Source organism: Melanerpes formicivorus, unplaced genomic scaffold (genome assembly GCF_026170545.1).
Source record: "Melanerpes formicivorus ecotype bairdi unplaced genomic scaffold, bMelFor1.0.p_v2 SCAF_3, whole genome shotgun sequence".
Lineage (NCBI taxonomy): Eukaryota > Metazoa > Chordata > Aves > Piciformes > Picidae > Melanerpes > Melanerpes formicivorus.
Genome location: NW_027142355.1, coordinates 21,547,759 through 21,619,847, shown reverse-complemented (window position 1 = coordinate 21,619,847; position 72,089 = coordinate 21,547,759). Strand labels below are relative to the sequence as shown.

Below are 72,089 nucleotides of genomic sequence, written 5' to 3'. Positions count from 1 at the left end.
TAGTCAACACTGAGACACTGATACTCTCCAATCAGGTTTTCAGATTTAGGACCTTTGTGTGCAGAAAATACTTCCTGGATCTACTCATTGACAGACCAAGGCTTTCATTATTTTTCTTGGCACCCTATATCTAGGTGATGCAATTGTACTGTATATATTTTTACATTTTTAATTCAACATGTAATTTTTTTTCAGAATTCTTGGCAAACTCAGCTCAAGTTTAGATATAAGGAAGATTTAGTGTTGATTTTGCTAGGAACAGATAAACCAATGCCTCTTAACATCTTGTTCTAAACAGGCAAGGGATAAATAACTGAGTCTGAAAGCCTCTTGGCTTTAGCATGAAACTGGATTGAAGCTGAGCATTAGAGCTACGTGAACATTATTAACCTTTCCCTCTGCTGCTAAAATCTTGGGACTATGGGAGTAGGTTTCAGCTTTGTTTGAAACAGCAAAGGTTTAGAAAGCACTCTGCACATGTCCAAAAATACTTCCTTTAAAATATATTCAGACCCCACTGAAGTAATGAGATTTACCTAGAACGTTAATGGTGCATCCAAAGATTAAGATCAAGATTTAGTGCTGTATTTGAAGTAGGCTGAAGAGGATGGTTTAATGTATATTAATATGGCTACAGAAGTTAGCAAGTAAAGAAGATTAAGGAAATAAACTTTTTTTTCCCCTTCCCCTATTTTGGGGAAATAGGTCATACAGTTCAAAAAGGAGATACCATAATCCTACAGGGACAACCTCTGGTATCCAGAGACAATCAGTGCTACTTTCTTTTCAATAAAGTTTACAGAAGAGGCTTTACAGAATTAACCAGGTTGGAAACGACCTCTTTTAAACACCTTCAGTGATGGTGACTCCATCCCCTCCCTGGGCAGCCCATTCCAATGGCTAATCTCTCCTTCTATGAAGAATTTCTTCCTAACACCCATCCTAAACTGCAAAATTGTTTTAGAATCATGGAATTGTTCAGGTTGGAGGGGACCTCAAAAATCATCCAGTTCCAACGGCCCTGCTATGGGCAGGGACCCCTCACACTAGATCAGGTTGCTCACAGCCATCCTGGCCTTAAAAACTCCCAGGGATGAGGCTTCCACCACCTCCCTGGGCAATCCATTCCAGTGTCTCACCACCCTCCTAACATCCAATCTGAATCTACCCATTTTTAGTTTTTTTTTCCATTCCCCCTAGTCCTATCATTACCTGACAACCTAACTGTCCCTCACCTGCCCCATTTTCCCCTTTTTTCCCTTAAACGCAGAGCACCTGGGCTCTGTTGGAGTCTCCTCCCACCTCAAGTGTGGCCACTTTGCCCTCCCCACCCACTCCCCTATTTAATCCCCGCCAGGAAAGGCAGAAGCCCCAAGCTGAGCCCATCTGGGCTGAGGATCCTCCTCTCCTCACTGGTGAGTGCTTCTGGTGCACACTGGGTGATGGTGGTGGTGACAACAAAGGCCAGGGGGCCTGGTGGCCCCCTGGTTAGGTAGGAACAGGATTGATGACTACTCCAATATCACCCATGGGTGCTGGCTGGGGCTCCTTACTGTGGCTGAGTTCCTCTGTGTGGTATCTTGGCTGATGAGGGTCTTGCTCCTGGCTCTGGGATGGGTGCAAAAATGATGCTGGTGGAGGAGCAGGAACTGTTTAGCCAGATGATATGATGCTAATTACATTGCTTTTACCTTGAGGCCCCTTGAGTTTGCTCTCATCATTTTGTGCCTCACTTACAGACCATCTTTTTCCCCTCACTGCTCCTAGTTCATACAGCTGTGAAGTTCAAGGCCTACAACAAAACTGAAAATCAGACTATTTCTTGGAAGGCTTAGAGGTAGGTTTCTGTTGCTCACTTTAAACACTGGTCTTTGTTTATTACTGTTAAACTTGGTTTTACACAATTCTTTTGGCTCCAGACAACCATAACAGTAGCTGTCCTTGGAGAAATAGGTATATGAAACTTAATACAGGGAGAAACTAACATGTATGCAAGGAAATAATTTTAACTGTCTTTTGATGTGTTTGATCTACTGCAGTACAGAGGTGGGTGGCTATCCTGTGTAGATACAACTAAATTATTGCTGTTATAACTGTGTCTCCATGGTAGCAAGTGCTTCCTGTGACATATAGAGTTCTGCAAGACTTGGGGTGTGTATGCTGGAAAAAAAATGGCCTCCTGAGCTCTACAGCTGTCAACTTGAAGCTCGCTTGGCATCTTACATGAACAGATCCATAACTCAACATCTCTGGGCATATGCTTTTTTTCTGTTGAACATTATTGAAAGAAAGCTAGATCTCTTCTGAGATGATGATTCACATCCTTACAGTTTGAAAAGGGAAAGAAAATAGAGGTGTAAAAGCCAGAAAAACTCTTATCAGTTCTGACTTTCAAGCATGATCTGTATGGAGACATGAGCATTTATCTGTAAGCTGGATTAAGACACTCTATTTCTAAAGAGATCATGCTAATGTTCAGTGCTTTCCTGTAGATTAGCCTACTCAAATGTTAAGTACTGCTCTTTTAAGTTGTTTAGCTCATCAAATCTGTTGCATGGTAAGCCTATATGTCTAATTCCAAACTTGGGGGCTTATTTTGCACACTTTTCACATCAAAACATATGTTCATATGTTTTGTTCATATAGGTCAAACAGGAGGAATGTATACATCACTCTCTTCACTCCATGACTACAGTCATTTTCCCCCATGGTCACCTCTTGCCTCTATATCATAGATATATAGTATCAAAGTTACCACTTTTTTGATAAGAAGTTATGTAAGTTGATATAGCAGATTTGCTGATTCTTTAACCCACACATGTTCAATCATAACTATTATACATTGAGTGCCATAATTTGATATATAAACAAAGGACAAACAAACTCTGAATTACAAAAAATAACTGGGCTACAACTGAATGTAACATCAAATTCAGAGATTCTCAGAGTTGGAGTGAGTCCAGAGAAGGGCCACAAAAATCATTAGAGGGATGAAAAACATCTTCTATGAAGAAATGCTGGGAGAGTTAAGTTCTCCAGCCTAGAGAAGTCTCCAGGGAGACCTTATTGCAACTTTTCAGTACTTAAAGAAGCCTATAAGAAATATGGGGACAGACTTTTAGCAGAGCCTTTTACAATAGGACAAAGTGCGACTGTTTTAAACTAAAGGAGTCTAGATTTAGACTAGATATAAAGAAAAAAATTGCTTACAGTGTGTGGTGAAGTACTGGCCCAGGCATTCCAGAGAGGTGGTAGATGCCCCATCCCTGGAAATATTCAAGATCACGTTGTACAGGGCTCTGAGCAGCCTGATCTAGTTGAAGATGTCCTTGGTCACTGCAGGGGGATTGGACTAGATGACTGTTACAGATTCCTTCCAACCTAAGCAATTCTATAATTATATGAAAATATAGTCTCTTTCCTCAAATGTCAGAGTATTAATTTGATGTGTGGGTTTTCTTTTGTCAATAACAATTATAATTGGTCCCAAAAAAAAACCTGTTAGTTTTAAGAGACTTTATTGGTCATTTTTTTCCAGGATACTGCACCTAAACACACTAAAGCCAAATTAATCACAGGTGCAACCTAGTGTGACTGGGAGATTTATACTAGAAATTAATTTGACTCTTGTGCATTGAACAGCATTTCAAGAAAAAAAATTGCTTTGGAGAGACTACCATGGATTTATTTTCTTTTATTTCTGTCTCTTCTTTGCATTGTAGAAGCGATGTGAGAATTGCTCCTGTACTATTATGCAAAACCTTATTTGTCAATCTTAAAAAAAAAAATAATAAATGAGGAAACATTTGAGAAAGCCAGGGAGGAAGTTCATACCAGCTTTAGCTAATCTGCAGAAAATCCAGCTGACATGACTCTCGTGTCACTGCTGCTCCTTTCATCTATTCTTTATATGGAGTCTCTTGAACTTTAATTAATATGAAAAATTCAGGTTTTCATCTGATTTAAATATGACTGGTTTCATGCTGCTGCTAAAAGTGGAACAAAGTCCAAGTGTGATGAAAACAATGCTGAATGTCTAGATTCAGGAGGGAATCTCAGAGCCCACGGAAAATGTAATCTTACAAATCTGTAATGCTGTGTAATAGATAAGTAGAGGAATGCTGGAAAGTCATTTACATAGATCTCTGTGATAAGGAAAAGAGTGACACATGAAATACCTATATTGTCTTCACCCTTGAAAGCTTTCTGAGAGCTACTCCCACTCTTTCAAGTCAGGTTGCCTCTTGTTAGAGGATGAGATACAAATTACCACTGAGGTCATATGGCAGGAGAGAAATTCAGTGGACATGAAAATTTTTGCCAGTATCAACCAAGATGCTTCTTCCCCATATGCTGCAGGTCAACTTATTGCTTCGTGCTGTGTAGTGAAGAATGTTCCAAATATATTAAGGAAATTGAGGACAAGCATAATTCAAGTTTTCTGAAAAGACAGCTAGTTAAACATTCAGAAACAGAGCAAATACTTTATTTCTTTAAAAGAGAGTAGTTTAGAATATAGAAAAATGTAAATTTTAAAAAATTTAGTTTAGGAAATAGGGAAATTAATAAATAGCAAACAGATGCCTTAGTGACAGACTGTCCAGAGCAGCCATTACTTTAATAAAATCTACTTTTAGCAAGCCACTTATTGTTGTTATTTAAGGAGGTTTGATTTGTACGTCTCACTACCTTTTAAATAAACATTTATAAAACTATATATAAAGTAGTGATTATTTTTTACAGACAGATTAATCAATGCTACTTTTAGGTGGAGGGGCACAGCAGTATTCAGGGGTGGTTGTTGGTTTGGGGTGGTTTGTTTTCTTTATTTCCCTGGCACATAGTCTCTAAGGTATTGGTGTAAGGCTTGACTTGACTTAATTTTGTATCAAAAGGAGCAATCCAGGACAAGCATACCCTAGAAGCCTTTGACTCAGAGTTCACTTGCATCCAAGAAGGTTACAAGAGTGCCTAGTGCAAGAGACACATTAAAGAAATTTGTACTGGCTTTCTCCTTTGAGAAAGGAGAGTTGGATTTAGGATGTAAGTCTGATCCCAGCAAGAGAGAAGACATTTATTATGTAACATAGACAGTAGTTCTGACACATACCAGAAAACATATCTATTTTCTAGGCAGAGAACCATTGATCTCCTCACTAGCAGAGGTTGTCAATAGTGCTAGCCCCTCAGAGGACAGCAACTCATGCCACCTAAAAGCATTCATAAAATCATAGAATGGTCCAGGCCAGAAGGGACCTCCAAAGGTCATCTAGTCTGACCTGCCCACAGTCAACTCAACTAGTCCCCAAATAGATCAGGATGCCCAGGGCCTTGATGAACGATACCTTGAATATGCCCAAGGTAGGGGCCTCAACTACCTCCCTGGGCAACCTGTTCCAGTGCTCCACCATCCTCATAGTGAAGAACATCTTCCTGATATCCAATCTAAATCTGGCCTCCTCTAGTTTGAAGCCATTGTCCCGCATCCATTCACTCCAAGCCTTTGTAAAGTCTCTTCCCATCCTTCCTGTAGGCTCCCTTCAGGTACTGGAAGGCTACTGTTAGGTCTCCCCAGAGCCTCTTCTTCTCCAGGCTGAACAACCCCAGCTCCCTCAGCCTGTACTTGTAGCAGAGGTGCTCCAACCCCCTGATCATTTTTATGGGCCTCCTCTGGACCATCTCCATCAGGTCCATGTCCTTTCTATAGTGAGGACTCTAGACCTGTGCACAGTACTCCAGGTGAGGTCTCACCAGAGCAAAGTGGTGTAATCATCTCTCTGGATCTGCTAGCAATGCTTCTTTTGATGCAGCCCAGGATGTGACTGACCTTCTGGGCTGCAAGTACACAATGTCTGCACATGTCCAGCTTCTCATCCATCAGCACCCCCAAATTCTCTCCCACAGGGCTGCTTTCTAATACTTCATGTAGAGACTCTACCCTGTTTCTTTAGTCTGTACAGATACCAGATATAGATTCCAACATGACAATTTTTAGCATATTAAAAAGCAATCCAGGTTATTAGCAAGGCAGTCAGTAAGGCAGAAATATGTCTAAGTAGATTAACTGCTTTCTCCATCTCTGCCAAAGCCACCTGCACTGACTTTTTACAAATAGCAAAGCTAAACTGAAATTCCAATTACAGTTACTCTTAACTAGTGTTCTCCAAAGAAACCAGTAAGATAACATCCATTAGACAGTGTTTTTAGCATTTAATATCACCTTTCCACTAAAGCTGTTCCTGAGAGTCAGCAGCAAGGTCCAACCTAGTATTACAGGGGATTGTAAAGAGAGATTCTCCACAGGGAGCTAATGCTATGCACAGTTAACCCTCTCTTATTCCCAACAAGATCCTCACAAATTGTCTTTTAGATCAGAATTCTTATTTCACAAACTTTTAAAAGAAGTTATTCTAGGCTAGACTGTGGCAAAGGCTGAGACCAGGCTAGAAATATACTATTCTTTTCATGCCAGGAACTTGACCATTTCAGCCCAAGATAACATAGGTGGCTTTGTACTGTTTCTGAAGTATGTATTTGCATGAGAAAGCACGGATTAAAAGGATGCCTAAACCATCTCATTTTACCACAGTATCCTATCCTGTCACACCCTATGAGGGTGTGATGGGTGGAGGGGTGGGGAGAAAGTATCTTGAAAGCTGGAATATAACCTTCAGCAGCAACAAGCCTTCAGAACATGCTGGTCTGATCTGGATTTGTATGTAATCCACCTTGCCTGGGATTTGTCTCTGACATAAGGATGAGGCATGTGTGCCCTCGGTCTTGGTGTGTGGGCATCTCCATGCTTTCCAAAACTGGGGCCAGTCGCTAATTTTTGAGGATACGTTGGTTCACAGGGGCACAGAACCTCTGTACAAACTGGTAGGGAATGTTAGGGAGTAGCTCTCAAGTATGTGGCTTTCAAAATTCTCCTAAAGGATACATTGTGGTGCACTCTAAGTCAAGTGGTCACTGGTTGCCTCACCCATTCTCTGTCAGAGCAAACAAGACATTACCATGTAGAGCTGAAAGAAAATGTAACAGGGACGTATTACTCTGCCTTCTGGAGAATGACTCAGATCCCAAAAAAGCATCCAGCAAGTCCCTCCAATTTAAGATATTCCAAAGGTACAGGTACTCACAGAACTCCTTCTACAACAGAAAAATGCAAATGAGCCTTCAGCTACAAGAAAACAGCTTTCCATATTGTTATCTACTAGAATTGTATTTACAGACATTGTAAATAAGCAGGAACATAGGACATTTCAGAACAATTTGATAAGAACTTAGATAATGTTCATTTTACAGACAGAAAGAGGATTACTGCTCTAGATTTCTTTTTAAATTATTTTTTTTTAAGAGCTAAAGAAATAGATCTGCTAGTGAGCCATGCAAAGAGAGACTACTGACTATTTTATTAGGGTTTGGGGGGTTTAGTCATATTTAGCATTGTTTATAACAGATATTCTAAGGTTGAAGAAGTACCTGTTTATTGTCAGTCACATTGAAAGCTGTATGGAGGATTTCAAATGATAGGTAGTGAAAACCAAAGTTGAAACTTGCTGGGAGGTATCTAGCAGGTACTACAAGAGTCAGGTCAGGCTTCCATTTTGGTCCAGGGGAAAACAGTAAGCAGAATACTAATGAAACTTACAAATGGTACTAAAATCAGTAAAGGTTATCAAACCCAGTAAAACAATGCAAAAGGACCTAAATAGGTTAGGGATGTGAGCTTAAATCAAAATTGTTTATCCTGGAAAACTGCAAACTAATCCCACTACAGAAAAAAATAATTGATGCTGAGTAACAAAGGGAAGAAGGTGAAAGGAGCCTGAAATGCAGAGCTATTAAAAGGGATCTAGTGTGAAAGAAAACACAGAGATAAATTTGCAGTGTGAAGCAAAAAGAAAAAATATTGTTGAGCTAAAGACTTAGGCAAACTTCATGTGTCATAAACCAAGATGAAACATTGTAGCTTTGCACATGGCAATATCTGACAGAACATCTCTAAATGAAAGCATCTCAATACCAGAGAGCAAAGTACAAGGAGTGAACACATTTTTCTTCCCTTAAGAGATAATTGTTTTCTAGGGATATCAGAAATTCTTGAGTAAGCTGGGTAAAAGTGGGCTTGAATAAGTGATCTGAAAGTGGGCATGTCCTTCCAGAAATAAATACTTTTCTTTTCTACAAATATTTCCATTGTAGTTGCCTGAGGAGAGTGAGATGAATTCAGAGATCAAAACCAACATCTAGTAGCATAGCAGCTACACATAAAATGGATCTAAGCTTTAGCACTTCAGGCACTTGGAGGGAGGAGTACGAAATTTTAGATCTGTGCAATAATAAACTTTGGTAAATTTGGAAAGTAAACCAGACAGCACAGGAGATCTTCCACACTTGTAATTTGTGCTGCTTCCTACTGACTTAAGATTTCCTGGCAGGTAAAACTTGATTTCTAGGAAAGCATATTTCAAACTCTTCTGGTCCCCCAAAGGGGATTGATTCACAATTTTCATGTAGGATAGGGTGGTGTACTTTTTTGGTCAGGTCACATTAGTCTAATTAATATGACAGATCACTAGAAATTTAAGATTAGCCCTAGTACTTAGTTATTTACTGCTTTGTCTAGACAACCTTGGAAATAAAGCAGTAGTAGTGTATTCCAAGGGAATGTGCTATGTGTTCTGAGATCTGTCCTTTTCCCTGTCCCTGACTTTCTTTATCTCTGTAGGGAACTTATTTAATATCTTTTAGACTGTCCTTGCATACAGATAACATGGAGGTAACAGTACATATTATCAAAAACTACTGATGATGTGTAGAATTATATCACAAAATATTGTACACATATATATACACGCGAAGATCACATTCTTATTTACTGTATTATTTTGTTCACTTAAAGTATTAAAATTTGTTTTCAAAAGCCCATCTGAACAGACAGATTCTTTTTATTACATACTTCATAGCCCAGAAGGCTTTAATCAATTAAATAACAATTTTCAGATCAAATTTTAAGCCTTATTTATGTCTTGGTCCCCTCCCCCCCCCCCCCCCCCCCCCCCCCCCCCCGCCCCAAAAAATCCACTTTCTATCATTTCAGTGAGAGGTTCCTATTTTATGTACAATAATTAAGAATGAGTTTCATTTTTAAGGCAAAAACTTTAATAAAATCTATCCTAAGTAGCATAATAACTAGTAACTAGCTCCATTGAATTATCTGCAGTCAATTGAATTGAAACAAATAGACTTTAAAATCACTTGCTGCTTCATTGCTTACTCTAAGTGCAACATACACGTCTTACTTTTGCATAAGCAATTTGCTGTAGATCAACAATGCAGTCACACCTGCAAATGTCTGCACTTAAGGTCATTGCTTTTTGTACATTTAATGTTGTATAAAAGGAGTAGGAATTTCTGATGACACAAGCATGAGGCAGACCTGATTCTTAGGAAAATCCAGCTCTGCTCATGCCTCATTTGACAACAAAGGGATCCAGGAAGGGAGCTAAGGTGAACTCTTACAAGGATTAAAAAGAAAGGTTGTTCAGACAGGCAGTAGGGTATTGGTACATGTTTTGACCCCTGTGTATCTCTTGAACTCTGTACAGGAGACCACTGCAATGCCCTTGTGAGGACAACTCTTCAACCGATCCACACATACAAGCTCTGGCCTGGGGAATGTGCCTGTGGTATATGATACAACAGCAAAAAGGAGATGCAGTGCAGCCTATGAAGTGACAGCTAGGGTGCACTGATACATAAGTGCCTGGCAACTGCTCTAATTTATTGCAGTAGCGGTTATGGCTCTCTGTGAAGCCTAAAATAATCTATGAGTGTTTCACATTTTAATAGTATTCATGTTGAGGGCCTCTGTGTGACTGCAGCTATATGATAACATATGCCCCAATCAGATCTGCCCTTTGTGTACAAGACGACACAATTTGTGCATAGTTAGCCATGAGGGAGTTGGAGATTACCCATTTCCAGTGCAGGCAATGCTGGGTCTTCCAGACTCTCATATACACCAAAGAGACAAATATTGCCTTTTTAAAGAGCATTTACACCCTCAGAGATTAACAGATGGGATGTTCTTGCCCTTCAAGCAAAGAAATGCTGTCAGAAAAGACAGAGAGGAGTAAGTAAGTAGCAGGCACAGAAACTAGTTAAGAGTTTAATAGGATTTGGCTGATTATTACACTTTCATTATTATTAACTCATTTTTTCAATAATACCAAGGACCTCAAGCAAGGGACATCATTAGGAGTCTGTACAGCTCCTAGTAAAGAAAAATACTGTCCAAGAATACTGTTGTTTATAGAAGCTGAGTGCTCAAAAAAGTTAGGAGGAACTACAGTTAAGATCATTAGCAATAGTCATTCCTCCCTCTGAAGCTCTTGGTGTACAATGCTGCATAATCATGTGTTCTTCATCATGCAATTTCTCATTAACCATACAGCATTTCTTGACAGTACATTTCCAGTCTCCATGTCTGAACTAATCATGACTTCCTGCTTCCATTTTACTTCCAAGCAAGAAGCCTTGCATGGCCAACATATTTTCTTTTTCAGCAGGCTCTCATGTTCTAGTTCTCTTTTTCTGTCCTTCTGAATGCATGTCCAGAATTTTTTACCCTAATGTGTTACATCCAGTGCACTCTTGTTTCTCTTGTCTTTAGTTTCAGATCACTTCTACCAACATATACCCATATCTACACCAGTGACATGGCTTTCAGTTTTGAAAGCAAGTGGTTCCTCACAAATCCATATGCCTTCCTCCCTGAACTTTCTGACCCAAATATATGATGGTCGCATCCTGTCATCCCAGTCATGCTGCACTATTCCCTAAACCATGCAGGATTGTGGTGGTTTGATTCTGGTTGGCGGCCAGATTCCCACCAAAACTTCTCTATCACTCTCCTTCTTAGATGGACAGGGAGGGAAAATATAACAACAGGCCTGTGGGTCAAGAGGAAAGCAATTTAATAATGCAAAAGTGCAAGCAAAGGTCCTATACTGAAGCGAGAGCAAACAAAAACATTATTCTCCACTTCCCAGCAGCAGATGATGTCTGGCTGCTCCCCAGGAAGCAAGGCTTCAACATGTGTACTAGTTGCTCTGGAGGACAAATGCCATCAATGAATGCCTCCACACTTCCTTCTTTCCCTTAGCTTTTATACCTAAGCTATGGTATGGAATTCCCCTTTGATTAGTTTGGGTCAGCTGGCCTGACCGTGTCCTCTCTCAAGATCTTGCCTACCACTCTGCCTGCTGTTGGAGGGAGGGAATGTTGGAAAAGCGCATCCTTGGTGTTTTGTAAGCATTGCTCAGCAGTAGCCAAAACACTGTTGTGCTACTTCTTTACCGCTTTAAAACACAGCACCATGGAAGATGCTATGGGGAGAAGTAACTCCATCTCAGCCAAACCCAATCTAAGGATAGATCTCATTTACCCTCTGCCTTTTACTATATTATTCAGAAGTATTCTCATTTGTATAATTTTCTTCACAGATGTGGTATTTTGTTGTTTCTGTCATAAATCCCACCCTTATGGACTAATTTCAAGCCCCTGTTTTTGCACTGGATTGATTTAACTGAAGTTTTCCAACAGTCAAAGGCAAACCCCTAGCAATGAAACTTTAGTCCCAAAATATAGTGTGATAAAAAAAACATAAACTGAAAACAAGGACTTTGATAAGCACTGCTCCTAGCCCTGCTAATAATATCTTTTTGACTGGTCTGATATTCCTTGATCCTCTTGTAAAGATTGCAAAAGATAAAGAAGGTTTTACAGGCAGGCTCAGTAAATACCAAATCATGTCTTTGTCAGTATATTTGCATACTTCAGTTAAGTTTTAAGCTTGAAGGTGAAAAATGGGTTGATTCAGGAGCTTTCAACCTGCACTTTCTGAATTCATGCTGACTCCCTCTCACATCTACTCAATAAGATGTGAATGATAAAAATCAAATGTCAGGGGCGGTGCTGCGTGCATGGATGCCTTTTTGCTGAAGAGCCCACAGAACACACTCCTATGGTATATGTCAGGATTTACTAAGCACATTTAGGGAAGCTGCCAAAGTGTTTGGAGTGCTTTGGCAGCAGAAGAAACAGCTGGTCCCATCAAAGTGATCACATTCCTGGGCATTAATTTAGAGTCTGAGAGGATAGAATGATGCTTGCCAGGGGATAAGCTTCATAATCCTAAAGCATTAGTGACTCGGAAATTAGAGGCTAGTAAAGGTGAGGTTAAAGCAGTTGCAACTACTTTGTTAACTGATTGCTTGAACCTTGGAGGAAAGTGTATTTAGGTAACAAGTAGTCTCCAAACTGACCATTTTTCAATTGCACAAACTGTAGATGGACAAGCACTGTAAGGCATCACACTTTGAACACTGGGAGCCCTTTGATGGAGTCCCAGTAAATACTAATAAGTCAGCTCTAGTACAAGAATGAATTATTCATGAATGAAGTGTTTATCAGTGTGTATTGTGAAAATGCACTTGAATGTGCTTGGAAGGTTTACTTCTGAGGAGCATGTGATGAAAGAATGTAGAATTAAGAGTCAAAAGAAATAAAATAAATTTCTGTGAAGGTTTTCATTAACGTATGTAAGGCCTAATGATGTCTGACTTATTGTACCATTTCCTAAATACAAGTAGCTACTATAAAGACTTAATGATGGCCTTCTCGTAATGGTCGTACTACACAGTTTTCATTTTTTAACCCTTCCAATCTATAGTAATGGGGAATGTTCACACACTTCCTGAGACAACTTCTGAGTCTTCTCTTTCTGAGGCTATTAGAAGAAAAATTCATAGAAGCCTGTCATGAATACCTGGACTTGGTAAGCAGAATCTGGTTATCTTCTCTCCTTCTCCTGTTTCACCATTCCCTTTCACCTCAGACCTAAGGCTGCTCTTGCAACATTGGAAAACTGCTGAATAATTTTCTTTCTTAGTTTAGCTATGTCCCGTTTGAGCACCTGGAAGCTTTCATCAAATCATCAGTTAATATTCCACAACCAAATATCAAACCCCATAAGAAGTGAAACTCCTATCTTCCATATTATTTTTTCCTGTGGAAGAGAAAGAACTTACATGTAGAATCTCTCTCTCTTTCTTGGCTTTACTTCCGACCCATAAACTATTCTTAAGACATGACCATTGGAAGGGTAACCCATGCAGAAAGATGGATTAATTTAGCAAAGTCCCAAATTCTCTAGAGATACTTCCGCCCCCTCCCCCCTTAGCCCCCTTTGATTGCAAGACAGCTGGATGTATTGTGAGGACAGAAACATAAGTACAAAAAATTAATTCAACCACAGGCAAGATAACAGGAAAGAACTAAGATGTGTAACTGCCATTTGTTAAATCACATAAGCTACACTTCTTAATATTTTTTTTCCTCAAAAAGAAATATTGGTAAGCAGAACTACACATTATCAAACTATGATTTTTCAATGGACACTGTAACAAACCAAATTTTTTTATCTGGAAAATAAAAACCACAAATTAAGTGAATGCTATCCACAAATCAATCAGAAGCTTACAATATTACTTTTCACTTTAATGAACTGTTTTTTATGGACTGGATTTTACTGGGGGGTGATGGCGTCTCTGGTGTCCTGGTGGTGATTAAATATATGTCATCACACCAGATGCAGAAATCTTCCATCAACACACTACTTCTGAAATAATGCACTGGATTCAAAGACTACACAGAACTGTACACAAAGTACTCCATTAACAGCAGGTGTTGTAGGAAAAAAAGCTCTCTTTAAAAGAGCTTTTAAATACTGTATATCTTTGTTTAGAAGCCACCTTTAACTACCTTTTCCTTGAGAGCTGCAGGAGAAAGCAATTAAATGTATGAGAAAGCCACTTTCAATTTAAAGCTGCAGGAAGAAGCAATTAGCATAAGAGAAGTTTTACCTTGTATACAAAGAAATACGACATATGAAGTCACTGGAGTTTGGGTATTACTCACACATAATGAAGATCCATCATAAATCTTACAATGTGTGACTACAGAAAGTTGAAAGCTATAGTTGGCTGTGTGGCCCATGTTTATTCCCAAGTGTCCCTTTAACAACTGAGTTGGCTGTTTACACAAAATTACATTTATATCCCTCAGCGGTATAATTTACATCTTCTCTAAATTCCCTTTCTATAGACAAAATGTCTTAGTAAAGCTGAGTGAGTGTGAGCCCCTTTTCTTTGAAGGAGCAGGAAGTCACAAGGTTGCATTTATCTGTAGGCCATTTAGATAGATATGGCTGCAAAGAAAGACTTTATAAGAAGAGGAAAGGGATCTTTCTGGTGTCTGATGTTCGCCAAGTTACAAGTTTTGATTTTAATACAAATCTCACGCTAGGTTAAAATTCCTTCATCCACCCTGTTTCCATTGCAGTATAACAGGGTCAATTTATATATGGTGGAAAAAGCAGTTTTGAAGGTTTGATGTGCTCAATTTGGTCATCTTTTTGGTTTTGTTTTTTTTTTCCTCCCTAAAAAAAAAATAATTTCTATATTTGTAGGACCTAGTCATTGATGGTCAATGACATGAGAAATTTTTTTTTTGGGCGGGGGGGGGGGGAGGGGAGGTGGGGGAAGGAAGAGAGGAAGCAAACACCAAAGACTTGACATTAACTAGTGAAGCTGAAGGCAAAAATGTTCCTGACTAAAACAAGACCAGAAAATGCTTCTCTCAGTGGTGTTTTGTAAAGGATACAAAGGTTAATTAGATACTTTCTGTTGTATTATATAGCAAGAAACTTCCATTAATTACTGCTTCTTTAATTTAACTGATTCATTAAAACCTGACTGTACAACCACAAATAAAGCAATATCTTTTCCATAGTACCTGACATACTTCTGTACTCCTAAAGCTAAGACCTTTAGTCAAAATTAGATTATAACAGAGATATTGAAAAGTTAATATTAACATATGGCATCACCAAAACCCTAAAATAAATGAAGCTTCCACTGACTTTGATCAGACTCTGCTCTTATAAATACCTTAATGTCCGTTCTTTTATTTACCAGTGTCCTACATAACAGGAGAAAAGGTTGATCTCAATAGTTTACCACTATTTTTATTTCAATTTAATAGCACAACTAAGCTGTTTCTATAAATGTCTGATTTTATGAGCTCTCACAAATTTTCTTAACCAATTAGTTAAATTGCCTTCTTGACTGTATCTCCATGCTAAATCTAGCTTTTTTATTTTTTTATTTAGTCACTACTGAATTCCATTAAAGGCAAGCATCAATTATTTCTTTTTGAAGGTCTGAGTGCATTGTTTAAAATGCCAAGTGTGATAGAAACAGGCCACCCTTGACTTTTGTAAGGAGATACAGAAGGATAATGTTAGTTTGATTTAAAGAAACTTTGAAATTGAGATGTGTGTATGAGTGCATGAAGATATCAGAATAAGAATTAAATGCTGTCAAATCATCTTTTTTTCTTTCTCACAATTTACCATTTTGTCACTTAACAAGACACAAAAAGGAGGAAAGTCCTGTGTATAAAAATGTATACTAAACCATTTTATTATCCCTAAAATAGGATGTTAAAGCCACACAAAAGTAAATGAGAGCCAATTCTAGTGGAAAAATGCTTCATTTTTGCAGTGACTACTTGGGGAACCTTCTGTTGCAACTCTTCCAAATTATATTCACTGTTCTTACGTGTCTTTTGAAGACAACTCTCTATGGCTGCCTTATCTTTTTATACTGAGACCAAATCCACAGCAGATAGAATTAGTTTTTGTAGACTGTATGATTCTGCTACAAGATCTTGGTGAACTTTGTAAAGACATGGTTCTTGGCCATGCCAATTTAAACCTTAAATCTGAAATGGTGCGATATTTATATCACCGCTAGGAATGGCTTCAGTTGGTCACCTGTTAAAAAGGTCTGGAGGCTTTAAAGGAAACAAAGAGCAGCTTAAAAAAATGTGTTGCCACTTTAACATGGCTGTCTGCTCACAAAGAGGAGCCTTACAAGCACCATAGGGCAGAGCCTACACCTATCCATGGTAGGAGTCATTCTATCAGAGGTACTTCAATGAGTAAAAGCTACAGAAGGGCAGGCATGGTAGTAATTATTTTCTACAGTTTTTTTAAATATCTATTTAGAAGCCAATTGTCTATGGCAGGCATATTCAGTATGCATGTGGCTCTGCCTATGTAAATAGCAAAATTTGAGTAAACCAGAAATTAATTTAATTAACTTTAAAAATTTCATATTTTTATTTTATGGTTACAGACATAAGTAGAGCAATATCTGCATATAAATGCTGCATATTTATTGTAGCATGATCTATGAAATTACTACTAAAGTATTAAAGAAAAGCATCATTTCACTCTTTTAATTTTATTTTATAATTAGGTGAGAACCATATTTTGGTGAACACATTCATAGTTAGAAGTTACAGATTATGCTTCTCTTTGTTTCGGAAGGTTAATTCTAGCCCTGTTGCTAAAAGCTTGTTAGCAACAATTAAAATAACTATAAAAAGGGGGTTATCACTTTTTACATTTGTTTTTCATATTGTTTTTCATCAAACATTTCACATTCATGTGATTCATGCAGTCTGCTAATAGTCAGTAGCAGCAGCTTTCAAAAATAGTTTTAAATATCTTGTTAAAATTATGTCTTTTTATGTACTGTGATTGCTAGTTCACCCTTTCTGTGAGTATTGTGCCAATTGTTCGTTATGCCTTGGGCTTCTGTCACTTTTTGTTCTCAAAAATCATCTGAAAAAGTTGAGAAACAAAACTTAAAAGCAGAGAAAGAAAAACCAATACTAGCAACTTTTTTGAGTGTCAGGGGTTTATCTGTTTTATGTTGAAATGTGTTCTTGACTTTCCATTCAAGCAAACATTTGGTACGCAGTGTTACAGAAAGGGCTGAATGCAATTACAAGTGGTGAATGTGTGTATATATTCTACATATACCACACTATTCAAATCAATCTGTTCAGGTTAGTTTTTGCTCTGAGGAGAGCTGTGAAACACAACCACCAGTTTCTGTCACGTGCTGCTTCGTATCAATTAAAAATAAATTAAATTTCACGCAAAGAACCCAACTTAAAAATCCCAGCAAACAACATCACAACCTTTCCACTAATGATTTTCAGTCATCAGAGGTGGAGAGAGACTCAGACAGCAGACAGCATGGTCCCAGCATGCTTTTTGCCTTTTTTTTTGTTTGCACAGTAGCTGTCAGTTGCAGCCCTGCAGGTAGTAGAACCCAGTGGGAAGAGGGGCGGGACAGAGCGATGCTGCCTGAACTGACAGCAAATTTAAATTACTGAGCTTTCTTTTTCCTTTTTTTTTTTTTTTTCCCTCTTTCTTTACGTGCTTATTTTTTATTTTATTGTATTTTATTTTATTTTTCTACTCTGTGACAAACTGAAAAGATTCTAGCACACATTAATTTAACAACCCTGCTTCATCGTCTTTTTTTTTTCTTTTTTCTTTTTCTTTTTTTTCCCTTTCTGCTGCCAGGATAATTAAAAGGGAAACCTGTAAAGGCAACATTCCTTCAAGCAAGTTGGTGCTGCAACGTGCTGGTAAGACAAATTTAATTCTTTTTTTTTCCCCTTTCCCCATCGTTTCTTTTCCTTTTTTGGAGCTGAAAGCTTTTGTATATCTAACGCAGTCGTAAGTGTGGTTCCCCTGCTGTGGAGGGTTAAGATGTAATGCAAAGGTGTAACTGCTTGATATGTGACCTTCTCCTATTACTTAAAATGGATAATAACAGCTTTCGTGTCTGTCTTCATGATGCTTTTCTCTGTGAATTGACTATTTGCTCAACAGAAGCGGTGCTGTGATTGTCGCACTATGACAATGAGGACTTGATTGTTTTTTGGTTACTGTTCCATGCTCCTATCAGAACACATACTTGAGTTGGGGGGTTTGTGTGTACGGTGTGATTTTTTTTCCCTGAACGTTGCCTGAAGCACTGATACAATGGGAGTGGAGAAGGGGGTGGAGGAGATGGTCTTGGGTATCATTCTGCCTGTTCAGCTGTTTACTAGGTAGGGAAGTGCAACACTGAAACTTTTTTAAAAAAATAAATAAATATATTTTTTTTCAGCTTGCATCAAGTGGGGTCCATGTATCCAGGATTTATTGTTGTCCAGTGCTGGGTAGAGTTCTTTCTGTCCCTTGCATTGTTCATCTGGAGAAGGGGGGAAGGGATGTTTTGCTTCATATCTTGTCATAGCATTGTAGTAGCTAATTGCAAGAAGGTAACAAACTTTGAGATGAAATACCAAGCACAACTTGTGTAAAGAAAGGGCTTGACACTGTGGTTAGTTTCCTATGAATGCAGATAAAATCAGATCTGTTTTATACATGTTGCAGTACCTGCCTTGCAAGTCCCCTCATTTGCAGGGTCTGCTTTCTAGTCTTTTTCTGACATTAATACATTTTTAATCTATTATTTTTCTTTTTTTTTAATATCTTTTGCTTTTGCTTCACGTTTACCTGTATAATACTTAGAGGGTGATAGCCTTTTCTCAGGCTTTCTGGCTGTAATTCTTCCAAATATTAAGTACTACACCCACTGAAATCAACAGGAAGGCTGAGCTTGTCCTGTATTTAAGAGGAAATTGATGAGCACTAGCAGAATTGGGTGCTGAACTATCTCTCTTTTCCCAACTGCAATTAGTTGTTACACCTAAGACTGAATCACGTAGGTTTTTACCCAAGTATTTAGAATAAACACTACTCTCACAGTTAGTTTTTTGTGGCCATGCTGAGGAAAACTTTCTGAACTAGTATGAGATTTTTCAGAGAAATCTAATGGAGTTTGAAAAGCAGTGTGACTCAGTCCTCTATCACTTGAAAGCTCTCTTCCTCCTTTTTTTTTTTTTTTTTTTTAAGAAAAGTGTCTTGAAATTAATCATCTGCAGATTCATATGTCAGCTTTTCCAGATTCAAAGATCTGTTTTGCCAAATGCATGATGTGATCACAGGGGCAAAGCTGAGGGAAGAATCAGTCATGGATTATGTGCGAGCTCCCATTCTTGTCCCCAGAAAGGAGAGGATGTGCCAATGCCATATGGAAAATCACATCTCCTCATAGCAAGTTTGTTAGGGTTCAGGGTTAAGGGCTCTGCACTTGCAGAAGTTCATTGCTCATGATTTCAATATCAATTTCAAGCACTGCAATACTTTTATGGACATTTGCTTTGCTTATGCAGAAAATGCTGGTGCCTTGTGAAATGAGGTCGTTGTAGCTCCCACATCTTGTTTTTGCCCTGTCAACTTGCCTCCCCCCAACCCGACACCAAGGTTTGCAAAGCTCAGAAAATTAGGTTTTGTCCCTTGTAATCCTAAACTCCCATCCATTTATAACCAGAGAAGAAAAGGACTCAATTCAGTGTTCTTGTTATGGAAATAAGTTTTTATTCACTCGGTATCAACTGACAGTTAGAACCGTATCTGATGTAATATGAATAAACTGTAGGCTGTTGACAGTAAATTATGCAGCTATAGTCTAACATTCTCCTAGAAACGATGCTTTTACAATGCTCAAGTATCCTAATAGTGAGAAAAAAACTACCAATAATCTCATTTGAGTTTCCTAATTGCCCAAAGCCATGAGAAGTCTATAGTGATTGATTCCCACTGCCCATGTTTGGCATCTCAGCAATAGGTAAGGCTGTATGGAGCAGAGTCTGAATGCAGCCAGGGGTATGCAGTCACAGATGTGATGTCAAATTTACTTTTATAAAAACAGTACAGCTAAGTTTGGATACTGAGTTTGGTGACAAGAATTTGCTCCTGAAGTCATAAAATATAAAAAGCCAGATATCTATATGTTTAAAGACAAAATTTACCACTCTAACAAAATGTACTAGTCTACTTTCTCTTTGAATTTAGTCTTTACATACTTTTCATTTTTGTATTTATTTTTTTTAACTAATCTGTGCACTTAAAATTGCTGCTGGGTTCTAGAAACACTGTTTTCTACTCAGTACTTGGAACATTCTATTTGAATGCAATTGCTTTCATGGTAACAAAAAAGCAAGCCAGGAAACTTGCTGTAATTTCCTGTCAGTAACGCAGAAATAAGAAAACACTAGGCTAATAAAAATGATAATCTGAGTTTACAACTGTTAACAAAATTCCTGAATAGAAATAGTGCTATTATGCACAAAGAACTTCTATCGTCACTAGCAGAATGTCGTATAAAATTATGAGTTTTATTATTAGGGCTCTGTCATCCAATCAGAAATCAACCCATAATCTTACTTATGAAATGCCATAAGTTTTGACATCTTTCCTCCTCTCCTATTAATAAAATATTAAAGACATTTTATAATTAGAAACTTTGATAACATAGCTATGATTTTTTTTTCTTTTACGGGAGAAGGCTGCCGTAACTCTATAATTCTTTCACATCTCCAACTCTTCTTATAAAGTTACTGCAAATCTGAGTTGCATGCAGAACATACAATTGGGGTATATCACAGGCTTGATGTGGGCAATGATGGGATTTCATCAGCTTCTTTCTCCTGAGATAGGTCAGATTCTCAGAATTTTCTCAGTGCTCTGAAGAAGTACATAGGAATATGCCATAGCACCTCTTTCCCTGAATGGAATTTTTTATTAGCATTACATTTACGGTCAGCTGATTTGAAGTATCATAGAGTCATGACAAAATACTTAGGATTTAACTTCTGAGGATTGGTTTCTTTTCATTCTAGTAATAAAAGACCTCTACATTTGTTTTCTAACTAAAAATAATTTATGGTATTATAAAAGGTTTGCTACTTTTCCATCTGATTTATCAAATCAAATGAAACAATCTAGTGGCAGCTGTCCATTCCCAAGGCATAAGTGTTAGAACTAGATAACCCTTAAGGCCCCTTCCAATCCAAATCGTTCTGTGATTCCATGATTCTGTAATTAGTTTTTGTGTTATTTCAGTAAGCATCATTTTTGAAGCTCTACATCACCAAATGAAGCAAGACCACTGTACCTGGCTCAATGTGATGTCAAGTCTCTAGGTAATTGGCAATATATTGGGCAAACAGTTGCCAAGACGCTTATCTTCCATAAGGTCCTTCATCTCCTGGTGATATGTACGTGGTTCACTGTAGACTCCTTGGGACTCTTAACCCTCTGTAGGGTATAGGAAATCCTAAAAATAATGTAATACCTCCTAATCACCTTAATCACTCCTGAAGCAATAGAGCACACCTTATTTACCAGGTCACTAGTTATGCATTCAGAATGAATTTATTTTTTTTTTTTTCTATTAGGTCAGCAGTAAAACATTAGCAAGAATGAAGCTAAAAGAGCAGAGCCCCAGTGAGCACAAGTCTAGTCTATAATTATCACACAAAGTGTTCCTTGGTTGCTTTATGTGTCCTATGGCTTATGAAGGCTGATTTAACTCCTGTCCTAAGGCTGATGTGCTCCAAAAGCTCTTGGAGCCACATCTTTCCCACCCCCATTGTTAAAGACACTTACTGTCATCTTCATTGGGAATGGTAGAATAGGAGGGGCAAAACAAAAACTCTGTTGTTTTTTTTTTTTTTTTTTTTTTTTTTTTTTTGTTTAATATATTTATTTTCAGACTGGAATGTCCAGCTGTATGTATATCACCCATAAACGTACGCTCTCTGTTCATCCAAATTTAGACACCTATATTGTAGATTCCTACATCTGAGCTAACCACCAACTGCAGTCAGAGGAAACAAGCAGGTACTTTCAGAGAGTGATTTCTTTGACCAATTTTAAAGGTGTGTTTTCTCTGAACCCCGCTGAAGGACATCAGATTCAAAATTCAGACCTTTTAAATGAATCTTTTCCTCAAATTTTCTTAATTAACTGTACTGTTGCAATGCTTAATTTAGACGTTTCCTTATCTGCTGGACTTCTTTTGTAACTACTTCCTGAAGACAGAAGGCTTAAAACTCTGTAAATTGTCTACTTTGAAAACCAATCATAGTACCAGTGATTTATATACCTAGAAGTGGGCTTAAAACAAGGCTAATTCGTAGTGAAGTTAGGGCTGGATTGCATAGACTGGATGATGATACTGATACTTAACGTTGTCTGCATATATGATTGAATCTTCAAGAGCTGTGGGGCGATGTCAGAAGTGCATTTCAGGCACTGTGATAATGCACAATTTATCTTGTTGCTTATGGCTACTTTTACTAGGCTGAACTACTCTGATGAAAGGAGATGCTGATATTGGTTTGTTTGTTCTGCTTTGTAGACCAGTGGTATTTAAAAGTCACACTGTAACACTTTAAAAAGAAGTCAGGTAGCTCCATGAGTATGATGAAGTCTACCTAATTTAGGCATCAGCATTATAATGAGCTGATGGCCCTGATGTAGGTTCCCTTATCCATAGGAGGCTAAGTACATTTGAAAGCTTCCAGATAGAAAATTTGTACAATTCTTGAATTCGAACAGTATCTGTTGAGAGAGATCCCTGGCTACCAAGTGTTACAGTGTGCCTCACCTCTACATTTCACCTGGACAACTATGGAGGGGCTAGTTGTGTCCTATTGCCCCTTGGCTTGACCTCAGACATTTGCTTTTGGGCTTCAGAACATGGCATGAAGGGTTGCAAATCATACTGATGGGCTTGCAGCCAACTTGAACTAAGAACTGAAAGGAGCAGAGGGGGACAGTGTTGGAACTACCTTGCTCCTAAGGTCAGGAGGAAATTATAACTAGGGATAACCATAACTATCATCACAGTCAGGTTTATCTTCAAGGAAAATCTGATTAATTTCAAAAGTAAATATGTCAGCACTTAAATGTTTATATATATAAACACACAATATGGCTGTTAGAGACATAAGACCACACTGCACATCAGACAAACATGGTTTCCTTTAGGATTTATTTCTCTCTTTGCTTAGGTCACCTTCAGCATCCTAAAGATTAAATATAAGTTTTATTTAAATTAGGAAAACTACATTCTACCATTAATTTAAATATGAAATACTTGGCTACCAGGCATTACTGAGCTGTAGCTGTACTCTGAACCTGAGTTCTGCTGTCATTTGCAGAAATAGTCTTTAAAGAGACAAGGGCAGTGGCCAGATTTTGAAGTACACAGAAAATGTGATCATGTGAAATAGAAGTACACACATAATTAAAGGTCTCTGAAGACAGGATTAGATCTCTTCTACATTTGTTGTTTTCAGTGATTAATGTATAAGCACTACATGAGGCACTGATACAAGCCAGAAGGCCTGTAGCCTGTATTTTGGATAACAAGAGACAGAAGTATAGATTAATAGTGGCTCTTAATCAATCTGATGCAGTCAACGCTTTCCATAGGCACTCCATTAATAAGCAGCTCCACTAACGTCTTTCCTTTGCTGTTTCCTAAGCCACTGACAATTAGGAAGGACGTATGCATACTAAACAAAGCCTTCATGCTTGAGTGAAGAGCAACAGCCACCAACCCAGTGTCAGAGAATGAGAGACCACATTCACAGGATATTAAAGGCTGGGTACTCTTGCTGAACAGGTTTACACATTTAAGCCTTGATCCTGCAAGGACTTACACACATGCTTAACCTTACACACTGCAAAAGAAATCCTGGGCCTCTCAAAATCAATGACAAAACTCCACTGACTTCAAAGGGCCACGCTGCAAATAGCCTTTTTGGCTTCAGTGCAGCCACAGAGAGTATAGAAGCTTGTGAGTTGATCTCCCCAACCTTGCTTTCTTGCATGAAGTCTTAAGACATTGAGGGAGCTGCTAAATGTAAAATTTCAAAACACTTCTGTCTCACAAGAAACTAAAGAAACTATAAGCATCCAAAGATATTTTCTTGGTTGATCTGGTTTCTTGGGTGGTTTTGCCCAAACCCTGTGGTATAACCTGTGGGAGTGGTTTGTGCTGGAGAAGTCTGTGAGCAATCCATAACGCAGTCCTTTTCCTCACTAGTATTGTACCCTGAACAGGTTATTTTCTTTAGTTTCCAGAAGATCCAGTCCCTGGAGTGAAGTGATTATGCTGGAATCACATCTTTCTTCTTTAAAAGAAAAAACAATCTATAGCTCACACAATTTTATAGGAAATCTGGGAACTATCTACTGAAATGACTTGCAGGTCAGAAAAACAATAATGTACAAATTTGTGCAGCATTCTAACTGTTGATTTTCATCTGCTTTCAGCTGGTAATTGAGATACCCTGTTGCAAACTCTAACAGCTGCCTCTGGATCTGTCAGACATGAGACCAAATTCTGGCTCTACCTCCTTCTGTAAAATTGCCCCTGGTGGTGGTGCCCCTGAGTTTTACTGTGAAGTCCTAAAAAGTCTGATGAGCTGGGAAGGAGAAAAAGTGGTATTAATCCCATTTTTTAGCATGGATCCCTATCCAAAGCAGTTTAGGTCAATGATTCTTTCCCCTGCACATGCCCTCTGTCTCTACACATGATGCAATGTGCATACAACCCTCATGGTGGCTGAGATGCTGAAGCTAGGAGGTATTTGGCAGACCTGAGGGTGTCTCGGTGCCACCAGCACTGCTCATGTTGGTAAATGCAGATCTCTTGAGTGAAACAGTGAGTGACTGGTATGTGGATGCACCACTGTGACTTCAGCTGGCTATGAACTAAAAGTTGACTACCATCTCTCTAAGCTGGTAAAAAGATTTGTGAGGACAATTATCCCAGTGTAAGTCTACTGTAAAAGGGAGTAAAGGTTTGTAAAAGAGATTTATAAAGTTTTGCATCCCAGTTACACTTTAGGGTAAGCCTGCGTTAGCGTTTGTGTAAGACAAATTATCACTTCTCACCTAAATTGGTAGCAGTCATTTGAAAAGAGTAGGTTGAGTGAGCCCCTCAAAGATTATTATTTTTTCTTTTTTCTTTTTTTTTTTTACCTTCTATTTCAGCATTTTCCTCTGACACCTTTCATTGCTCCAGCAGTGGAAAAAAATCCTCAGACCTTACTCTTTTTTTTTTCTGGATTTTACTGTGAAGGTATTTTAATTTTATCTTCATCATGCTCCTGCACTAATGGGCTTTACATATTCCCAGCAAAGCCCTGTGTGAAATTCTTAACCATAGAGATTACAGAAATTTACTGCTTCACTGGCATGGTCAAGTTGCCACAAAATTGCATTTGTTAATGTAGCTGTGAGAACACATGGCACCTGCCATCTTTTAGCATAAGGATTTTAAATATGGCTGAAAGAATTTAAGAATGCCTATAAAATGGGGCTTGGCCATGTCTGTTTAGCTTCAGGAAGGAGGCTGTGCAATAAAATCCTCACCCATAATTGGACACAAGTGACAGCTTTACTTAACTAGTGTTCACAAGTGAAAGAGCAATGAAAATGTTCTGCCTTTCTCACCCCAGAAGAATGACCATGGCAGATGTTAACACTGTTGAGAACAGCTTTATTGTAACTACAGGTGAGACAAATGGGAGATTTATTAGTCTGGGCATTGAGGGAAGGGGAGGGAGGGTAAAAGTCGTATCCAGTGCTATTCCAAAGAAATGCAATGTACATTCTCAAACACATTGCCTGGCACACACAGCGCTCGAAAAGAGAGGTTATTCTCTGTCCATGAATTCATGAGCATGTCTGCTTTCTTGTTTGCTTTCTAAGGACCCAATAAATAGAATCACAAATTGTACATGATTCTGCTTTTTGTTTTTTCCCCGTGCCCTATCCTCTACCCATATAAGTTGACGGCAAAGCTCAAACTTCATTGATAATACAATGTAATCAATGATTCAAAGTCTGGGAACTCACCGACCTGCTAAAGAGTAAACAAGAGACAATGTTTTTTTTCCTGATGAAAGACCCGAGATGAGGCTTGATCCAATGTCTGCTGGATCCTTTCTGTTCATTTTAATGAGCTTAGAATTGGTCCCAAACATAATGTGCATTCAACAGAAATCAACATTGGTTGTTCAGGCACTGATCCAGTAAAGCCCTTAATTATGTGCTCAAGATTGTGGAATGGGGATAGTACCACAGAAGCCACTGAAACCGCAGAAATGTTTTAAGTTCTGCAAGTAAATAAATGTTTTGTTGCTGGGGTATCATTTTTTTTCCCTTTTTTATTTTGTGGGTTTTGTTCAGTCAATCCCCTCTGCTGAGCAAACTAACAAGTACAGTTTCTGGAAAACCAGTACCTTGAGTTGTCATAGATGTGGTGATATTAAGATTTGCACCCAAATTTTTTAGCAGCTTTATGCCCAAATACAGCAAAACACTTTACTGTAATTATGATATGAATAGGAATAATTGCAGCTTGAAACTCAAAGCTCCCTGCCATTTTAGATTCAGGGTACACTCACATGTGGTGCTGCTACCTACTCATCAGTCCCATTTCTAAATGGAATTACACTTTTACATTTTGTAAAAGTAAACCTATTTGCAGTGTAAGTAGGAAAATACTTCTCTGTAGTCAAAGTACAATCTATAAGTGTGCCCCAAACTCTTTAACCAGGTGCTTGCTCAGAATAGCTGCTTAAAGGCAATTAGAGCTCTTGTGACATGTGGTGCACATATTGTTTTACTACTTCACGTCAGCTCATCCTGTTTAACTACAGGGTATTTCTGTATTATCTTGCTTTCATGAAACCTGTGATATTCACCAGGTTTTTCAGGTAATGTTGTTTACAGCAAACACTGCCTATGATGTTTCCAAAAGTTTCCTGCTGTCAGAAGCATGAGGGCCAAATTGAAAATATCAGTCTGGGAGAATGTAATCTTTTCAGGACAGGCTTTGGTCAGCGTGACTGTATGCAGTTTAAGTGCCCAATAGTAATGATGTCCAGGCATGGGGCCAAATGCTAAAACTGCCCCCAGAGTGAATATACTCATACTCTGCAAGAGAAGCAGTAAAGTATGCTCGTATTCTGGCCAGCAACATCTGAAAGCACAGTTCCCCATGAGGATAATTCTTGCCAGGAGTATGAATAAGCTGCATTGAGGCTATGCACTATGGCAGCTGCCACATCAGGGACTCCTAACTAACTTATAAATAAGCAGTCTCTGCTGTCCCCCCAATACCTGTATCAAGCTTCAGAAGGTGCTTATGCAGGTCCAAGTATGAAAGGCTTGCATAGTGGCCTCAGTGGACTTTGAGAAGTGCCAAAACAGAGGTGGCTACTTTCCATCTCCTGCTCCTTCAACTGGCCATGATTTTTCTGGCAAGCATGAATATACAGTGCCTAGAAGGATTTGGCTCCTATTCTTTAGCTCATTTTCATCATTTGGGTTGCTACAGTGAAGTTATGAAGCCAAGAGCTCCTGTTATGGTAGGATAAAGACTCCACCACATCTGAAATCTTTATTAATAAATGAATTATGAATAAAGATAGAAAAAGTAGGCACACTTCACTAAATCCACCAACCATCTTGTTTTGTACACACAAGAATATTTATAGCCACACCAGAACTACATTAAAATATAGGGGTTTTACATTGGTGCTGATTTCAGTTTTGTTTTCTTAAGAATGATTTAAGTTCCACTCATAACCAAAGCCTGATGATAGAAGTCAGAATGACCCCTGAATGTCTGTCCTAAAAAGGCAAATAATAGTCTCTGAGTAATCTTTAAGGATGATACAAGTTACTGATGCAACATATATCTAGCCAGGAATTCCTATACCTGGGATAACCACATTCTATAAGGCTGTAGTACAGATTCACTTTGCAGCAAAGCATCTTGTCTTGTTTCAGAGGTTTCAGCCCTGTTTATACAAATGCAGTAGCTCAGACTTTTGTGCAGAGAGGTAGTAGCCAATATACCAAAGAGAATTAGGTCCCTATATTATTCTATACTGTATCTCTGCATCAGAAATTCTCCCAGTTCTAACTGCTGGCATAACAAAAATCCAGATGCTGCTTCTTGTAGAATTTCAAATTCTGAGTTCACACAAGCCAATGCAGTGATTTTCTGGAAAGCAATACTTTGTCCATGCACTCCTTTTTTTTTCCACATACAATTTTCTAGTCCTTCAGGACAGCTTGAAATCTATTGCATAGATAGCACTTTTTTTCTTTCTTTCTTTTTTTTTTTTTTTTTTTAACATGGAAATATGATCACTTGATGTATTTTTTTTAAACAAAAAAGCTGTATGATTTAGAACAAGGATAATAAACCTCTTCCATAGGTGAAGACAATCTGAACACCATAAACCAGAAAAATACTGTAATAATTCATTTTCTTTCTGTCCTTCTCTTTCCACAGTAAAAAATATACTTTTGTGGTGTCATTTCCTGTCTTTTTTGGAACACAGTAGTGAATATACAGAAGTGGAGAAAGTTTTCTGTTATTTCTAAGCAATTCCATACCTCAAATTCTTAAAAGCCTCAGTCAAGACTTTGCCATGAGGTGGGATTCACAAATTTATATGAGTTAGTAATCAAAGATTTTACCATAACAAAAATGTCAATCCATGATCCCTAGTAGTGGTTTCTCTTATACAAATTTATGTCTTGGCATAGGTTTCACCAATTACATTAGGAACAATTAAATTACATTGATGCAAGGGAGGAAACACTTCAAAAGGAACTAATTTTCACACTGCAAAACTTATCTTGGGAACTCCTTAGTATTCCCAGTACAGAAAACTTGTTCTCAGGACTTGCAAGTGAAACAGAAAAGAAAAAAACTGATTTTCATAGTGGTTTATGTTACTGCATTGTCCATACCTTACTTGTGGTCATGCCCTTATGATTATGCCAGTAAAATGGAGTAAAACAGTCAAGGACCACCCTATACAAAACAACAGGACTCTCCAGAGTATTCACCCACTTTGAATCTAACTTCAGATGGATGTGGTTTCATACCTTGCCATCCCTGTTATAGGGGACCTGAAAAGAGAACAGGGAATAGCTTCTAACAGGCCCCTGCATAGATTAAGTACAATGCTTTCATATACAAAAGTATACCCCTAACTTGTATAACAAAACTTCATTGTGGATATAGCTAGAGAACATCCCTGAACCATAAAGTTTTTGAAGAAAGGAAGCTTGGTTTAATAGCCTACTCTGGCATCCACTAGTGACCACTGACAGAGACAGGACCATTGAGTTGGATAGACATCTAATCTAACCAGTGCCACCCTGGTGTAGAATCTTACTCTCACCTGAAGAGGTGTGAGGAGCAGCAAGAAATTTTCTGCCTCATTTAAACAAAGACGGCTGGCTGTTCTTACCAAAAATATGAGACCTGATAAGGGCTGCTGGATAGAAGCTGGCTTTCAGACCAAGCATGTCTGTACCCATCTAAATAAGCATGCCAGGTACTCTTCAATACATCCTTGTCTGGGGGCAAATTGGATACTGAAAAAGCATCCAAAGGTATAGAAGTGTAAATATACTCATGCTGGCCCTTTGGAAAAGTTAGCTACATACATTTAACAAAGCAGGAGAGGGTGAGGGGATGGGAGTTTTATTATCTTACTTGCTAGAAATGACAGTTTAGATAATTTCTCTAATTGAGTCTTGATATTTCACTTCTTTCTTTATTTCCCAAAATGATTATTAACAAATAAACAGATCTTTCTTACTTGTCTCTGAAATAACAGTGGCAAAGGCTTCACTGCATACACAGGAGCTCCAGTTCAGGTGAAAATGATTTCTGGCAATGCAGCAGGTGGCACCATGCAGACACATCCACTAATAATGCTTCCTCTTGTGGTGTATGTGGAACAAGTTCCAATCTTTGTTTTATTAAATGAGCAATACAAGGCAACAATAAGTGTTATGTCAGTGGAAAATAAAAATATAAAGTATGCATACTATACAATGATGTGAAAATACACACACACATCACTGTGCTTTACTTCTGCAGGGGTTTGCCAAGCTTCCTATGTAGCTGGCCAGTTCAGAATTAGCAGGGTCAGAAGAGATGTCCCAAAATTTAATGTAATTTGGATTTATCAATACCACATTCATGTGAGGGAAAACAAGCCCTCATTCCAAAAGATAGATAAGTCTTCCCAGAATATTTCCTCAGATAGGTTCTCTTCTGCACATCCTTTTGCCAATTGGAACCTTTTGATCTCAACATCCTTAGTGCCAAATTCTTTAACGGTGTAAATGAGTGAAACTCCACCTAAGGCAGTGGAGCAGATCCCATTTACACCTGCAGAGAACTTGGCTTTGATTCTCCAGCCAAGGAGAGATTAAAACCATTGGTTCTAGTAGATTTGTTAGCCTGTAAAAATGCTCTTCATCTCCTGTTGCAGATAGCTCTGTCACCCAGTCCAAATGTGATAAGGAAAAGCTGCAGAAAATGCTCTTGAGGGGGTGAGTCCTGGACAGGGAGTGTGATACACTGAAGGATTTAACACGATTTTGTGATCTCTGTCATATGATTGAGTATACATTATCATCATTTTGATCCTGATCTCTTTGCTCACTCTCTGTGAAGCATTTTTCCAGATCTCTCAATATGAATCATTTATTCCAGACTGGTCTTTGAGGAAGGCATCCACTGATACATCAGAGATTAAATGAGTCACTCATGATGGATTGCACTTCACGGCTTTATATACCACAGAAAATTATGCATTTTACACTACCTTGTAAAATAACCATTTATCTAAGTAAACATATTGACTCCTTTTGGGTTCATATGAAAACTATCCTGGCTTGTGAATCTTAATTTAGCAAGCTCTTGACAGGCAGGAAAAAAGACAGCTAACAATGATGGAGAAGAATCAGTTACTTAAATGTCAATAGAAGGAGTTTAAAAATGGGCACAAAGTAACAGATCAATTTGTTCTCTAGCACCCAGTCACAGATACAGACTTGGTAACTTGTGCTACCTTTTCCCTTCTCAAAAAAAAAGGAAAAAATCCCAAATCTTTAGAATTTAGCAAGAATTTAGGAAACAAACAAACAAAACTTTAGACTTTAGCAAGCAGTGCAGTTGTTTGTTGCTGTGGTGCCAATTCAAACCTGACAACAACATGTGGTGGAAGAAGATGTGAGACCAAATGGTTAAAACAAAGAGAAACAGTTGAAAATATGTTTCCAGGGGTTCTGTGAAAAATTTCTTTCCAGGTGTTCTACATGTTATCTTGCCACACTTGTTTTAGATACCAAAGCAAATTGTCTCTTTTCCAAGTACCTTAGTTTGCAGATCTGTAATATGGAAATTATACTTGAGGCAGATTCTCTCTGGGATCATTCCATGTGGGTCACCATAACAATTAGACATCTGACACTGGTAAAAGTTCATCAGCGTAAGTAGACCCTAATTCTTCTGCTGAGTTGAACGTGTCAGAAAGCATAAGTATTTTGCAAGAATGTAGTTCAACAATCAGGGTATAACAGCCTCACCCCAGATCCTTTGGGAAGCCCTTTATTTGTCCATCTAAGGAGCAGGAGTACCAGTCAGCACTAATGGAGTCTTGTTCAGCTTTCAAAAAAATAAAAAAGATTTTCTTGTATCTAACCATTTCTACTTGTTTCCCCAGATTGCACTTAACTGGTGTACCTGTCTGAGTTTTTTATTCCTTTTCCATAAGTATTCATGCCCCTCACACTCACAACAGGGTCTAAGATGCTGAGTAAAGCACTGACTTCAGCAAGCTTTGGCTCAGACCTGTAATCACTTCAAGCCTCTGACTAGCTGGTTCTAAGTATTTAGGATAAATCATCTCAGAGGCAAAGGAGAATATCAGAGCAAAGTATTATCTTACGTATTTTCACTTCCCCAAAGGTTTACTCTTCAGACAAAACCATTGTCCTATATGTAATGTGAAATAATTCACCATGGAGCAAAACATTGTATCATGATACAGATCTGGGCAGTGATTGAAATAATAACAGACTGTTTAATTGCTAAATTACAGTGGTGATATTATGAAATAACGTATTATATCTGCATTATAATAAATTAATCCATCATGATTAAAGGTCTCTCAATGAATACCAAATTAATTAATACATGATTGGCCTTTATAAGTATAAGCCTTTAAAATTACACAGCATTCTGCAAGCAGCTAGCAGCCCACAGAATAAAGTTGCAATGAAAAAATGGATCACAGAAAAACTTTTCCACATTTCATGCGGAACACCTTTTCATTCAGAACATTTTTGCATGGAATTCGTTAGCAATTCTGACAGATAGCTTTTTAACAAGAGAAAATATATCCATAATCACACAATGTTTGGAGGAGAGGGTAAAATTACCACAATATGACTAATTTTATGAAAGACATCTGTCACTTTCTACTGTTGTAATACAAGCTGTTTAGTAAGTAAATTTAATTAACTAAATTTCTCATTTTAAACAGAGGGGGAAAAAAGCTTATACAGTATGCCAGGAGCATAACCCTTGAATATAGTTTCTTTAATGTGCCCAATTAGACTGAACCATCAATTTTTCTGAACCTTAAATATCTCAAATTAATTTGTTTCCATATTGTTTTTCTGTACACCATTTTGTGGCCACTTGTACTGTGTACTAAACATCGTTTATTATTAATATTACTGTTTTAGAGTCTCTGTTTAAAAGGAGGCCTTTTTGGTGCTCAACATTGTACTTAAAGGAAGAAGACTCTACCAAAGAGATTTCCAATGAAAACAGAGACAGGCAAAGAATGAGAGGTGAGAAAGGCAAGGAGACCAGGTGTATCTGCCCTGGGTTATAAATAATTCAATGAAACATCGGAGTCTTGGTCTAGTGTTGTATCAAATACTAGGCTATGCTGTACTTTTGTCTTACAAGTCAACTGTAAGCTCCTGTTTAAGAGTGTGACATACTCTCCATCACTTGTAATAGTCACAGACCTGATAGGCTGGCAGCTTTATTAATGAAGATAATACTATTCATTTTCAAAAAATAAGGATTGCTCCTACTTCATGGGGCTTACAGCATGAATAAGGATATTTTCTAAAGGCCTTTTATTAGTAACATGGAGAGTGTTATCCTATAACATCATTCCTCAAAAAAACCTACCTTTAAATAATACTAAAATAGTTGATTCCAACTAAGTATGGCATATTTTCCATTTGCTTAAACTATTCTTAGGAAAAGTTAATTTAGTAGAAGCTACTCTCTTGCTAAACAAAAACTCCTGGTGAATTTCCAGTGTTAGTGCACCTTCTGAATTCTGCTCCTAAATACAAATAGTGCCCAAAATCTAATATCTGCTACTATTGCATGCAGGGTAAAACTTTCTCCCTATAATAAAAAAAGCAACTGATGCAAAAAAAACCCCACCCAAAACAATAACAAACCATGCCCATTGCCTAGTAATATGCAGAAATGTACAGAATTTAACCAAAGGATGAAAGCTTCTTTTGTTTTTTATTTGTTTGTTTTATTTGCTTTCATTTAGACATATTTACTCAGGTGTTATGGATGAAGAGCATAGCATTTATTCTGACAGATTTTACTAAATTAAAATTAGATTTAGGAAGTCTTATTGCATGTAATATGTCTTTGGTATTTAGAGAACGTCATCCACTTAATAGTGTAAATAGTTGCTGGATGTGGGGTATATAGACTGCTTACTGAGGTGGAATAATCATGAACAGAAGTGGATGGGGAAAAATGAAGGACTGGGTTATTCCAATGTACATGCACCTGCTGTACATTGGCTAGAATAACTGCTAGTTTAAACACTGCATCTACTCCTTCAGACCAGGGCTTTCCTCCATGCTGTTGCTTAACAGACTGATTTTGATACCTCCAGTAGTGCCTCTAATCTCCTGCACTGGGCCTTTTGGATTAGTTGCAAAGGAGAAGGGTCAGAAAGTTGGCAGAAAAGTACCAGACTAAGACATGCAGATTTAAACTTTTGTTTTGTTTTGTGGTTTTGGTTTGTTTTGGATTTGGTTTCATTTTGTGGTCACTCACTGTATCTTCTTTAGCAAACTCCCAGGCCTCTGTCTGGTCAGCATAAAGTGCCCACATTTGGTCAGGGGAGACCATTAGCTGCTTCTGAGGAACAGCAAATACTCAGTAAAACACATCGTAGGGGGTTTCTTAGAGCAGCCAGGAGAAAGTCCTGTTTACAATGCATACCATTTGAATATGTCTTTTAGATTCTCTTTGTTTTCATTTCCCATTTGTAAAATTCCACTTTCTAAATGCCCTGGTCGGATAAACACAATGGATCTTAATATTAGATTATACGATTAATATATCTGCATTCATATTTGTGCTATGCCAATAGAAGAAATATGTGCTTCAGCACTTGATGAATGCAGACACGAAACAAACCCACTCCTCAAGGGTCAGCAGCAGAAAGGTGTTAGAAGCTTGAGAGAATTTTATCTGAGCAAAGGCAATAGGATCAAGCTCTGAGACAGAACAGCTTTTAAGTGAGCACAGACAATCCTGCAATTAATGGAGACATATCTACTCAGTATTACAGTACAGCCGACCTGCATCCTTGGCTTATTAATTTCTCCCACTAGTACAAGTAGGTTGACGTCTTCTAAATTAAAAACAGTTCCGCCTTAGGAAGAATTGCTGAAGAATTTGTACATTAGAAGTCTCAGGAGATGCAACTCTTGCATGCCGCCTTCACTGGGGAAGAGTACAAGCTCATCCTTCAGGAAGTGTCATCTGCCAGTTATGACAGCTACATATTTGTATTCATTTATGAAATCACCATTTACAACTGTGGCTATTTAACACAACAATTCCCTGGAAAATCTTTGGACTCTCTGTTTGCATAATAAGAAAAAGCTTTCAAGAATAGCTCTTCTCCTTTCTCCTTTCCTGCTGTTACTGGTTTGTACCCAACTAATTTTACACAAGAATAATTTAGAACAGCATTTGGCAGCATTATTCTGGCCCCTGTGCATGTAGGAAATGTGAATCTCTTGCAATCTTGCTACAGGGGACAACATTTCTAACAGGCTGTGCTCAGGAGAGTTGATTTTGTTATTCTGTAGAGTGAAAGTGTAGTCTGTCACCTGGGCAGATATGACTCTTAACTGGAGCAGGGCTTTGCTACTGAAGCTCTGTTTCTTATTCAACTACAGATGTCCTGAGTGACCCTAAATAAATCACTTAATCTATCTGATCCTTCATCTTTGTATAAAATCAAAATACAGCTAAGATTTCTTCTTCTCACAGGCTCTCTGTGGGAAAGCAAGATGTCCATAATGATGAGATGTTTAGATAGCTCATTGTCCACTCTCCTGTGTGTATGACTTATAATATGCAATGCTTTCTCAAAGAGAACCATAGCATAGATGAGTCCACCTAGGCTGTTATCTCTACCTCTTTTGGGTGCATTTCCTTTGACCGCAGAGGTGGTTGTGGCTATCTGACATTGGCTCATTAACTTCTTTAGATAAAGCGATTGAGGATGGAAGAAAAGCCTGTATAGCCTTCCCAAGGCAAAATCAAGACAACTACATATAAAAATTATATGTTATGGAGAAGCAAAAATTAAAACTATACCTTATTAATTTTACACTATTTATGTTTATTTCAGCAACTATATATATATATATATATATATATATATATAACTAAGAAGGAAAAAGATAATAATCTAGACTCATAGAAATACCTTCTTTGGATCAAGTTTCGATATTAGAGTACATATATACTCTATGTATATATATATATATATATACACTCTATGTACTCTAGGAAAGCAAACGGAAGAGACATGTTCATGGCTGTGCCTCAGACAAGGTGAAGCAACCTGCTGCTGAATGCATGCGTAACAATGGGAGACTTCTTTTAGCTGGAAGTCAAAAGCCATTCCTCATGGCTTCTGCATTTTATTCTTCCCCGTAGTTAATGAGACAGACCAGAGCTGTAACTTGTGATTGTTATCTGCTGATTAGCCTGAAACTGAACACCATGAGTAGGTGAATTTGCATTTGTAACAGTGACATAAAGTGAGATAGCTGAATAAGCATGAACGTAAAAACCAAACCCAACCAAACAAAAAAGCCCGCTGACAAGATAAGAGTTTCCTTTAACAATCCATATGAAATGAACTTCAGCAAAAAGCTTTAATCCATCCTGAACCCTGTCTGTTACATGCAAGGCCTGCAGGAGTTCTGCATACTGCTGAAACCATCCCGATAACTTGGCAGTATCCCAGCAAAATGGATTGTGCTCATCACTAGCCATTGAATTTTATTCTATGTTTGAATTTCTTGGCTTTGCTGTACTACAAATGTTCAGTAAGTCTGTTTTTCATGATTCTCAGTTATCATTAAAAATATCTTTTGAAGAGAGGAGGCTCTGACCAGATAGGAATCATAGACTTCATGGAGTCATTTTTCTTCACAGAGTAGTAGAAGCAGCACTGTCACAACAGCAAAATTGTATTCTATCCAGGGAGTAAATATATTGATTCCTTACTTAGCAGAAATACTGAACAACGCACATTACACCTATTCTCTGTAGCTTTCACTGACTTCCAATTTGGTTTTGGATGTTGGATTTAATGTATAAAGCCATGAGTTTTGTGCCTGTGATTTTTTTTTCTTCTTTGCTACTTCCTATGTCCTGCCACCAGAGATCAGTTGTGATCCATTTGCTACCAATTGCCTTGATCATTGCAAGCTTCTGCTATACAAAGTACTTCTGCTCTCTCAATAATTTTTAGCCCATTTAATGCCTGGTACAGAAACTATTTAAAAGATTACCTGAGGAATTAATACAGGCTGAGTTGAGATCATCTGTAAGAGTTAATTATTTGCTATTTTTTAGTTTGATGTGCAATCATTCTCGTCATCTCTCTACTTATGGACAGAGGTTTGTACTGTGGCAGATTTTTGTTTTGTTTTGTAATACAAATGATGGTGCTTTAGGTCTGCATCTTGAACTCATTTTAGCAGTAATCACTGCTACTGTTAGATGCATGGTTTTTCAATTGCTGTGATGAAAGAATTGAAGTTCTCAACCTAAACCCAGCATCTATCTGTTTGGTGATCTGAGCAAGGAGTTTCCAGATCTGAGTTCAAATGAAAACATTTAAATAGCCTGTACACCAAGGTATTGCCCCGTCACTTAGAGGAAATTTGCAGCTCTTTTGCTATTATTGTTTGTGTTCTATGGGGAAATGTAGAGTTTCAGATGTTTCATGCTTTAGCTGCACCTGTCCTCAATACAGAAATTCATCAATGAGGTTATGAGGATCAGCAAACAAATATTTGACTAAGCAACATATGTTTCATTAGTTTTGTTCTGCCTTTAAGAACTCCTCTCACCCTAACCACAATTTCCCTCATAAAACTATATGACTATGATACAGGATTGTCAAGACCTGGCTCCCTAGGATGTGACTCCCTAGGATTTAACATACATAGATAGAGAAATGCTACTTGACTACAAGATGTGGTACAGGATTTTTAATAACATAACGTAGATGCTGGATAATACCTGCAGAGTATCCACCTAGGTCTACTCATTTGTCTATTTCTGACCAAGTCACGCCCACAATACATGCACAGACTTCAGCCTGTTAGCTTTGAAATAGCTTGAATTCCACATTTTAGATGCTTTATTTGCCTAATGTATAGCTTGTTCCTAGATGCACCAAGTTTCTGTGTCCATGGCTTCTCCATAAGTTACAATAAATCCTGTATGTATGTGCCCACATAGTCTTTACCTACTCAGAGCAGCTGCTGTGTGAGCCTACCTTCAGCTCACAAAATTGCTGGAAATTATTAAACAGTGTGTTTGCATTAGGAGACACTGCATGGCCAAAGAAGAGTCTTTTTTAATTGATTTCTCATAATGATAACTCATTTGGTTAAAAAGCAGTCACTCCAAACTAAAAATGTGGCCAGTTGCTATGGTGTGCTGCTAGGTTGGGAGAAATGCTGCTCAGCTCGGAGAAGGTTCCAGGGAGGTCTTATTGTTGCCTTTCAGTACTTAAAGAGGGCCTGTCAGATATTTCTTTTAGTATCTGTTATGACAGGACAAAGGGTGATGGTTTTAAATCAAAATAATGTAGATTTAGGCTAAATATAAGGAAGATTTCAATATTTTTTTAACCACACAGTGAGGGTAGTGAAACACAGGAACAGGTTGCCCAGAGAGGTGACATATGCCCCATCCCTGGAAACAATTCAGGTCAAGTTGAACAGGGCTCTGAGCAATCCAGTCTAGTTAAAGATGTCCCTGGTCACTGCAGGACCATTGGACTAGATGACCTTTAAAGGAAACTTCCAACCCAAACCTTTTTATGATTCTAAACATAGGAGTTTCAGCCTCCCTAGGCACAAAAATCTTGGACTGGAAGTGGCTTCATCCTATAGCAGGTGATTTTAATCCTCCACATTTTCTGAAATTCCTTACCTAGCTACTTCACTGATGTCACTGACTGCAAATGTTTGTGTCACATTAAAAAACAAAACAAAAAAAAAATTAACCAACCAACTAATATCATTTACTACTGAGCTAAATACCTCAAGAAGTTTGTATTTTTGTCTTGAAGAGAGAGATAACCTTTGTCTTGGTCTTATATGATAACAGTGCTTGTCCTCCAGGCCACCATAACTAATAACTTCTGAGTCCATAAGCATATTTCAGTCCAGTTTGACAACCACTGTATTTTACACCAGTAATTGGTTTCACATGGAAGACCTACCCATACATTAGCCCAGGGCACAACTTCAGGATGTTTGGCTACATTAACCTTACAGCTCACACATCAGCTCATGGGGTGGAGGGGGATGTGGACTGGTGAGAAGGGATTAAATATTTTGTATTTCAAGAACTCTTCAAAATGATGCATAAAGTAAATCCCCTGCACTGCAGAGTTTCCTGGGAAATAACTGTCCCAGTCATTATCACGGCTTATCTCTCACAGAGTGTCCTTCTAGTGCTGCCCAATCAGAGCACTGAGCTGCTACCTTATCGCAGCCCTGAGCCCCCTCCTCTTCACTCTGTAAGAGCAGATAAATGGGAAGTAGGTGTGTTATATCCAGCACTGAGTGAGTGCTCCCCAAATCTACTTCTTCAGCTTTTCCTTTTATCTTGTCTTTAACACAAAGCAGCCACCGCTTGATAACAAGCAGATTAAAAACACTATCAGATTAACATTTTTATGTAATAAATGGTCAAGAACCTCACATTAAAAGAGTATCTTTCCTGGTATTAAGTATCCTTCACTCACCCGGGAAGCCTTTATCAGCTTGAACCTGCTCTGCTTCTTGCATAATAAATCTCCAAACTCTGATTTCATCGTAAGGAAATTCTTCATGAGGACAGCAGGGAGCTAAATGGATGACTGTATTTGAAAGGAAAATCAAGCAAAAAGATTAAAGTGCTGGTCTTCTTTAGTTTAAAACTAACTCTTCATGATAAATCTTTTAGCTGAGGGATTGCTTAGTTTGGATGTTCCATATAGTGACACAGCTTTTTGCTTTCTCCAGGGCAGTTCAAACTTAACTCAAATCAAGCTTACTCCACATACACTATTTTTAATGAAAAGTTGCTCTTTCTTTATTCAAAAACATAGCTTGGATGCACTCATCCTTTCCAAAATGCTAAAATTTCTATTAGCACTTTTGTTCTGCATACTCGTGTTGTTTACTATATCTTCTACTGCTTCTGACTTTTGTTTAATAACAAAGTACTTTTCAGGCCAAACACTGGACTTCTAAAAAAGTGGAAAATCTGAAAAAAAAAAACTTTGACAAACACATCTATGGTAAATGTTTCACAGAAAATCCTCCAGAAAATGAGCAACGGTCATTCTGAACCCTGTGAAATGGAAACACACGTGCAATTTAGCTTGGACAGCAGTAGTCTTACCATAAAACGTACTAAGAACATAAACCCTGAAAAATCGTCATAGTAGTTGCCACTAACTTGCATTATTTTGGCTGTAAGCGGAACAAGATTAAAGGTGAAAAGAAACATTACAAAAAGACTCCTTTTATCTCTAAGATCAGCCCTAAAGAGTGAGGGCAAGGACTGATGTTCAAGGACTGACATTTGCCCTGCATCTGCTGGACCTCTCATAGATAAATAAAGGCTTGGAAGCTCTGACATCTTTAGATGAGTGCTAAGGCCATTCAATGAAAAGCAAAAACATATATCTTTCTGGTAAAATATCTTTCTTGTCAACTGAATAAATGCAAAATTGTCTTGCACAGAAACACTGCTCTTTTGAGTAGTATTTACATGTCAAAAATGATGATTTAATGAGGATTTCAATGACATTTGTCCCAGAAACAGTTTCATACTCATTCAATGCCCTGTTGCTCTTCAAGATCTTCTTTGAAGACAGTCCTCAGTCTACCTTATCTATACTTTAAAATGCTGGCTGGCTCAGCCACAATTTGCTTGACAAGCATTGTTTGATAGATTTGATATTCTGTTCTCAGTTTATTTTAAAAATGCATATAGATCCTAAAGAAATGTGATTACTTTTTTCCCAGTATGCTGGACAGCCTCTATCCTTTATTACAAAGCTCTAAAATACACAGAGTCAATCATTAATAACTTTCCTAATAAACGTTTCTAAAACTGTATTCAAATTCAAGTACATTGCCATTTAATAAAGCCTTTTCTTCAAACTCACATGCTCGTAGCCACCTTTGTGAGAAGAATAAATCTTTGCTTGTGAAGGTTTTTGGTTTTGGTTAAAAACTACTCCCTGGAGGAACCAGCATTTTAGTTTCACCCCAGATATAATTTGGGATGGTGCCCTAACCTCTTCAGTAAAAAATAACTAGAATTTTGTTATTTATTTTTGAAGAGGCCACCCTTCAGATACAGATAGAAATTAGTAAACTGTCCAAATACACATCAATATAAAACACATAGAAATTGAACAAAAACTTTTTGTGTCTTCAGTAATACATACACTGCTTTCAGCTACTGACAAGTAAATCCCACAGCAATGTTCCTAGGGTTGAATTTTGCAGCCCATATTCACACTAGTTAAAACATACCTGGAGTTAACATGCATCTTTCATAACTATTTAAATGTTGCCCTTGTTTTCAGTGGAATATAGTCTGGAGGAGGAGGAGGAAATTATCAAGTAATAGTTGACAGCATTTGCTAGAAACTATTTTTTAGTAAAGCAATGGCGTCAGACCCACTTGACAGTATTCCAACCTCTAGTATTTCAGAAGAAAATGGTAAGGAGACAAGCTTTTGTTTGCAGAGCACCTTTCATCTAACCAGATCCTAAAGTATTGTGCAAAAGTAAGTGATTGTATGAACAATGCAATGATTCACTGCAGCCAACAAACAAAAGTTCAGCCACAGCTGAGGCTGAACAAAGCGGCTGCATACAGAAAATCCAAACAAAAGGGTATGAGGCAATAATGATTCTACAGAGGAAGCTCTTTTATTTTTAGTGTGAAAGGATATTGGGAAAGGAATAGAAAGGTTAGGCATGGAGGTTCCAGCAAGTAGGAGTGTAAGACCAGGGAAAGCAATGACTGGGCAGAAAGACAAACAATAGAAGTCCTCTCAACACGCGACGCCAATTTCTAATAAATTCAAGCATCACAGAGAGTTTTAGCCACATGACTTCTATTGACTGTAATAGAAGTCATGCAGCTAAAATACCTTCTTTGATTGGAAAGTTGCTTATTAAACAGTGCATATAAAAAAAAAAAAAAACCCAAACCAAACCAAACCAAAAACAACATTCAAGACAGACAAGCTATTCTGAAAGACCTGGCTTGGAAATACTGGGTTATACCAGCAGAGAATTTGGCCTGATAGTTTCAGTATTGTGCTGGACATCTTTTTTCCACTTGATGTTGTACATGTGTCTTCTCTAGTATTAGTTACTGGATAAAGAAGAATGTGAGATCAGTTGGCACTTTGGTTGACTGCCAAATAGAACTTAATAGAGTTAATAGACACTGATCCTGATTTAGAATTTTTCAGCATTTCCTCCATAAATAACTGTGGTCACCGTATACTTAAATGCTTGTTTTAAGAAGGAAAAGTGTATATGAAAGTGTATTGCAGACAGCTGAGTGCACCCAGGCTTATGCTGTTGCACACATACTGCATTTCTGAAATCTGTTTAAGATATTGTTATGCAAAGAGATGTTCTATATTTTTCAGCTGTGGTAAGAGCAGCTATCATTGACCAATAGGTATTTCCCCCATAAAGAAGATACTCTGAAAACAAATTTGCAGTTTTGGTTTTGTTTTTGTTTTCTTAATCTCCATTTTCATTCTCACCCCTCTTACCAAGTCAGATGAGAGGAAAAGGGAGAGGTTTGAGCACAGGAGCAGTAAGGTATTTTCAGCTGGTATGCAAGATGGCAAGAAGCATAAACAATTAGAGGGTTAACAACTCTTTAAAGATGTAATAAAGAATATAGATATTTCCATCAGGCTTTCCTCAAAGTGACAGGCTTGGAAGAGCATTATGAGGAAAATTAATTAAGTTTATGCTTGAACATATGACTGCAATATATGAAGCAAAGTTTCTTCTTCATAAACTGGGAAGAGAAAAATACTCAGACTTGGATATATTTTTTTTCATGGTCTAGACTCTCTCTTTTGGAGGAAGAAAAACTCCAAGGTTTAGTACATGGTTTCATTTCACCAGCAAGAAACTCTTCACAGATACAGTAGCCCAATGTAGCTTCAGCTGTTTAACATGCAGAACTCTTACCTGAATTACTGCCTAATTATTTTCTTGAGCATGGTATTATACATCAGGTGCAAAACTATGATTGCAAAAAGCAACTGCAATACTGAGTAGTCCCATACTAATATGCCTGCATCATGGTATCCAGAGCAGTTTTTTACAGTATGGACCTTCTGTATAAACACAAATCAGGCACCATAGAGAAGTACTGAATTCTAGCACCCCTAGCTCAAACGAGCTGTCAAATCTGTCCTTTACTTAACTTGCATGCTTCCTGAAACAGAACAAGTTTCTGTATTTAAATAAGAAGGGTTTAAGTTCTTCTCTATTTAAATGTATTCACCTACTTACCTTCATGGAAATAACAGGTAAAAGTCCAGGCAAATTTTGCACCTTAGAAGGTTCAGCTCATAAATCAACTTCCAGTCGCAAGGAGTTAGGAAAAAAATAAAGTGTTTCAGGAAGGGGTAGCTATCTCCATCAAGTATCACTTGCTTGACTGTTTTTATGAAACTCCTAGGATTAGACTGTGTGAGGATATGTCATGAAAAAGAAAATGGTAGGACAATTCCTATGATTTCTTTCCTTGGTCATACCGTAATCCCAAATAAAGAAGCAAAGGACACAAGAATAAAATTATATATATGTGTGTGTGTATATATATATATATATACAAGAGAGTATGTAATACAGTCCCATTTTAATAGACAATGTTGATATTCAAAATATGAGACATTGAACTTCAAAAGGAGTCCATATGAAGTACATAGATTATCAAATCCAAGAAATGGATGATGCATGCAGCAACCAAGATATACTGACATTTCCACCAGGACAAGCAGTATAGAATGAAGAAAGTCTGTGAGATAACAGTGAATCCTGAAAAAAATGTCTTCACTCACTCATGGCACATCCATATCTATTTCCATGAGGTTTTTGTTAGCACATTGGTTCCTGTTAATGTTAATCTGGGAAATATCTTCCCCCTTCTCTCCAGGATTTTAGATGACTAACTTTCTCTCCTACAGTAGAGCACTGGCTTCTCAATATGGAAATGCTAAGCATGACGAGTACCTCCTTTCAAATACCACCACAAATCTTGCCAAGATCTTTCAAACAACCTTTTATCTTGATGTTTGGCCAGCTTGGGGATAGAATAATGACCTGTGGCAACTATGTTCAGACGTCAGCTATTCTAACCACACACTCTCATGAAGATAAGAATTTGGAGTCCAGTACAGGAATAAAGTTTTGAGCTCCTTTTCTCTGATATATAACCTTGTAAAGCAAAGCAGGAGCTCCACTATGTTAATGTTGCTCACTCCTTTGTGAGATAGCTAATGTAACAGAGAGAGAGGAGGCGGCACGATGGAGAAGATGTGATCAGAGGATTTTCTCTGAATTTTCTATACTGAGTTTTCCTGGGATGGTTGCCATAGTTCAGCTTCATGCAATGCAACTTGTCAAGAATGGTGAAAATCTAAAAATCCTACTACATTTGGCCATTAAATGCAGGCTGATAGGAAGTCCCTCAGTTAGGTGAGTGAATATGTTGTGGATGTACTTATTTTTCAATTCACAGCTGTGATGAGAATCCTGAAATGTTTTGCTTCCTCATTTAAGATGGTCTTCCCAAGAGATTTCAAGGCCTTCAACACAAAGATAACTGTGTGCTTTAAATAAATAAATAAATAAATAAATAAAAAACCCCACAAAAACAAACCTGGGAGAGAAGCAAATATCGTAATGTGGCATCCCCTTGCCAGTCAAATGCAGCAGAAAGTTCTGCTGCTCTCAGATATCTTTCTTTGTGCCTGTCAAAATATAACCCCTAAAATAACATATATATATATTAAAAATAAATTTTAAGAAAGGAAGAAAGAAATCAAGCCATGTAAATTAAATGCTGATACCCCAGGGACAATAGACAAAATATGTCTGAAGTCCAGAAATATGTTAATTGCAAATCAAAGAAGAAAGAACAATCCGGTGAAGCAGTAATCCTCTGTTAGTTTCAGCTGACACCTGCAGTTAGCTTCCCTGTTTTTTTTCCACCTTAATGAACATATGGAGACTGCTTTATAAAGGGAGCAACATGTCATCCTCTCTGTGAGTAGTTCTGCACAGTTGCTGAAATGAAACAGAATAAGTGGCTGTATAAACACCTTTCATTAATCACCTAAATACTTCTATGACACTTAAGCTAGCAGTTTGATTATTAAAAGCCTGTGTTCCTGGGTTTCATGTTCATGCAAATGTTATGCTATTCCAATAAAATATTAGGAAAATAATGTATGAAAAATAAATTAATCAGTCACCAGTGGCTGGCTCATTTTTCCTTTTTTCTTTGCATTTTTTTTTCTTTCTTTATTTTAAAGATTGATATCTTTTAAAACTAAAGAGAAAAATCTCTACATATATACCTAAAATCAAACAATGTAATAGAAATAGAGGTGTCTAAGTCTTCTATACACGACGGTGTGGACAGTCTAAGGGATTCTGAAGCTGATACAGCCCAGAGCTGCAGGCTTTGAAGCTCACCTTCATGTTGTCAGGACTTCCAAAAAAACTGAAAGTTACTACATGACATGGATAAAGGAACAGGAAAACTTAAGGGCTTTCCAGGGCAGGATGTGACAAGTTTCTGAGTTGTGTGTTGTCCAGCTGAGATAAACTCTCTGAATCTGATTCATTCTTGACTACCTTCCTTCTTCATATCCTCTATCCCACTCAATTCTTAAGGTGTTTGGGAGGCATTTCTCAGTTGCCAGCCTTCTGTCATTTCCTGGGAAATGCAGAACTTTTTAAAACCTTGAGTTGCTCTAGATTGCCGTCTTCCCAATCGTGCCGAAGATGAGGGTGCTGAAAGCCCTAACACCTTTGCTTTGAAGGCAGGTGATGCAGTAATGCATCCCAGAGACACAGAAAGTCTGGGTTTCTGTGAGATAATCTGGCACAAGGCCAAGCTCATTTCTGACAGAAACCTGTGTTAGTATAATTTCAAGAAAGAAAAGGAGAAAAAGAAGATATTTTCACAGAGTACCATATTTAAGAACTGGCATTTTTCCACAGAACTCTGCTTTGCCAGAAAATTCACTGCTGTAGCAAACTGTTTGAAAAAAATTAGAAGACCAAAATGTCAGAACACAATTAATAGTCTAGCAGTCAAAAGAGAAATCTCACTTTAATGATATAACAAAAACCAAACAGAAAAAGAAATCATAGAAGCATGCATATTCCTTGTTTATATTACATTCTCTCCATTGAGATTGTGAGATCTATTAAACACCTTACAGAATATGCCTGAAAAAATAATTTCAGTTTTTCTTATTACAATTGTGTCTATTTTTGTACCTGAGGAAAAGTCCAGACTGGATAAGTTCAGAGTACTTACTATCGCTGCTTTCATCTCCTTCTTGTTTTTGCTGCACCTCTGGCTTTTACTCACTTTTCATGTGTTTAAAACAGCAAAAATATCACAGTCTGCTGTTAAGGGAGTTGATGGCTATAGTTCAAAACTAGATTACTCCCTCTTGAGGTTTCTCTAAGGGAAATAGAGTCTTCAGTGTAGTAGTATTAGGAAAAGGAAATACCTGATTTCAGCAAAGCTGTGTAGTTAGCAAGGAATTGTACCTTTCCCTGGTGAGAAAATGTCAAAAGACAAAATGCCTGTTCTAGATTAGTACCTTGAAGCAGTTTTGATGCAACATGCCACTGTAAGAGTTATTCTTGTGCAACAGTATGGGGTCTGCCTTTGAGGCTAAGGTGGATTGTATCCATGGGTCTGACTGCTGGTAGGTGAATCTGTACCTGCCATCTGTAAGCAAACAGGGGCTATCACTTATGCTTGGACAAGACCTCTGACATTTGCCTATGCAAAAGACTAATGCACATAGTGTTTCAGCGACAATCTATACTCTCTTCTTCCTTGCTCAAGTTCAGGTTTGTGGGTTTTTGTTGTTGGGTTTTTTTTAAATTATGTATTTGATATTGTATCCAAATGAGTCCATCATTAGAGAATGCAGCTTCACAGCGCATCCTCTGGATTACTAGACACACTGGAGACTTTCTCACTTACTTAGCACACTGGCATACCCATTCTTCTGCAGCATCCTGGAGATGACAACCTGTCAAGCTTCACAAATGGCAGCATTTAAATATCATTGATCCAATAGACAGACTTTGAAGGCAAGGCAGAGCAAGTATGTGTTACTGGTCTTCCTCAGTGCCAGTGGGATCCACAGAAGATAAAGAGTTTTTCCTTACTCCTAGCTAGAGCTTTTACTTTTCAGTTCAAGATATAGTTGTATTTTTCTGCTCTGCTGGTTTAAGAATTCTTGGGCACCTAAATTGTCATACAAGGACCTTTCCTTTACCCCTGTTTTGAGAGCCCAAGCAGTCAAGCAACCTGACTTTCAGTCAAGTGTTTGGCACTCAACCAGTGAAACCTCAGGTGTTTCAATAGCAAACCTCAGGTGTTTCAATAGCAAACCTCAGGTGTTTCAATAGCAAACCTCACGGGCTTTTTTGAGGCTATTCACCTAAATGTAAAGAAGATTACACACAGAATCTAAGCTTTGAATGAGGCACATATCATTCAAACGCAAGAGTGAGGATACAAGACTATCCTGCCTTATCTTAGGAACTGAAAGGAATTTTGGCCACAGTTGAAAAGTTCAAGGCTTTGTCTAAGGCCAAGTAAGTGATTTACTTCCTTGTGACTTGTATCAATATCCATATTCTCACAAACAAGATCAACACATATACATTTGAGATATTTATCTAAACTCAGTGCTGTAACACATTGCTTTCTATCCACTTCTATAATTTCTCTTTAACTCACAAATAAATAAGGAAATGAATAAAAAAATACTCAGAGACAGTTGCAAGTCATTTTATAAAATCAAAGATAGTCAGTATTGATTTATGCCACCTAGACTGTTTGCAATACAATAAGAAAAAATGGTTATGACATTCAGCAGATGCTGCTTAGCTCCCTTTCTTTGTTAATACAATTAACTCCCACATAATCTCTGGTAACACTGCCATTAACCCTTTCCAAACAAGAAGAAGAAAATAAGCTTCTTTTGCCCATCCTCTATTGCTAGCAAAACCCTGAGATATCCTGGCACCCATTTAAAATCAACCCTAGAGCCATTCATTCCTAATGATTCAAAACTGACAGATTTATTCATATATTTCACCACACATGCTTTGCCCCGGAGGGCCTTGGAACATTTTCTTCCTAGATCCTCAGGGAATTTATGCAAATGCTATGTTCTCTACTTAAGAGAGTTTCACTAGTGGAATAGCAAGGATGGTGTAGCTCAGCACCGAGGAACTGAAATGCAGGGTAAGATTGCACTACACCTGCCAACATTAAAACTGAATCTTGCCAGTATAAGGAGCACCCACTCTTATGACAGCAAGTTTGCATTAGAGAGTTTTTGGGGTTAGGTTATGTCATTCCCCTTCAGACTCACTGCTGAAGGCCCTTTTGTTAACACCAGAACTAGGCACACTGAAAAAGAGTTTGGTTTTGTTTTTTTTTTCTAAAAGCCTAAATAGGTCATGTTGATGTCTTCCAGCTGTTCTGTTCCAAAATTACTTCATTAAAAGCAGAATTTTGTGAAGGATTAAAGAAAATCAACTTGTGTCTGATGATCTTCATAGTAGATTTGGTCTCTATCTCTGTACTGAATACTCTGATTCTTTTTTTCTTCCTAAAAGCAACTCCCTTACTTTTTCTTTGGATGTTCCTCTAAAGACAATGGCTTGAGAAGCTATTCCTAAAAAAAATTATGATTGGAAATTGTAACTTAAGAATGTGCAAGGTATCCAGAATGATGGAAATCCAAGAAGGACAAGAATGTACAAGGTATCCAGAATGATGAAGATCCCAGAGGGGAAGGATTAAAAATTTCTAATGAATCTAGCGATTTAATTTTGGAAAGAACTCTTCTAAAATAACCCCTAGACATCAAGATAGAATGAGGTAAACTAATTGGCAGTAATCTAGAGACAAATTTGGAAAAAAAAATTACAATTAGAAATACATCTGCAAAATATAGTAGTTGGGAAGTAGTGAGGAAGAAAGGAAAGACTGTGTATAGAAAAATAGGGGCTGTGGAAGCCATGGCAGAAAAGACAATGTAAAAGAATTCTGAGATACTTAGAGGCAGCTCTTATGAATATATGAAGCCAGCCCTCACATGAGGAAATGCAACACTTAAAGTTGCTTGAGAATGATTATGTTGAGCAGAGGAAGGTCTGACCATATCAGCAGGACAAGGGCTCCGATTGTATAATGTCACTTTACTTCTCACCTCCAGATCATCACAAATCAGCAAAGTTCTCTCATCGAAGAGTAAAGGTTGAACAAGGGGGTAAACATGATGCTGTTCTTCATGCAGATGATGTACTGCTTTTTTTGAACAAAACTCATGTTACTTCTTAGAAAGAAGTAGTGGATTAGGTTTACTTGCCTGATACAAAATTAGATATGGTAAGCCGGAGGTGCTAGACACCTATTTTCCAAAGTCTTTAGTATTCTTTCTAAATATAACTGATTTAAACATGTTTGTGTTAACTTTGAAGAAAACCGAGATGACAAATTAAAAGTTAATTATATATCTAAATAACTAACATAAGTTCTTCAAAATGGGAAGAAATGGGAATCTCTTGGAAAATCAAAATGGCTTTCACTAAATTCAATTCCTGAGATAGACCACCTACACATATTTGAGGTGGTAATTTATGGATTTGGTTAATTGTTTTACTGAATGTAAGTGTTATATGAGTTTCTAAAAGGGTATGTCTCAAAGCTGCCAACCTATTGATATGCTGTCAGCCCATTCCAGTGTGTTATTAACTGGCAAGAGTGAAGCCTTACTCAATGACATTGATTTCATGTAGAACTAGAATAGTGGAAGAAATAGATTCTCAGGTGGATCTCTTTCCTCAAGGTACCTTGAAATCCCCAGCTGAACGTGGAAAGATTTATCTTCTTGCCTCTCTCCTCAACCAGCTTTAAAAAATAAGAAATTTGTGACTTCTGCCTATGAGACATGCTGTTTCTGTCCATATAGGTACTAGTTTTCAGCTAGCACAGCTTTTTTCAGAGAAGGATCTGAAATCTTGATTACAAATATGAGGTTACCATGATATAATAAAAATCATTCTTCCAAACTATTCACAAATTAGAAATTTTGTAATAAATATTATTAATCAAACAAATTCTTATTGGTCTTATTATCTCTTCTAAAGAACTCACAAAGATAGATTCCTGAAATAAATGCTATTTTAAAGAAAAAGGTGATATAAGGTAAGTGAGCAGATGACAATTTGGAAAAGGCTGAAGAAGCGGCTGTGGAGCATACATTTATATGGATTTTTTTTCCTATAAAATGTTCCACAAATGGCTCCTGACTTCAGCTGACATCTGTTCCTGTCATAGTAGTGCTATGTTAGACTAGATAGGTTGTAAAAAATGAACTCCACATAAAGCTTTTAGATTCATCTAATCCTTGAATAGTTCACCCATTAAACAGTCTTTAAAAGGTGGCTCACTTTGTGCAGACTCAGTGAGGTTAATATTTATTGTTCTGAATCAAAATTCAATCAAATGTACCATGGCTTCTCTTTATTAATAAGGAAGAACCAAACGTAGTGGAGTAAAGTGGCCTGTCATCAAATCCCCTCTGCTTTGAAGGTTCAGTTTCTCACTTCCATGAAAATCTCACATGTCCACCAGATAAAGAAACAAGTCCTACCACAGCAAGGCACCTAATCAGACTTGTGTGCTTGATTATCTTTATGCTCATACGTTTATTTACCTATATTTCCCTCAGATTATCTAAGAGCCTATGATACTAAACAAAAATAACCATTAAACAAAATTTGCCAGTCTTGCTTGTTGGTTCTAATTCTTCCGTAACCGTAAGTGTATGAGAAAAATCAAAATATGCAAAATATTGGTATTAAATGGGTTTCTTTTTAAGACACACATGTTTGAATTTATTTTCATGCCATTTAATTGAACTGAAAAGTTTGAAATTATAAAGAAAAATACAAACCAAACCCAAGGATTTGTCTCCAAATGCTTTCCTGTTTGTCCAAAAATCTCTCTACAGTGTTGACACAATTCAAACTGAACAAACACCTTTCTTTGAGGTGTATAAAGCATGTATTATTAAATAGAAGGTATCTGGGATTTTATGCTCTAATTAATTTTAAAAATGGAGCTAATGTTTAAATTTGAGTTATAAAGTTTTATTGCATGGAAGTTAATCACATGCTAAAAAAGATTTATTTTTTTCACCACCACTCTGATTCAACAGAATTTATATTTTTGCTTTACCTTCACCACAAGAATTACCCCACTAAATGAATTAAAGCTTTCTTATGCTTAAATTTGCATGAATCTATGTGAATTTGCGGACCTAAAGAAAAAGAAGGATTGCTATAATAGTACCAGATACTTATGACTTTGTCTCTATGACAAGAATTTAAAACAGAGATTAAATTTTGGTAGAGTGTTTTGTTTTGGTTTGTTTTTGTTTTTTTTTTTTTTAATATACTGTTGTCTTGTTCTTTAATAATTCTTGTCCTTAGAACTTAGCTCAACTTTTTTCCTGTCACACTTACTCAGGGCAGATATCATCATAGCCAGGAAAGATAATTGAATGAAGAATTTATTTTTTATTGCCTATAATAAAAAGCAGTTCTTGCTACTTTCATAAATTACTCACAATTACAATTGTCTAGAGAATGCCTTATCACCCTGAGTAGAGCTGAAATAAGCTGGATGCACAATAGTACTTCTATGTCTGTGGTTTAAAACTTGTGTTCTCATTAACGACAATGTAAATTAGCACTATGGTAAATTTAGTTTGTATCATTTTGCTGGACAGATTCCAATAATGCTAGGGAAGAAGCTTAGACATGCAATTTTTTTTTTGAGTGGCATCACTCATTTTGGAGCATGTGCAATGAGTCTGAGAAGGTTCTTTAATTATTAAGGAAACAAAGTTTTGCAAGTTACACTTCATGACATATTTTGATTACGTCTTTGAGAGCACAAGTACTGGAAACTCAGGGTGTTAAGGCCCCAGATTCGTTGTGGCTCAGTTGGTAGCACATAAGACCCTTAATGGGAAGGTCGTGAGTTCAAACGTGCAGTGGGCAGTAGTGTTCTCCCTACTCTAGTCATGAGGTCTGTGGTGACAGGTTGGACTCGATGATCTTTGAGGTCTCTTCCAACCTTAGTGATACTGATAAGCAGCTTATAAGATTTATTAATTGCAGACATGGACATCTAGTTTTAACATTAAGACTGCTGATTAGGTTCTGCAGATATATATTGAATGACCTTTCCTAAATAATTGCCTTCACGTTTCACAGAAAAACAACAGTAGGTTTACACCTGTCACATCTGAATTCTTTTTATTTTCCATTTTTTGTTTATTGTGTAGTAAGGCTAATAGAGGGCTGCTTCTGCCTCTTTTTTTTTTTTTTTTTAAGTAGAACAGGTACCTCTGGGTCACTTTCATATACTTGATCTGATACAAGATAGAGAAGGAAAAGCTAGAATTAATCACAACCACTCTCACCTCTGTAAAGAAAAATGGATTGTTAAAAATCCCCTGGGCACTCCATCTTCATTAACTTTTATTGCAGAGTTTTGTGCCTTGTTTAAATGTGTCATTCTGATAAATCAAGGTATTGATCTTGCTTGAATATAAAGAAAGTGTCTTTCAAGAAGAACAAGAAAGAGTTTTAGGATGAGAGGTTGATGTTTCTTATTATGACCTGTTGAATGACTGAGAACAGCTGGCCTTCCCTTGTTACATAGTGTGAGCATAAATGAGGGTTAATTTTCTGAAAAGTGTTTTAATGCTAAATTAGATTTGCTAATTTTCTTCATGCTATACTTTACATTTTATGTGTTCTCACTCACTCATTTAAAATTTACTACCTTTAAGGCAAATATTTATGTTAGACAGTACCATGAAAATCTGGGTTCATGATTATTTCTTTTACCAGTCAACAAGTCCTATTAATTCACTAAAATCTGCCTAAGGATATAATCAACAATTTAAAGAAGAGTACATATGTTAAGCTTGTATACCAGATATCTATCCTAACCACACCATGCAACATAAATGGGCAGTTTATATAAGCATGTGCTGGGCTTCAGAAGTTATTCAACACTACAATTAAATTATCAAACTCTTTACTAATGTATGTGGTATTTCTAATGCTCTGTGCCTCAGGCATTCTTATGAATAAGAGCCTGTTATATCCTGTGTTTGCCAGTAAAAGCCTCAGTTTAAAGCACCCAAAATATTAAAAAAAAAGAAAACAAAAAACAACACAACCCAAACCAAACCTTCCTAAGTACTGTCTCAGGACATTCTACTTGAAATATCAGTGAAGAAATGCATACTTAGACCTACTTAATAAAATCTTGAAATGTCATTCTACACTCAACAGGGGAATTACACAGAATCAAACAGAATGGTGGGGGTTGGACAGGACCTCTGAAGATCATCTAGTCTAACCCCTCTGCTAAAGCAGGATCACCTAGAGTAAATCACCCAGGAACACATCCAAGCCGGGTTCTGAATGCCTTCAGAGACAGAAACTGCACAACCTCTCTGGGCAGCCTGTTCCAGTGCTCTGTCAGCCTCAAAGTGAAGAATTTATGAGTGTTAATATTAAAGGAAACAAAGTCAACTATAGCTATGGAAAGGAGACCACTAGTTCATTTAGTCCTGAGAACCTCAGAGGAGAGGAAGTTGCTCATTTACTGGAATCAACAGACTGTTGTGGACTCTGCAGCTTCTTCTAAGGTTTCACATGGCAACCTCCTGCTCTGCATCTCTGATGCATGGGACATCTGAGGAGGCAATTCGTTCTCATTCTTTGTGGGCACATGCCACCAGGCTGTTAAGTAATATAAATCATATATACACCATCACACACTTTTAGGCTTCAATTCGCACTGAAGGCCAAACTCCCCAGTTGCTCACTTCCCAGTTTTAGCCCACAGTGGCCTGGGTAGGCAAATTGGATGACATTCATCATAGAGAATGCTCAAGTTCTGTCTTTACTTGTGCTGTAGATCTCACAGTGTCATCATGATTTCTCATGGCCTCTTGGTCCCCCCATCCCAAGACTATCTGCTTGGAGCAGGACTCCAGAAAAGAACCATAACTTTGAAGAAACTCTCCACCCTGCTACAACATGTCACAGAGAAGGACTGAGACAGTCCCGTAGATGGAACCATGGTCTACATTTCTCTCTAAGAAGATCTATGGAAAACTTCTCTGGAAAACTAAACACTACTTTAAGAAGACAGGCTGAGGCAAGAGATGTACTTAGGTCAAAAATTAAAGGTGAAGAAAGATTTTTCCTTAGAGAAAGGACCAAGTCAATTAGGGATACGAGATGCATTTTTCCTTTTTGAGATGATTTTCACAAGACACTTGGATGACAGGACACCAGGGAATGCTTAAGCATTCACAGACACTTGTCAGCAGGGCACAGCTGTGTGTCCAACAGAAATCCCAGGGTCACCTTGTCAAGGGGTCCTCAACACACCTCAGACTCAGCCCACTTCCAGACTCAGACCTGTTGGCAAGACATGATCTTCCTAGATGTCTCCAGGCACAGCCAGACACCTTCCATAACCCAAGTACTAGCCTCTGGTGAGTACACTTCTGATGGAGGGGGCATATGAATGGGGGGCATATGGATCCTGCCAAGGGACCAGATGATGTGTATGTCACTCTTAGCACAACAACTGCAACAGCAGCATGCTAGAGTTCCCTTTTGTCTTAAAACTTTCCACCATGACTTCAGGAGCTCATGCCCTCTCCATCTTGCTCTAGATCTTTAATTACATAGACTCAGAAACTCCCTTTAATTGGACAGCAGAGGCACATAAACAGTAAGCAGCTGTGTCATGACCAGGTATGTTATACCCTGACTTTGCCAGCTGCACACACTCAGTGCATGCATTTGTAAAACGTCTGCAAATTTCTGACCTGAGTAGAAGACCTTAGCCTGAAGTGTCCTCCTGTGTCTCCCAACACCAAAAGAATGTCTGAGCTGGGCCGCCTGGTTCTGCCCACCAAAGCTCCTAAGAGATGGAAATCTGGGTTCCAAAAGTCCATGAAGTCAGTTAACTGTGAACTTAGATTATTACTCAGTGACACGGAGTAGTAGCAGCCTTTTCTCACCCTGTTTTCTTCCCACTCTATCTAGGCTTCATTCATGTACCTCATGCAGCACATCAAAATCCATCCCAGCTCCTGCTCCCAGGCCTATTAGCAAATGAGAGTAGGATGTTGGTCCCATTTCATATCACAATCCTCCATTTTTCCCATGTCTGTACTTATCTCCGTGGCAGGATCCAGATTAGTCTGGGACTATCTTGGTATAACTCCATGAATGGGGCAGCAATTTTACTGAAAAACAGAACAGTGAAATACTAACAGCACAACATTGCTGAGGGGTGAGTGGGATAGCTTCTTTCTCATGGATTCTTCATGAAATAGTATATTCATACCACAAAGATCAGCTTTCTCACTTTCTTCTCCATCCCCAATGCTATAATCAATAGACCACCAAAAATGCAAAAGATTCTTGGCCATTTCTACAAGAACCTCAGACATTTACTTGTAGTTTTCTGATGCCCTCCTCTTTGTATGCTCTCCAAGGTATAACATAATCAGATTTGGACTCCAGATGCAAAGTTACAAAATTTGACCTGTGGGTAGATTTCCCAGTAGTCCATGTCTGCATGTTCATGTGGTGTATTATCTACAGTCTTCCTGATCACGCTAAGGAATTACATAATTATTAATTTTTGTTTGGGTTGGTTGTGGGTTTTTTTTTGTTTGTTGTTGTCATTGATTGTCCATTTGGTTTGGTTGTTGTTTATTTATTTATTTTATATTTATTTTTATTTTTCTCACAGATACATATATAGACATTGGTCTAGAATGGTTCACCATGCAAGTTACAAATTCCACCTGTTCAAGTGGACCAAGAACAGATGATATGGAGAGAGAGAAATTGCAGGACAACTAGAGGACTGAAGTAAGAGTCTGCTTCCAGAAGGACTATTAGGATCTACCTTAAGTTAGCTGGCAAGAGACTGGATCTACCAGGTGTTGTTGATCTATGGTGGAAGGACCAAGAAAAAAAGCCAGAACACCTCCTTTCAAGTGCTGGTCAGTGCTGGAGCTGCTACTATTACCGGTTGTGGAAGGGGACAAAGCCCTGTGACCTTGTAGAAATTTTGTCCACCAAAGCTTTCTTTCATATTTTGGGCTATACCTTCAATTACTAGACTGGCTACTCTTCCAATGACTGATGGGTCCCCTACATTCAGGGAATGTATATTCTCTGAAACAGCCCACGTGACTGCTGCTATATTTTCCTTGATGATGTACGCTTCTGGAAGCACAATAGTTCCTCCTTCTTAATGTTCTCAAATTAGATTAACTGAACCACATTTACTGTTTATGAAAAAATAAATGCACTTCCGCTGTTGAACTTGTCTGCAGTGCCTTAACTCTCCATATTTTTCTGGGTTCTAGTGAATTTTCTTTCCATTTGGACCACTTTGTTGACTAGAAAGCAGATTAGAAGTTAACTTACTCTGGTTGATAAGATGAATTACAGTTGTTAGCAATCTATTTGAGGCATATATATGTATATCTTCACATACCTTTATATCTATTCCTTTATATCTATATTATATTATATTTTATATATTATATATAATTATATATAATAATATATAATAAAAATATTATATTATATTATATTATATTATATTATATTATATTATATTATATTATATTATATTATATTATATTATATTATATTATATTATATATTATATTCCTTTATATCTATTCTAGTCATGAGGTCTGTGTTGATAGGTTGGACTCGATGATCCTCGAGGACTCTTCCAACCTTAGTTGTACTGTGATACTGTGATATCCTAAGTATATTTTTTTATTTTTATGTCTTGAGGAAAGCAAAACTTAAGTAGTGAAAGTAGAAATGGTTTTCAAACTTTCAGATTCCTGTTGTCTCTAAGTGGTACTCTGTCTTCAACAGATAAACTTAGATCTTCTTTCTCTTTGCTTCTGCTTCGTTCTTTCATATTTTTCCTCCAACATGACTGATTTGTCCTTTGGGTATGCCACTGACTGCTAGTACTGCCTTCTCAGAGGGCTGCTCCCTCCGTCTAACAATTCTGGCTAATTCATCTGTGCACTTTCTCATTCAGAGATGACCTTTTATATGGCCAGTTTAACTGGTTGAGACCTGAAGTCTACAGTTTTCCAGATTTCATGTCATGTGGGATAGGCAGCTCTATACCACTCCACAGTTTTTCACTTGCAGCATGATGGCACTATCTTGCACACATCAGAATTCTGGAATTCAAGGGAATAAGAAATCTGCATCTTGTTTCTTACTTTTGTTCTTTTAAAACATAGAATAGACTGATATCTTATTGCTTGTGACATAAAAAGTCAGTCCTACAAAAGTTGTCATCTGCTGTCCCTATTTGTAAAAAAATCTTCTCCTTCCCTCTTAGCCAACAAGATAAAAATTATACTGTGCTTCCTTTTGAATGTGAATTATTTATTCTTGGACAACAGTCAAGTAGGAAGTTGCAAGTAGATGTCAATTTTTCAAACAGGCAGAACTAACTGACAGCAGAAATCAAAAGTCAATCATAAGAATTATTGTCAGATTATTCACCTTGTTTAGTCTTCTCTTCATCTTCACTGACCCCTGAAGAAAGAGTTTTTCATAAAAACTCTTCCCTAATGCCTATACAATTATCTAGTAAATAAATGTTCTGGAATGTATTTCATGATCGGTTGTGGATAGTGTTTTAATTAAACTTTTTGCAGTGTATGTGGAGGAAAATATTATAACCAGTGAGACCAACATACTTGTTCTATGACAGCTGATTGACAGAAGGGAACAGATTGGCTTGGCATGTTAGTAAGACTCATTAATCTTCTTCAAATACATACTGGGAAAACATGGAGTTCTCTCAAAAAGCTGTTATCAAAACAGTTTCTATTTGAACAGTCAGAAAACTAACAATACAAGTGGAAGTTGTAAGCAGTGAGTGAGATGCTCTTGCATGAGGAAGCACTGTAGTTTGGGGAGGGATGTCACTGTGTGTAACATACTTGAGTATTTAGAACTAGGGGATGCTTGTTAGAAAATAATCCATTATCACTGAAATCTGAAGCATTGTGTTTTGAGTACAAACCTGGAACCTAGCCACTGAAATCATGCTATGAGTCTGGACTATGGAGTATTTTATTTATTTTATGTTGGACAAATATGAAGCTGCTTAAAAACCAAAGTATATATAATGTGCCTTCATACCTATCTGATGTGACAAAAGTATGGAAACATAGGTAGCTTAGATGAAAGACAACAGAAGGGTTTAAAGGAAGCTAAAGGTACCAGGATATCTTGCTAGAGAATCAAATTAATTAGAAATGCAAGGAATTACAATTTCACTTAGTACTTCTCATCAGCTTTTCAGCAGACAAACTTTTAACATCTCTCATATGTGACTTGTGTTAGACAATGTGACATGTTTCTTAGACTGAACACTTAGCAGGAAGGACTAAAATGCTTTTTAGTTTTTTCTGGATTGTCTAAGTAGTACATAGCTATTATTTTAACCACCAGTAATACAAGACAATTCTCTACAATTAACTTTTATAATTTTTATTGCATTTACTAGCAATTAATATATTATCTAAAATATATATGTTTATTTGTTGGTGTTTTATTTTATTATTTTATTTTAACACAGAATGTAGAAAGTTATTTCAGCTGAGATATATTGAGGAAAGATAAATACTGAGGTATTTTGGGAGAGATACATAAACATGCGAAATTGTATTTATTGGCATGCCCTGAAAGCTCTCTGTGATCCAGATGCACGCAACATAAGGAATCAAATTTTGCAAGGCATTGTGAACGTCATCTTTACTCCCATTAAACTAAACAGGATATTTCATATGTGACAGAATTCTCTCAAGACAAAAAATTGCTCAAGAGCCCACACAGAGGTGGTCATGAGGAGGAAACAAGGCTTAAGACCTTCTCCTTACCATGAAATCTATGTGTCATAGGTTGGAAAGCTAAGATGATCTGAAAAGGAGATTGGAAGGATTCTGTGAGACTGATTTGGTTGGTTGGGTTGGGTTTTGTTTTGGTTTGTTGTTTGTTGGTTTGTTGGGGCTTGTTGTTGTTGTTGTTGTTTTGTTGATTTGTTTATTTTGTTTAGTCTTTTAGTTTAGTTTTGGTTTCGTTTGGGTTAAGTTTTTTGGTTCAATGCATTTCCCTAACACTACAAAAGGGAATCTTTTGCTATTCTCAAATATGCAATGTAATTGTCTGACATTTTTCCATTTGTAAAATGAAGAACATTTTTTACTGATGCTGTAAATAGAACAGGCAAATTAGATACTCTCAAAAACCCCATGAAACATTCAAAGCAGCATCAACTTGTCCTTTGCATACAGTATCTTGTAGAAAGAATTTTCATCTTCTTTCTTACAGGAGAGATTTTATGTACATTCATTGTATTTGCAGAGCTTTCTTTTCCAATGCAGTGTGAATTCAGTGGTTATACACTATAAATCTTACAAGGCATACAAAAACTCACAGAAGTAATACAGGCTGCAATACACTTAAGCACGGGATATGTATACTGGAGCAAAATTGGACATCCTTAATAGAGGTTTCCTGGTAACAGAACTGCTGAAATATGAATTTTTATTCACATTTAGTTTAGCAGGCATGCTCAGGGTGTCATGCTCTGTTCTGAAATGTAAAGCTGACAGCAAGACACAGTAACACTGCATGTTTCCAAAGGAGAACTCTGATGTGTCTTCCTTGGTCCTCTTCTAGCATATCTGTCTGTAGTTCTTTACATTTTAAAGTTTAGGCTTATGAATATCCTAAGAGGGCTAAGTGTCATTGGTATGAATATTAGAAATGAGGATATAAACAAAGGCACTTTTAGTGATGTTCATCAATGTTGGCTGCTTCTTTTTGGGATGTTCAGTGGATTATTACATCCTGAACTTTCAAAGACCATTAAAGGTCTTCAGCCATCTGGAATCAGCAGGCCTGTGTAGGTACCCATTACAAGCTCATGCATGTTTTGGAAATATTTTTCAGGCATGCTGACAATGAAAAATGGATTATATCAAAGGAGATCCTAGAAATACATTTGGTTAGAAAATTTTGGACTACGTAGAGCAAGATGCACAAGTTCAACTGGTCCTAAATCTTTGCAGAGATGTAACCCAGTAAGTTTTTCTTACGTGGACTTCACAGTTTTGCAATGCATAGGTGGAAGAAAAAAAAAAGAAAGAAAAAAAAAAGAACAAAACCAAGAAGAAGCAAGAAGGACCAAGGGCTTTCAGTTTACAGACAATGGAAGTACAGTTCACAGATGCTCAGAAATGTTTGTGTGGAAACTTTTCATTTATGGCACCTTAATAGATGGAGAGCAATTGATCTCTGTTTTGTTGGCAACACCTCATGGATAAAAGGAATGGGAAGAATAAAAGTCAGGTTTCAGTTCCTGCTCTGTCTGATTTTTAAGGGCTTTTCTAATGCATCTCTGTAACAGTTTAGCACAAGGGCTAAACACCCCCACTTCCTTTCCTGTCTCCTCTCTCTCCTTACCAGGAGATAAGAAGGGGAGAAGGAAAAAAGGCAGAGGGAAAGTTTTCAGTTTGTTTACACAGAATATATTTACTCCTCTGCTACAAAGCTGTCAGATTACATCAGTATATAGAGAGAACAAAAGGAAAAGGGAAAGAAATACCTGTCCAAATCCCATAGCAAGAAAAAACACAGTTCCCCCCCCAAGGAGCAGAAAAGTGAGAGAAAGACCATGACACTCATGTTTTTTTAAGGTCATAACACAGTATAGCCATAAATGCCACAGCTGTAAATTCATGATTCTGATAGTGGGGAATAATTTGTGGTTCAAACCACTACAATCTCATATCAATGCCTAATCCTCTTTGCTACACTAGACATCAGAACCAGAGGCACAATTAAGACTCTGCCCTTTCCATCCAGTCAACTTTACCACAGTTAGACAGCAAACTTGTATCATATGTATCTTCTCTGTCCCATGCTAGTGTTCAGCCACAAGTCTGGTCTTCAGCTGTCTGGGTTTTACTCTACCACCTTTCATTCACTTTTATGCTATATGGCTGATCATTCCATTCCTGACTTCCCCTTTCTCCAATGTGCTGCTTTAACTCAGATTTCTTCCTTTGAGACATCAGTGTTAATGTCTAGACCTCTCCACCTTAAAGTAGGAAGCTTTCGAGTCATATTGTGACATTGATCCAACACCTCCAAACCACATATAACAGGTAAAACTGCTTTGAAACAAGATCAACAGTTAGGCATTGGTGTATTTCCAGAGATCTGAGGTTTAGAAACTTCAAACTCTTCCTGAACACCCAAATAACAAAGGATTTTCGTGTGCTAAGACAAACAGCTTCAGTCAAGCATGATGAAGTCTGCTGACTACAAACACAGGGAGATAGAAAAGCAATATCCAAAAATTTCTGTATTCATAATCAATGATGTTTCAGAGACAATCAAAAGTGTATGCTTCTGGAATCAGAAGCTTTATTTTATGATTAAAAGAATTTGTCTTGGATCTCAGTTCAGTTTTTGCAACTTGCTGTTTCTTGAGAAATTTCAGTCCAGGGTTTCAGACTTGTACTCTGTCCTTACCCTTCATTCACTTCTCTGATCTTCTGTACACCCTGGAAAGCATAGATGGGAGCAAAGGAATCAAGCTGAAGTTTATGTTAACACCTTAACCCGCAACTACAATGAATGATGGTGGAAGAAAACCACTGACTACCTCTAATGGGATACCACGATGAAAGCCACATCAATCCAAGGGTGAAGGTCACCAGAGAAAGCAGCTCTTAAATTATGAGTACATCATACTAAGACTGTTTCAGAACCTGTGATAAATGGTGTAAGACAGCAGAAAAGATGAATTATTTTAGTGACATTCCAAGAATGGTAACTTTGAAGCTTTAGGCTGTTTAAACCCTTCAGGACAGGGTTGACACTGATACTAATCAGAGAAAGATGTATTGAAGCCAATTAATAATAATACAAGATCTAGTGCACCTCATGTTTTTAATTCAGACAAAATAGTTTCAGAAGCTACTAATGTAAAAGCAGCTATCTGAGAAATTTTTGGTGAGTTTTTATACCATTTTCACAGACTGAATGTAGAGGTTGTTACGTTAATTCAGAAAGTGCACAGTAATGGTTTTGTTATTACCAAATTCTTCCTGTACTGCTAATTACATGGAGCATTTGGAATAAATTATTCATACACCATTTAACCTTTGTAAAACAAATGTTTTTAATCCGGTTTTTATCTGTTGTATGCAGACCATATTTTTAAAGCACATGATCCCAGAGTAAATAATACTGATGCTAATATATAATGTGGGCTATTTTGGGGGAAAGACACTTTGAATGTCCATTTCTTCCCTGTAAATGGGTGCCTGACTCTGCTAAACCATAGCACAGACTATGCAGTAAGTAGATTCAGCAATAAAACTGACTGTAAATTAATCAAATATTGTCTTTGTGACAATGATGGATCACATACAGTCAAAGATCTGACACTTTACAGGTTAGACGGGACTATTCCTCCACCTTATTTGCTCTATTTTTCAAAATTCATATGGCAATTTGCCTAGAAATTCTCTAAACTGTTGGTTGGTAGACTTGGCAAGTTTGTTTTCACTTGACATTTGAATTGTAGTCAAGGTATTATGAAAAGCTGCCTAACTGTCTAGGTGCTGAGCACTTTTGCAATGCAGTATAAATTATCTTACAGGATTAGCAATGATTTATATGTGTTTTTCCTAGTCTTCTGAGTTTTTCTAAGATTAGATTTTCAGTTTTTATTTATTTCCACATCTCTGCACAGATAAAAAGTGAATTATTCATCTCTGTGTCTTCGGCTCGTATGGTTAGGAGGGAACTCAGAGGCTATCTCATCTGTCCTTCCACCCTAAAAAAGCATCAACAGCAGATGTGCTAGTCCTGACAGATGATCATTTAAGGTTTTTTCATAGATTTCCAGTGATGGAGTCATCATGACTCCAGACAGGCTACTCGACATTATGCAATCCACACTGTTTGAAGAAAGGTTTGTTTGGTTTTGGTGGCCTTTTTTTGCCTAATGTATTTCTTGTGATTGAAACCCAGTGCTTCTAACATTTTCTGGTACTGGCCAGAGGAATAAACTGTTCCCCTTCACACTTCAGTAGTCATTTCTGTATCTGAAGGCTCCTGCCATTCTCATATCAGCTTATTAATTCTTTTCATTCATTTCTCATAGGCCATATTTCTGTATTCTTCTGAAGGTGCTCTATTTTGACCCAAGAAATATGAGCAAAATGTGAACAATACATAGGATTTGATCTTCACTGAACTTCATTCCGATTTCTATGATGCAGATGTCTACAGTTAAGCAAGTCACCACAGGCTCTTTTTAAATTTCCCAAACATCTCATCACCTCTTTAAAATTAGCAGTGTTCCTAGCACAAATGGTTTCATTACAAAGTGGATGCTTGCTCAGGGAAGATGAATTGCATTATAGAGTCCAAAGCCTGTAGCTTAATTTGTGCACAGTAGGTCTGTAGATGGCTCATCTTGTAGATGCCACAAAAGGGTGATTCTGGCACCTTGTAGGAGATGTAGATGAATATAAAAAATGTTGAGCACTGATTCCAGACATAATTGCTTTTAGTTACATGTTGCTCACATATAGCCATCTAGTATTCCTACAGATAGTATAGGCTGTTTTCATCTTCAGTCTCACACAGCTCCTACATGTCATACCTCTCTGATGGAGGTCTCAGGTATCGCATGACATCTAAAATGGCACTACATACCTACATTTAGGCAACTGAATCCTGCTATGCCTTGCAGGTTATTTTCCTCCCCATATTTCCCAGTATAGCACTGGATCATTTTGAGACACTATAAAACTTAGTTCCTTATCCATGGAACTGCCACAGAACCAATTGTTCTTCATGATAGATGTAGATGTAGATGATTATTCCTGCTGAGGGGTTATGTATTGATCATGTCTTATGTTGATCAAAATGTCACAATAAATGTTATATCTGCTTTTGATTTTGTGTGCATTTTAGTCTATCTTTCTTGACCTATGTGTAAATTTATTCTCCAGGATTTCAGACCTTGCCCCATTGTCTGTGCTTCTACAGTTTGGTGGCACAAAACACTTTTAAAAAAAAAAAAAAAGAAGAGGGAAAAAATAAAAACAGTGGATTACAGAAAGTTCATGGGGAATCAGAATACCTGAATGTCTCAACCAAGCTAATCCACTGATTTCAGTCTTAGATAAATTTCTTTCTCCATTCGGTTGGATCTCTGGGACAAACAATCTGTCTTCCCTTGTGCTTCAGTTTCTGCTGGTACTTCTAAATGCTACTGGAAACCAATTAATAATATTGTATTATGCTTATAATAAACCTGACATTTACTGCGAGAAAAGCTACCCATTTTTATTTCTGAGCATGATAGTTATAAGACCAGCTATGCCTTACACCAGGCATACTATTTTTTGTACCAGAGGAAGAACTTCTAGCCCATTAAAGGAAAAGTGAGATTTTTCAGTCACTATTTTAAGTGCAATCTATTACTAAACCCAAAAAGAGCAAGGTGTGATTGCATGCTGCAAAGTAACAGGGTTTTTGTCAGGCAACTGTAGAACTAGACATGGACAAGACTTTTCTTAGGTTTTAAAGTATTTTCTTATGAATTGTTCCTCTGGCTGGTTTGCTAATATAGTGTCCATTTCTCTTAAGCGTAGAGTTTGTGTTGTATTATTGCTCCTATCTACCTATGCTAGATCGAACAGCTAGGAAGCATTGTCTGATAATTGTATACATTTTCCTTTATTCATAGAAATGCTCCTTTAGAACTACATTTTAAAGGCTTATCTATTTCACGGAAACTAGTGGACTTTCCATTTTCTAGTGTTTGGTATTAAATACAGATAGCAATCTGTGCAATTTTTTTTTGTGAAAAAGATTATTATTTTTCTTTTTATCACAGAGATGTCTGTAAGTAACATGTAAAATTATCTCCACTCCTCTTGTAGAATTGTACACACATAGTGCTACACTGCAAAGCTCTGTAATTTTAATGGATTTTTTTTGTTTGTTTGTTTGGTTTGTTGGGTTTTGTTTTCTTTTTTTTTTTTTCCTAATATACTGCATTTAAAGTTGCAGATCTGCAGATCTGAAGAGCAGGATGGAAAAAAACAAACAACAAAACAACTCATGCCATGTTCTCCAGAAAACAAAAGAGAAGTGGGTGGCTTTAGACAAAATGATTGCCTTGTACCTCTGACACTGATTATTTTGTTTGGTGGGGCATAAGGTTCTAAGGGAGAGAGTCCATTTGGGAGAAACATTCACTCTCTGAAATTGCCCGGCACAATGGAATACAGGTTAATCTTGGGATGAAGACAAAATTCAGATAAATTCAGGTAGAAATGAATGCTCAATATTAAGCAAAGAGCACTGCATTCCTTAACGGATGTTAAACGATGTGTCAGGCAGCTCTAAAGCATACCTTTTAAAATGAAAAGATAGTAATGCCTCCATGTCCTACTTGCTTATTTGCACTGAAGCAACAGTGACAAAATATGGATTGTTCCTCTGATCCATCCAAAACAAGGCTTTGATTATCCTCATCTACCAGGCAAACTAAACCCCAGGTATTATCATAAGGCAGACATACTTTCCATTTGAGACATAGTTTACACTGAATTCATGGTCAAAACATTTATAGATGACTTGGGCATAGGCAGAACCATGATTAGAACTCCAGATATCTTTCAAGTACAAAAAAATATATTTCCTGCATATTTCAATCCAGACTTTGAAAGGTACCTTCTTCTACATAAACTACAAGGATTTCTCAGGGAATAGGTGGATATCTGTGCGCAGAAATGAGGAATTATGAGAATTCACTACAGTAAACCTAAAGGGAAGGCATTTTTTTCTTACAAGTCAGTGAAAACAAGGTTAGTAGAACTTCTTGTTGAGTAATCAAAATTAAATACAATATACATCCATGTAAATCTTGTCTGATTTAATATTTGCTTTAATTAGGCTTGCTGCAGCACTTATAAGGGCTAGCAATCCCTTTGGAGATCCAGCATTTGAGATTAGGATTCCACTGAAAGACTTGTCATGTTAAAGACTAGTCAATTATGAAACAAAACAAAACAAAAAAAATCTTTTCATCATCTTCTATCTTCCTTGTAAGGGACAAAAAAAAAAAAAAAGGAAAATGCATTTTTAAGCATTACAATAATACTTTAATCATGAAGTACTAATGAAAAATAATTCAAAGCATAGTATTGCATACTTTTTCAGAAGGCTAATCTAAGGGATAGAAAGGTTATACAGTTTAATCTGGATACATATTAAAGGGAGGGTCAGGACTGGGTAGTTTGTTGGGCTTTTTTTATTCTGGGTATATAGATAATCGTCATCTCCTACTTAAGGGTAGCATTGGAACAACCTATTGCTGCTCTTTTACTTTTTCTTACAGTCTCAAATGGGTGATGTTAAGGATCATTCAGATAAAATGCTGGGCTTCCAAGATCTGGGAAAATTTTTGTCCATTTGAAAAATACTGAGTTGGTCTGAAAATTCTATGCCAGAATTTTCTGCAGAGTAGTAGCTCTTCCCGAGCTCCGAAATTGGGAGTCTGGCTATGTGTATTTCTACAATGATATCAGGTTTCAAGGGCTGCATTCAGTGATTTCATATACTCCTTGGTTTTAGGGCAAATCATTCAGGAAGAGAGTCCCAGAAGTGAGGACCTCATATCTTCACAGTGTTTGCCTTAGGTGCTGTTCTGCTTCACAGCTAAACTAGCATCAGTGGTTACTCACAGAAGGTTGTGTCTGGGATGAGATCCCTAATTTTTTTTTTTTTTTAATTAACTTTGTCCAAAAAATTCCAGCTCAATAAGCATCAAAATAATTTATTAAGATACTTTAAAAGATTCTTGTTCCCTCAGAGCCTAAAAAAAAACATCCTCCTGAAGTTAGAGCTTTTACTGAGACAATGCGCTTCACCATGTTGATTTTATCTATCATTTTTGGCTCTCTTCAGATTATTGGTAAGATAAGAATATTAACATTTACAGCTACAAAGTCAGGCATCAAACAGTGAAATCAGTGAATGTGGGTTTCTAATGTTTCCAAAACATTTCCCAGGAAATGTATATACTGCTAGGTAATTATATGTGCTTCTTAGTGAGTGTGTAAATATTATCCTTTGGAACTAAGAACCTTACTCAACTAGATATGCAGATGTTTGCAAGTCTGGTACTGAAAAGTATCCTTTGGGTATGTTGCTCCTTGCATTCCATTTTCCATGCATACTGTGTCAGAAATACTGACAAATTGTAGTTTTTCCTGGTGGACATTTTTTGTCCATTCCTTGTGTCTCCTGACGCATAGCAAAAACCAGGCAAAACAGTGGAGCTAGAAACAAATGGGACAGATCTGTAAAAGATAAAGTAAAAGAAAACCTGAATAAAAGTGAAAAATGCAGAAAAACATTGACTAAAATAAACACCAAGCAAAAAAAATCCACAAACAGTTAAAAAATAAATAAAAAAGACACTAAAGATGACTGCTTAAAATGAGGAAAGAAAGAAGGATGCTGTGTATTTTCAATGTATTAAAGGAATGATAAATCTAAAGTGGAAAATATCAGGAAAAAATCATGAAAGCAGAAGAAGAAATCATAAAATGATGAAGAAAAATAAAACCAAAGAGTGCTGTAATAATTCCAAGCATTTTATTTACAGGAAAGTGCCTATAAATGTGCCTTCCATATGCTTATAAATATTAATGTTATATATTGAACATGTGATAAAAAAGCAAGCATATAAAGTATTTAGCTTTAATGTGATCATGATGTTCTAAGCTATGACACTTCTTAACATTGACATAATACACCAGGAATTTAACTGAGCGTGAAACTAAAGCATATGCTGAAATTTAAGCTTTTCAAGAATCCCATTCACTGCTGTAGCTGATTCAAGTAAGCATATGCTTAAATGTATTGCTGGATGAGGGTTTCTGGGGACAGGTTGACCTGCAATGTCTACAAAAGAAGATAATGTTTTAAACAACTTCATTGTCTCTTATTCAAAGCCTTTCTAGTACAGCATAGGTTTCTATGCAAATATTTGGGATCTCTTTTCAGTTTAATCTCTTTCCATACTAGTTGATTTTAACTGCAATATGAACGCCAGCTTTTCAGATTAGACTAATTTTAACTGAAATACCTCTTGTAGTCCCACTGACATGCTGTTTGCAAAATTCTTAATTTAGAAAATAAATCTATAAGACAAAGGTGCTGAAGGAAGGGAACATTTTCACCACCACACACTAAAAATTAATGAGGATGATAGAATGAATAGAAGGTATGGGGGTTGGAACACGTAGTCCAAATTTGCACACACGTAAGATTATTACTCCCAAACATTCATTAATTAATTGTAAAAAAAACAAGGTAATGGCAAATGCCAGATTTTCTTGTCTTTGTTCTTGTCTATCAGCAGACAACTTCTTAAATCTTGCTTGTTATGAATTCATTGACACAACACTCAGATAAGGCTATATCAGAAGCATCAGTGCCAAATTGCACGATTAATCTAAGGTGACCTGAGTAATTCAGCTAAATGAGGCATGATCTGATTATGACAAGGTAGATGGCAGGAAAAGAAAAAAAAAGGGGGGAAAAAAAAACAACCAAAAAACCCAGAGCACAAATGGAGAGAGTCTTAGCTCAAAACGAGGCACAAAGATTCTGGTTCACTATTTCCCTGTAATTTTTATATTTATTTGCATCTCTGTACAAAGTGGGTGCTACGTGATGCAAAAGAAAATGGAAATGGAAATGTATCTCAGTGGTACTATTCATTGGTAAAGTAGGACATGGCTAGAATAGAATAGAATAGAATAGAATAGAATAGAATAGAATAGAACAGAATAGACCAGACCAGGTTGGAAGAGACCTTCAAGATCGTGTCCAATCTATCATCCAACACCACCCAATCAACTAAACCATGCAACCAAGCACCCTATCAAGTCTCCTTCTGAACACCTCCAGTGATGGTGACTCCACCATCTCCTCAGGGAGCCCATTCCAATGGGCAATCACTCTCTCTGTGTAGAACTTCCTCCTAACCTCCAGCCTAAACCTTCCCTAGCGCAGCCTGAGACTGTGTCCTCTTGTTCTGTTGCTGACTGCCTGGGAGAAGAGACCAACCTCTGCCTGTCTACAACCTCCCTTCAGGTAGTTGTAGACAGCAATAAGGTCACCCCTGAGTCTCCTCTTCTCCAGGCTAAGCAACCCCAGCTCCCTCATAGTCTCTCCTCATAGGGCTTGTGTTCCAAGCCTCTCACCAACTTTGTTGCCCTTCTCTTGACACACTCCAGCAAGTCAACATCCTTCCTAAACTGAGGAGCCCAGAACTGGACACAGTACTCGAGGTGTGGCCTAACCAGTGCAGTGTACAGCGGCAGAATGACCTCCCTGCTCCTGCTGGCCACACTGTTCCTGATGCAGGCCAAGATGCCCTTGGCCTTCTTGGTCACCTGGACACACTGCAGGCTCATGTTCAGCCTACCATCAAGCAGCACCCCCAGGTCCCTCTCTGCCTGGCTGCTCTCCAGCCACTCTGACCCCAGCCTGTAGCACTGCACGGGGTTGTTGTGGCCAATGTGCACAACCCAGCACTTGGATGTGTTAAATCTCATGCTGTTGGATTCTGTCCATCTGTCCAGCCTGTTGAAGTCCCTCTGCAAAGCCTCTCTACCTCTAGCAGATCAACTCCTGCCCCCAGCTTGGTGTCGTCCGCAAATTTACTGATGATGGACTCAATGCCCTCATCCAGATCATCAATAAAGATGTTAAAGAGCATGGGGCCCAGCACTGATCCCTGAGGCACACCACTCCTGACTGGCTGCCAGCTGGATGTGGCACCATTCACCACCGCTCTGTGGGTGGTTTAACACATAAGACAAGACTATGCTAAAAAGATGCTAGGAAACACTGCACTTTGGCAGTACTAACTGCTCTCTCAGACTTCTTCACTATAACTTCAAGCCTGAATTTCACAGATTTGTCATTCCACAGTGCATTTTCTCCATCTGAAAAACCTGTGTAATATTTTCTTGCCACATCATGCCCCTGGCACCTCCAGCCCATGTCTCACCAGAATAACTCAATATCTCTGCTCTAGCTGTGTTACTTTTGCAGAGTTGCACCATAACTCAGATTGCTGAAATGAGCTAAATTTAAAGAACAAATAATCTTTACACACACACACACAAGAAAGAAAGAGGAAAGAGGGGGAAAGGGAGAGAAAGTGAAAGGGGGAGGTGGAGTGGGGAGAGGAGAAGTTTGGAGAGGTTCAGTTTGGAGAGGAAAGGGAAAAGGGGACAAGGAAAGAAAAGGGAGAGGAGAGGAGAGGTGAGGAGAGGAGAGGAGAGGAGAGGAGAGGAGAGGAGAGGAGAGGAGAGGAGAGGAGAGGAGAGGAGAGGAGAGGAGAGGAGAGGAGAGGAGAGGAGAGGAGAGGAGAGGAGAGGAGAGGAGAGGAGAGGAGAGGAGAGGAGAGGAGAGGAGAGGAGAGGAGAGGAGAGGAGAGGAGAGGAGAGGAGAGGAGAGGAGAGGAGAGGAGAGGGAGAGGAGAGGGAGAGGAGAGGGAGAGGAGAGGGAGAGGAGAGGGAGAGGAGAGGGAGAGGAGAGGGAGAGGAGAGGGAGAGGAGAGGGAGAGGAGAGGGAGAGGAGAGGGAGAGGAGAGGGAGAGGAGAGGGAGAGGAGAGGGAGAGGAGAGGGAGAGGAGAGGGAGAGGAGAGGGAGAGGAGAGGGGAGGACATCACACAATGTTTTCACAGATGTGATGAAAGAAATATGACACATGGGAGAAGGAATGTGGAGCACAGTATTTGATGGAAACTGGGGGGAAAAATGAAACTTTCAAGCTCTTATGAAACTACAACAAAAGCCAGCAGTGCACAAGGCAAATCGAGAAAAAGAGGTGTCAAATGACAACTAACTTTACTCAGTTATGGGCAGTGTAGAGAGCTGTCTAAAATCTGTAAAAAACAAATGGAAAAGTCTAAATGCCCTAGTAAATCACAGAGCCATAATGAAAAGATCATTTCTCCTTCTATTGATGCAGTATTCAGAAGTATGAATAATTCCTTGAGATTTTCTCCAACAAGAATGGGCATGTGCTAAAGCAGCAAAATAATATAACTTTGATGGTGCTGGGACATATTTCAGACAATTGTCTCTTTGGATACTCTTGCTATTATTATCCCAGATTAGTTCAAAGCAAATTTTAAATATATCCTTATCTCTTTCTTACATCTCTTCAATAAATCTTATCTACTGGTTTTCTGGAAGAGGGGGTAGTACAGGAGACGGTTGTAAGAGCTCTTTGCTTTACAAACCCAGGTAAAATTTACAAGTTACAGACCACCCAGCTGCTGCAAATGTACCTTTTTTCACAGGCAATTCAGTAAGTCATTTTCACAATGTTTTTTTACTTCATTATTTTGTAAAGAGAGCTCTTGCAGTCCGTTATAAGCTGCTACCAGAATCAATTAAACATGGCACAGTAAAACTGTGGAACAAAGGACAGAAGCTTTGCAGGATACAATACATTCAATTAATTATTCCATTGCGAATTAGAGGCTATTAAGATTGAAATCTTTTTCATTGATTTGTGCTAGTTTATCTGTGATCAAGTCGGTAGATGTGTTGCATGAAATGTCAGAGAGAAGGAATGAAACAACTTATAAGAAATATTCAGCTTATTTGGATTTGTTTAAGGTCAGAAATCATACCAAAAATTTCTCAGACTTGGGAACTGAAGCAGAGGTTGGGAATGGTTGATGGAGCAAGATCTAGCCTGGAGAAGAGGAGGCTCAGGGGTGACCTCATTGCTCTCTACAACTACCTGAAAAGCGGATGTAGCCAGGAAGGGGTTGGTCTCTTCTCCCAGGCAACCAGCACCAGAACAAGGGGACACAGTCTCAAGCTACACCAGGGGAAGTTTAGGCTCGAGGTGAGGAGAAAGTTCTTCATGGAGAGAGTCATTCGTCATTGGAATGGGCTGCCCGGGGAGGTGGTGGAGTCACCATCCCTCAAAGTGTTCAAGAGGAGATCGGACGTGGCACTTTTTGCCATGGTCTAGTCATGATGTCTGTGGTGACAGGTTGGACTCGATGATCGTTGAGGTCATTTCCAACCTTAGTTATACTGTGATACTGTGATACTGTGATACTGTGATACTGTGATAACTAGCTCTTAATTACAGAAATTT

At 37.8% G+C, this 72,089-nt stretch overlaps 1 long non-coding RNA gene across 1 annotated transcript; it reads left to right on the top strand.

Annotated features, from left to right (window-relative positions):
* Window positions 1-17,266: 17,266 nt before the first annotated feature.
* On the top strand, window positions 17,267-56,712 carry LOC137456978 (uncharacterized). Its single transcript, XR_010991183.1, has 3 exons — window positions 17,267-17,577; window positions 53,042-54,258; window positions 55,533-56,712. It is a non-coding gene; the product is annotated as an uncharacterized lncRNA (long non-coding RNA).
* Window positions 56,713-72,089: the final 15,377 nt, after the last annotated feature.